General features: G+C 33.1%; 3 protein-coding genes across 6 annotated transcripts; all 3 read left to right on the top strand.

Moving 5' to 3' along the window:
• Positions 1 to 24,459: 24,459 nt before the first annotated feature.
• LOC131624488 (dual specificity protein kinase YAK1 homolog) lies at positions 24,460 to 37,514 on the top strand. The gene is made up of 19 exons (XM_058895432.1): positions 24,460 to 24,866; positions 24,951 to 25,252; positions 27,149 to 27,348; positions 27,501 to 27,654; positions 27,756 to 27,865; positions 28,052 to 28,121; positions 28,219 to 28,301; positions 28,426 to 28,504; positions 28,604 to 28,644; positions 29,362 to 29,484; positions 30,297 to 30,444; positions 30,584 to 30,698; positions 30,831 to 30,913; positions 31,020 to 31,094; positions 32,088 to 32,162; positions 34,635 to 35,428; positions 35,836 to 35,985; positions 36,679 to 36,968; positions 37,204 to 37,514. Exons 2-19 carry the CDS (start codon positions 25,019 to 25,021, stop codon positions 37,296 to 37,298), a joined length of 2,919 nt encoding a protein of 972 aa, XP_058751415.1. The 5' UTR covers positions 24,460 to 24,866; positions 24,951 to 25,018; the 3' UTR covers positions 37,299 to 37,514.
• A 6,431-nt stretch (positions 37,515 to 43,945) lies between these two features.
• LOC131624468 (WPP domain-interacting protein 1-like) lies at positions 43,946 to 46,213 on the top strand. Of its 2 annotated transcripts, XM_058895405.1 has the most exons (3): positions 43,946 to 44,514; positions 45,296 to 45,823; positions 45,916 to 46,213. In XM_058895405.1, exons 1-3 carry the CDS (start codon positions 44,118 to 44,120, stop codon positions 45,966 to 45,968), a joined length of 978 nt encoding a protein of 325 aa, XP_058751388.1. In that variant the 5' UTR covers positions 43,946 to 44,117; the 3' UTR covers positions 45,969 to 46,213. The 2 variants fall into 2 exon arrangements, with proteins under 2 accessions (XP_058751388.1, XP_058751387.1); XM_058895404.1 differs by having other exon boundaries at positions 43,947 to 44,514; positions 45,296 to 46,213.
• Positions 46,214 to 54,185: 7,972 nt separating this feature from the next.
• LOC131624486 (SUPPRESSOR OF ABI3-5-like) lies at positions 54,186 to 61,832 on the top strand. 3 transcript variants are annotated; one of them, XM_058895431.1, is made up of 17 exons: positions 54,186 to 54,362; positions 54,538 to 54,555; positions 54,678 to 54,797; positions 54,994 to 55,034; positions 55,321 to 56,140; positions 56,223 to 56,294; positions 56,389 to 56,481; positions 56,566 to 56,645; positions 56,765 to 56,903; positions 57,125 to 57,212; positions 57,284 to 57,375; positions 57,484 to 57,556; positions 58,008 to 58,183; positions 58,889 to 59,060; positions 59,546 to 60,469; positions 60,933 to 61,111; positions 61,413 to 61,832. In XM_058895431.1, exons 3-17 carry the CDS (start codon positions 54,750 to 54,752, stop codon positions 61,587 to 61,589), a joined length of 3,174 nt encoding a protein of 1,057 aa, XP_058751414.1. In that variant the 5' UTR covers positions 54,186 to 54,362; positions 54,538 to 54,555; positions 54,678 to 54,749; the 3' UTR covers positions 61,590 to 61,832. The 3 variants fall into 3 exon arrangements, with proteins under 3 accessions (XP_058751414.1, XP_058751413.1, XP_058751412.1); XM_058895430.1 differs by having other exon boundaries at positions 54,445 to 54,555; XM_058895429.1 differs by lacking the exon at positions 54,538 to 54,555 and having other exon boundaries at positions 54,187 to 54,362.
• The last annotated feature ends 2,711 nt before the right edge of the window (positions 61,833 to 64,543 follow it).

Genomic DNA, 64,543 nt, shown 5'->3' with positions numbered 1-64,543 from the left:
TCGACATTAACTTCTTCAGGAAAGATGACCGTCTTTGTAAAACAGTTGATATGAACTCGGTTAAACTGCAACCAATTCATCCCCAAAATAACGTCAAGTTGTTTGAGTGGAAGGCACACTAAGTCCATTCCGAACTTCCTACCAAATATATCAACAGGACAGTTCAAACATGCAGATGAAGTGGTCACTGAACCCGACGCAGGAGTATCAATAACCATACTTCCACCAATCTGTGATATCTCTAAATTTAGCCTCTTAGCACAATCCAATGAAATAAACGAGTGAGTCGCACCAGTATCAATAATCGCAATTAAAGGTGTGTTATGTATGAAACACGTACCTTTAATCAGTCTATCCTCCGGAGTAGTTTCTGATCCAGACAAAGCAAAGACTTTCCCTCCAGCTTGGTCCTTCTTTGGTTTGGTGCACTGCGGACTGATATGACCCTCTTCGCCACAGTTATAGCAAGTTACTGTTCTCATTTTGCAGTCAGCAGCAATATGACCCATTCTGTTACACTTGAAGCACTTCTTCTCTTCTTTCTTGCACTCATTCCTCTTATGTCCTGTTTCACCACAGTTGAAGCACCTAACGGGAGCACCAGAATCTCCCCCACTAGGTCTTTTCCAATTACCAGCTCTTGGGTTTCCCCTACCATATGGTGTACCTCTGTCCATAGGCTTCTTACCCTTCTTATCAACTAACTCGCGAGAGTGAGATGATTTCAGCTTAAGACTGTCTTCCTCGAAGATTCTGCTACAGTCCACTAAATCCGCAAATCGGCGAATTCTTTGATACCTGATACCCTGCTTGATCTCATCCCAAAGACCATTCTCAAACTTGATACACTTAGAGAATTCTCCAGCTGCATCGTTGGTGTAGTGCACGTAGTGCTTAGCCAATTCCACAAATTTGGAAGCATATTCCGGCACTGTCATACTACCCTGTTTCAGCTCTAAGAACTCAATTTCCTTCCTTCCCCGCACATCTTCAGGAAAGTACTTCCTCAGAAATTCTCTCTTGAATATGGCCCAAGTGATCGCAATCCCATCTGAATCCAACTCAGTCCTAGTAGTAACCCACCAGTCATCAGCTTCTTCTGATAGCATGTGAGTACCGTACCTCACCTTCAGATTCTCTGCACAATCGATCACTCGGAAGATCCTCTCGATCTCTTTCAACCATTTCTGAGCACCATCAGGGTCATGGGTGCCTTTGAACAGTGGAGGATTGTTCCTCTGAAAGCTGTTCAACTGCCTGTCAGCACCAATCGCAGCTCCATTAGCATTCCCTCCCAATACACCAGCTATCATGCCCAGAGCCTCTGCAATAGCGTCATCGTTCCTTCCACCTCTTCCAGCCATTGTTCTGCTAAATCACAAAACAATCTCATCAGAACAAAAGTATCGACAGTGTTTACCTTACACTAGTCGCATACAAGGGAACACTGACACTAAGACTCTGACTCAAACGACCGACTATGCTCTGATACCACTATTGTAACACCCTTCTAAACCCCCACGGAAAATATAAGATTATCAGAGTAATAACACATCAAGGATGCTACAATTATTAGATGAATAAATAAAACATCCAGTCGATTGTCATGCTTTTATTAAGACTTAACCAATAACAAACAAGTGTTTAGCACAGCGGAACTTAATTCGGCAATATTAGGAACATTTCCACATAAATACTCCATACATAAATCCATAGCCAAATGGCAACAAAGTATAACAAGTAACGCTAAGACTAGTCGATCCCAGTGTTACAATCAGAGCATGACTCGACACGAACTACGGGCTAGCCTATAAGCTATCTTCACCCAATCAAAACGCCGCTACGTCCTTAATCTGAAATCATCAAAGTAAGGGTGAGTTTCATTCGAATTAACAACCATTATACAATCATAAGCAATAAAATCTCATAGCAACTATCATCCATTCAACATACATATAATCGGAATTATTATAATAAGCAAGCATCAGTGTATAAACATCATCTATCACACCACACAATCAACCAATTATATCATGTTATAATGCAATGAATGGACTGACACTCATGCATGTGGTACCAAAATTCGTGAATCATATCACAGGACTTCTCTCTTTGATACTGCCCTCTAGTCGCTCACACCCCACATGGGCACACGACTACTGCCTCATCGCTCACACCCCACATGGGCACACGATGACTTCCCGCTAATCTCCGCACAATGGGAATTAGCCTTCCAATGCAAATGATTTATGAATAATGCACACATGACACATACTTACATCATCATACATCGTCACCATTCCGATGCTTAACATCGCTTATCACCTCTTACCAATAACATCATAACAAGTATGTACATGTATAAGCATCATTCAATCATTCACACCATACAACACATCATCACAATAACATACACGTCACAATTATGTTAATTGCCACCTTAATCCAATTCAACAATAATTTAATCGAATAAATAAATGAGTCGGCCACTGCCCATATTATTACTTCATCAGATAAAGCATCTCATTAGCTTCGCAACGCCCAAAACGGCACATAAATCGGATACTCGGATCAAAAGTTATGGGTTTTTGAAGATAAAACATTTTTAGAAAAATGCTGCAGAACCCGGGTTGTCCCTACGTGGGAACCGGTTCCTGGCAGCTTCAAAAATCACGTCTCAGGTTTTTACTATGGGGAACCGGGTTGTCCCTACATGGGAACCGGTTCCCAGAAACCCAGAATTCACACTTCTCTGTTTTTACAAGGGGGAACCGGTTCGTCCCACATGGGAACCGGTTCCTACGTACCTGCACAGCCAAATTCACCATTTTGACAGCTTTTACCCTATCCCATAACCCCAATTTCAGGTACATACGAACATACACACAATTATCATTGATTTTCACACAATTATACATTTCAAACAAGTTATTGACATGTATTAACAACATATATCACAAGTATCAACAGAATCATGTTAATTCGTACTAGATTATCAAAACCTAACAAAATTCCCAACCCGACACGTACGATTGAATTACACAATAATCCTAATCAACCTTACCACCTACAATCGCATAAGGATCACTAACCCGAAGAATCCCCCCCTTACCTCAGAGTCGACTCTTCGAAGTTCTCCTTCCCTTTTGGCTCTTCTCACTTTCACGTGTTCTTCAGTTCCAAAATCTGCTTCTACTGCTCTGCTTCTCTTTCTCCAAATTCCTTTATTTTATGAAAAATAAAATAAAATATTCTTAATGGGCTTGCTTAGTTAACACCCCCCTTCTACTAACTATCACACTCAGCCCAACACCATATTTTATTATTTTCCAAATAATTCCCACAAATTATTAATTCTAATAATTTAATTAAAAAAATAATTAAATTAATAAACAAGAATTAACGGGGTGTTACACAATTGGCAGGAAGACCTCGTAAGACGTTATCTTTCCGCTATGCATTATTGAAGACAAGCCGATTGTATACCTACTAGTTGGAAACTTGAATTGTATATGATTTTAATTTTTTGTCTTTATCGCTCATCTATGTTTCTTGTACCATTTATAGCATCACTGCATATTATTCTAAACATATATGTACGGGGTGTTACAATCCCGCTATTTTAAATAAATATTTAAACTACAAATGTTATGTTAAAACAAAAAACTTTTTAAAATCATATGTTTTATTTTAAAAATATGAAAAATATTTTTATATTATTATTATATTTAAGTTTTGAACTGTCTTTTTATTTGACACATCATTATGGAAAACAAAACAAATTTTTGAATTTGTATTTTTAAATTATTGAATGACTATTTAGATATTTAATTATGGAAAACAAAACAAATTTTTATCCTTAAATATTTATTTGTTATTTTGTATTATCTATATCAATTATTGGTTTATAGATTAATTTTTTTAATTAATACTATATATATATATATATATATATATATATATATATATATATATATATATATATATATATATATATATATATATATATATATATATATATATATATATTAACGATTAAAACTTTTTTATTTTAAATTATGAATTATAAATGAATCTAAAATATTTTTCTCATAAATTTAAACTCGTGCCTCGCACGGGTATATTCACTAGTAAGACATTATAAAGGTACATGAAAGTCATACATACATAAGCAGCGAAAATGGATAAAGTATTAGTACAAGTACAAAAGCCGAATATATCTTGGCCAAAATACACAAGCCCCATAAAGGTACTAATACATAATCCCAAAAGATACATAAGCTGAAAGATACAGAAGAAAGAATATCGTCAAAAAACATCTTTGTAAGACTAAGTTATCTTACCTTTGCCCTTGTCCTTCCTCGAACCATCTGAAAATAAGATAATTGAAATGGTGTGAGATTACAAAATCTCAGTGTGTCACCTTATCTTAAGAGTTCACTCGGTTCTACAGGGTGCATATAATCAAACGGGTCCACCAAGGATCCGAGGTTTCTTCACGGTCGAGTACAAATACACAACAAGAGTATCACCGTTAGAAGTCCCAAAACTAACCAATGAGATAAAAGTAAACAAATAAGAACACAACCAACACAATCAAGTATGCAGACTCGTACCCGTGTACGAGGAATTCAGAAGCACGTTAATGCCCCTACATAGACCACACTATCACACCCTCGATGGGTTATCCCTCGTGCCTAGTGTTAGGAGACTTGCACATGCACACCGCAAGATGAATCATGTAACTCCTACTTGGAATCTCATTCGTGAAGAGTTATTGAAGTGACATTGCCTAAGTGGCGTCACGACCCTGTGAATCACCCATACGCATATGTGTTAACCCCTAGTGCAAATGCGCCATCATGACTACACGAGTCCACCGGGCGAAAGCCTAGTGATATTGCCTACGTGGCATCACTAGTGGTGGTTATCAGGAGCGATATTGCCTACATGGCATCACAACCCCACCATACCATGCACGCAGATGTTTCATCCATTGGAGGAACTGTTATAATAATATTTGTTTTTACACTTCATCTCTAAGTTTTGATAATAACAACACATGTATTTTATATGTAAACAATTTTGTTTCTAATGTTTTCTTAAGTGTGCAGATCAGAAAGCTCTGTGTGATTCAGGACTGTTATGTAAAGAATCATCATAAATGTTGTCGTCAGAAAGACTACTCTCTTTCATCTTTGTAGGTACATCGGTAGCTATATCAAATGCTGAATGAATCAGAAAGAAGATCTCCAGAATACTTCTCAACAAGCTCTTGCTTCAGAAGTCTCAAGTGCCTCTAGAAGAAAAAAGTCTACAAGAAGTTATTGCTCCATAGCAGAATCAAAGTCTACATAAAATACAAGTTATCACTTCAAAATGAGATGTCAAAGATATGTTCATCAGAAGAGCTGTTGCTTATTGCTCTGAAGACATAATCAAAGATCAACTAACAAGGATCAAATCAGAAATACAGTTTAATTGACAACTCTTGTTCAGATATCTAGACGTGTTCCTCAGATATGCTGTTGCACTATTATCTGAAGACATTGTTCTATTATGAAAGGACTCAAACATTATTGCTTGTATTGCTCATGTTGTCTTACTATCAAATTAGTTATCTCTTTAGATAAATATTTGATCTAGGAAGTTCTGCGTCACTCTTTAGAAATGGTGTTGTCATTATTTCTAAAAGACAAAATTCTGCTCCTATTTTGTTCTAATGTTTTTATGATACCCTAATAAAGTAGTTTCTGAACTACTCATCAGATACATCATCAAAAGAACATAGAAAAGAAAGCGTTCTCTTCTAAGCTTACTACTTCAGAACCAAAAGTACATTATTTGAAGATAACATCAAGAAGCTTTCTTAAGAAGATTCAGTACAAGAGTTTGCTCAACAAATCATAAATATCAAGACGTTCGTACTAATTAAAAGTTGCCTTCCCCGCAATCACATTAAAGTTGCAAGCTACAGGCTAAGGAAGTAACGTGTTCATATATCCAACATCTACACTTATATCTGTTGGAAAGTAACCGTTGACTTTTAAGAAAAGACTTTGCTATCCTCTCAACGTCTCTTTATCTGAAGACTATAAATGAAGATCAAGACTTCATAAGAAAAGCTGGTGGAAAGTGAACAGCCAAAACTGTTGTAAGCCAAATAATCAAAGCTGTGCATTGCTACTATAAAAGTCAAATATGCTGCTAGTGTAAATTTCAAAAAGATGAAGAGGTTGTTTGTCGCACATGCTAAAGCTGCAATGCTACATCAATGTGAAGAAGTTGAAGCGCAATCATTGCAAATCATGAAGCTGAAGTCGAAGAGGACAAGAACAAGAAAAGAAAATTACTACAAGATGTAACACAACAATTTATTATAAACATCTTTGTAGAATCTTTTAAAAGCAAGGAGTTGTTGCTCATATCTTGCTTAACACTTTTGTGTTGTTTGTACTTAAATCTTTTGTGTAGTATGCTTTTAAGAAGCAATCTTGTAAACACAACTAATAATCAATTTCTATTGATTGTTCCTTGAGTGACTAGTCTTAGTCTGTATACTCAAGAAGACGGTGACAATTTGTCATAGTGTGAAATCTTCTTTAAGGGACCAGTTGGGTCAAAATTCTTAAAGGAGTCGTTGATCGTTATATCTCTTAAGGGACTAGTTGGGTCAGAATTCTTAAGGGATCACTAACAAATTTGATCAACGCTTTTTGGTAGAAATCTTCTTTATGGGACCAGTTGGGTCAAGATTCTTAAAGAAGTTATTGATCGTTATATCTCTTAAGGGACCATGTGGGTCAGAATTCTTAAGAGATCACCAACAGAATTGGATTAATGTTTTATTGTTAGTCACCGACAGTTGGCCCGTGCAATTGTAATTATTTCTATGACTGGTGGATTAATCATTTTCCAAGGCAAAATCACCTTGGCGGATGGACAAGACTAACCGTTTCTAAGGGGAACCTGGATAAATGAATGTGTCATCTTTCTCTTTATTGCATACACTAATGTTTATCTAAACGAATATTTTTCTAAGAAGGGAAAAGTTTTGAAAACCCAATTCAAACTCCCTTTCTTGTGTTTTTCTCCACCTTCAGGAACGCCATTATCAAAACCCTCTCAACACATTGCAATGGTAGTTCAGGTGTGTACAATATACTAAGAACACCAATGTTTATCTATCGGAGGAAACGCCACTACCGGCCCTCTCAACGCATCGCAATGGTATAGACCTGCCAACAACACAGTCGTGGTTGTACGTGATTTACACCTAGTAGTTAGGTCTGCTTTGATTCAAGCATACATCAATCAACACAAAGGATTTGCCTAAACTGGACGCCATATCCAGGTTTATCTTGTCAGTGTTCCTCAATATGGTATAATTAGAAAACAAGGCATGAAAACATAACATATCATTTATATAACATTAGCAATCACATCTCGTATTAAGCCACACATGCAAATGTCTCCAAACATTCTACTGGAACGAGTGGGAAAACAACCAATGATCGCAGCATATCATTCCAACATAATGCACTCATTAATCATACATATCCATGAGATTTACACATAAGAGATCATACATGATATTACACCGTCCATGATACAAATGGTAAGTCTCGCTAACGAGGTTCGAATGCAATCACGAATAAAATGTGGGTGTCAAAAGTAACACGTAGCACATTTAACTAGCTTTCCAATGATACGTACTACGCATCAATCAGACATTCGATGCAAAAGTTACAAATTTTTGAAGCTTAGAATTTCCCCCTTAGACTTAGTGGTAACCGGTTACACCCCTGTAACCAATCTCCCCTCGCTTCTAAAACGCATGGTAATCGGTTACCCTCACGCGGTAACCAGTTACACCGTACAAAAAATCATAATTATGCATTTTAAAGGTTCTACCTCCAATCTTTTCCTAATCCAAACCACTCCAACACTCCATTATCATCCCAAATCATGCAAACTCGTTTTTTTATAGCAGAAATTCACATGCATACATACAATTTATATCAACATGCATTTAGAGATTCTCACATCAAACCTAAATTCCCAATTCATGCAATTATCTCTAAAATACCCAAGTCATAGGTATCTAATGAGACTCACCTTGATTTCAAGAGGATGAGGAGGATGCTTCTGACAAATTGACGATGATGAAGCAAGAGAATGGAGATGATCCTTGGTGCATGCAAGAGTTAATGCTTGAGCTTGAACCAAAAGAGATTTTTCTCTTCTTCCTTCCTTTCCACGTTCTCCTCCAAACAAAATCTGATTTATGTTTCAAAACTAAGTGGGGTTATGCCAAACAAAGCTTAATAAACTCACGTAAGAGGGTGTAAAGTCCAATACACCCCTTACTACTCATTTAGTCAATTACACTTCAAATTAAATCAAATAATATAATTAGCACTAATTATCCTCTAATGACTCCATCAATAACTTAGTGATAGGAGTTAGGTGATAATTATACTGGATATTACATTCTTTCCCCTTAAATAGAATTTGTCCCCCTGAAAATTAAATAAACAAATATGAATGAATGTAATTATTTGTTTATTATCCCTTACAATTTCATTTATGAAAATTTACTATTTTAAGTGGATTGTTTTTATTACACGTTCATCCGATTACGTGTACTTTATTAGTTAGTTTGATACGGAAAAATACCTTGTGTTTACTAATTAAATATACAATGTAAAAAATATGAATAAAATAATTGTGTATCAAATATCATTTTTCAAAAGAAGAGATTAACTTGACAAAATCAGAAGTTTTCTTTAGTCGTAATTTGAGCTTGTCGGCGCAGGAGGATCTAGCCAATATTATGGGAGTTCGACATGTTTTGGGCACTGGTACTTACTTGGGTTTACCATCTATGATAGGGAGGATCAAGAGGGCCATATTTTCTTTCATTAAGGATCGCATTTGGAATCGTATCAATTCTTGGAAAGGGAGGTCCTTATCTAGAGCAGGTAAAGAAGTTATGATCAAATCAGTTCTTCAAGCAATTCCGACTTATATCATGAGCATTTTTATCCTACCGGAGGGGGTTATTAATGAGATTGAGAAGATGTTAAACTCTTTTTGGTGGGGAGGAGGATCTAATAACAAAGGGATAAGTTGGAAGGCTTGGGATAAATTAACTTGCTCGAAAGGAGCGGGAGGTTTGGGCTTTAGGGATTTTAAAGCGTTTAATTTGGCTATGGTTGCTAAGCAAGGTTGGTTTCTCATGACAAATCCGAGTGCCTTAGTGACCAGAATCTTCAAAGCGAGGTATTTTCCGAAGTCTAACTTATTCGATGCTAAGTTAGGCTACAACCCGAGTTTTGTGTGGCGGAGTATTTGGAAGGCTAGAGAGGTTCTTATGCTTGGTTGCAGGTGGCGGATTGGTGACGGTAGGAATATAGGGGTTATGAATGAACCATGGTTGCGGGGGAGTAGAGAAGGTTGCTTGATGGGTCCTCAAAATCAAGGTGTGTATACTTTAACCATTAAAGATCTTTTGTTTCCTAATGTCAAACAATGGAATATGGGAGTTTTATGTGATTTGTTTGTCTATTCAGTGGTTCGAGATATTTTACAAGTCCCATTAGCAGAGGAGGTGAGGGAAGACCGCATGGTTTGGAAGGATGATGCTAAAGGTAATTATAATGTTCGGTCAGGTTATAGAATATGGCGGAAGCATCAGGAGAGAGTTGATTTGGCTAGGGAGGGACTTAACTGGAGTAGTTTTTGGAAAATAATAGCTCCGGCACGAGTGAAACATCTTTTGTGGAGAATTTGCAGTGATTGCCTCCCAACTAAGGTCCGTCTGGTCCAGCACCATGTGCCGTGTAATACTACCTGTCAGCTTTGTGGTAATAACTATGAGGATGATTGGCATGTTTTCTTTGGGTGTTCGGAAACTTTATTTTGTTGGCAATCGGCAGGTCTTACTGATATTATATCTCCTCGTCTTATTATTTTTCAGGATATCAGGTCTCTTATTCTTGATATTTGTGAAAAGGAAGATAGGAAAACCGCAGGAAGAGTTGCGGTTATGTTGGAAGGTTTGTGGAAGAATAGGAATGACTTCGTTTGGCATAATGAGAAGGAAGATGCGTCTAAACTTGGTTGGCTAGCTTTTCATAAGTGGCAAGAGTGGTTTTTGGCCCAAAAATTCCGGGAACCGCAGTCAGATAACGGAGATTTGGTTCAGTGGAATCCGCCTTCTTCTGGTTGTTTTAAATGTAATGTCGATGCAACGTTTAATCAGCGTGTCGGATCTACGAACCGTGGTTGGTGTATTCGCAATGATCATGGTAGCTTTATTGCCGCAGGTACTGCGTGGGATATGTGTAATTTCTCGGTGTTAGAGGCGGAGGCCTTAGCTCTTAAGGAAGCAATCCAAGCTAGTTCTACGTTTCACAATGCTCCGATGATTTTTGAGAGTGATTCCCAACAGGTGGTCAAAGCTCTTGGTTCCAATTTGAAGGGTAGTTCGGAGTTTATCACTATTATTAATTCTATTAAGTCGTTACTTTTAGATTTTCCCAACTTTGAGGTTAAGTTCATAAAGCGTCAAGCGAATATGGTTGCCCATACTTTAGCCAAGGCGGCCAATTCTTGGTCTCGACGCTGTTTGTTTGATGTAATTCCTCCTTGTATTACTTTCCATTTGATTAATGAAAGCAGTTGAATTTGTTACCGTCAAAAAAAAAAAGAAGAGATTAAAACTTGGAAATGCACGTGTGATTGAAGTTTAAATTATTGATTGGACAAATAATTTGGTTAAAATTTGAAAAAGACATTTCAATTAAAACCAAAGAAGGAAGATGATACTCAATTAGTTGAAAATGTTATAATTTTATATTTTAAAAATAGTAGTATATATTTTTTTAATAAAGTGATATCCTTTCTTCGAATTCAGGACCTCAAAGGAAGCATACCTTTGAGGCCCAAGTACCCTCCCACTAGACCAACTCTCTCGAGTTCAAAAGTGATAATATTATTTTAGATTAATACACATACTTTTGAATTTGTATTACATTTCATACATTAAAAATTTAAAACTAAAAAATAAACTGAGTATTTTGAAAAATCATATGAAAATTATATTTTAAACAATATATTATGGTATAGAGCATATCAAGTGAGACAATTTTAAAATGAGAGATGAGAGGAATAAATATCAACTATTGGATTGATCAAGAGAGAGAAAGTTTATACATTAATATGGCTATTAATTTCTCTCTCTTGATGAATTCAATGGTTGATATTTATTCCTCTCATCTCTCATTATAAAATGCTCTCACTTGATATGCTCCCGTATATATATATATATATATATATATATATATATATATATATATATATATATATATATATATATATATATATATATATATATATATATATATATATATATATATATATATATATATATATATATATATATGAGAAGAGTTGTATTTATTCCAAAAGTAAGTCATTATAACTTACTCCGATCATTAATTTTTTTCAATCTAATGGTTAACCAGAATAAGGAGTAAGTTAAGATGTGGAGTAAGTTATATTAACTTACTCTTAGAGTAAATATAACCCTCCTCTCTCTCTCTCTCTCTCTCTCTATATATATATATATATATATATATATATATATATATATATATATATATATATATATATATATATATATATATATATATATATATATATATATATATATATATATATATATATACACTAGTACTTAGACCCGTGCGAGGCACGGGTTAAATATGTTTTATATTCTAAGTCAAAAAAATATTTTAAAAACACTTATAATTTACATTTTTATTTATAGTAAAATTACTATTGTATAGATAAAATGTTATTGTTATTAATAGTATACATAAAAAAATTTATTTAGCTAAATTTTTTGTAAATTATAAAATAATTTGAGCATTAATATTATTCAAAAGACCAAAAGGGGAAAGGGGCGCTTAAGATGCTAAAAAATTTGATTATTATTTTTTTTAAAGGAAAACAAAAGACCAAATCTAAAGCTATTATAGTTTATTTATTAATCAATAATTAAAATTTATTAATAAAATTAAATTAAATGAATAGAAAATAAATAAAATAAAATGAAATAAAATAGAAACTATTCTAAAAAAGGGGAAGGAGTGCCCCATTCCTTCAAATCTTTATTTAAAAGTTTTTAAACTAATTTTTTCTAAAATATTATTTAATAAAAACAACAATCAATCTAAAAAAGATTTAAATTTTATTTTATTTCAAAATAATGAAAAACAAACTTAACCAAAAAAAAAAAGCAAAGAACCGCCTATGATTTAAAAGAATTATTTTGACTGATTATTATTTAATTAATGAATATCTCCAACAAAATGAAAATCAAGAGTGCTAGCACTACATGACTTTGATATTTAATTAAAATCTTATTTAATTAGCTTAAAAAACAAAGACCAAATCAAAAAGCTACATTTGTTATTTTATTAAATTCTAACCATTTCTTTCAACAGTAAAATAAATACTATTAATCAATACAATTAATCAATAAATCTATAATTATTATTAAAGAATAAATTTATAATTAAGGAATAAATCTATAATTATTATTATATACTTCAATTGTTACTTTATAGAGTGTGACTTGAGTTGAATCTCATTAATTAAAAATAAATCTAAAAATAAAATAGAATTGAATTTTATTGAATCTCATAAAATTTAATTTTCCATTCTGTGGGTGAAAATAAGAAAAATTTGCATACATATGAGAGAAAATTAAACATTTGAAGTAATTAATTGAAAAATAACTTATAAATTTCCCTTTCTACAAAAAAAAAATAGAATATTTAAAAAATATATACTATTTTTTTATATTAGTTAGCACTAAAAAAAAATCAATATTAAAGAATATTAAAATAATTATTTTATTAGTATAAGTTAAATATAAAATAAGTTTTACTACTCTTGATTGAAAATTTAAAGAACAACAAATTTCATTATAAGAAATATTTGATGTTTTTATGGATAATAAATGAAATACAAATCAATGAACTGAAAGCAATTAGAACTATTTGAAGAAATACAAATCAATGAACTGAAAGCAATTAGAACTATTTGAAATTTTCTGTCAATAAACCTATTTGAAATTTGAACTTAACGAAGAAAAAAGATGGAAGAATTGTTCGAATAAAAGTCAAATATAAATAGAAACTCCTAGTAAAAAAATCTCTCAAAATGACTATCATTAAAATTATTAAAATAAAAAGTAATAACCATTAATCATCAAATATCACTAAATATTAATATATGCTACAAAAATCAGAAAGATTAATAGAATAAATGTTAAATAAATTGAACCAAGAAAGTTATTAAAATTGAATATCATAAAAAAAAGACCAATTTTGATTTACATGTCACTTTTACCTGAAGAACAAAATCTATACCAACTTCAACACTTAATATAATGAACATAAATTGGATAAAACAGAAAGATTCAACAATACATGTATTTGATAAATTTGTAATCAAACTATAATAAATAAGCGAAGCCAATAATTTGTATGATATCAGTATTTATCATTTAATTAAAAACATAAAAAATATTCCAATTTTTTAGAACAAATATCACAGGTGCAAAACATATCACACATGTGTAATGAAACATGAAAAATTAATGAATTGGAGATAGAAATTATACATGTATTTCATGATCACTTAAAAGTAACCATATAAAAATAATCTTCCTATGAGCATATCATAAGTTGTTTCCATAAGGTTTCTCAATCAATACAAATAAGTTGTTTCTTAGGCATAGTTCGAACAACAAATTCAGGATAAGTCCCAACAGCAGTCTCACCACTTAGCATGGCACAATCTGTGTCATCCAGAACTGAATTGGCAACATCAGTAGCTTCGGATCCGGTTGGACGGGGAGATTTGATCATTGACTCCAACATTTGTTTTGCGTGGGATATGTGTAATTTCTCGGTGTTAGAGGCGGAGGCCTTAGCTCTTAAGGAAGCAATCCAAGCTAGTTCTACGTTTCACAATGCTCCGATGATTTTTGAGAGTGATTCCCAACAGGTGGTCAAAGCTCTTGGTTCCAATTTGAAGGGTAGTTCGGAGTTTATCACTATTATTAATTCTATTAAGTCGTTAATTTTAGATTTTCCCAACTTTGAGGTTAAGTTCATAAAGCGTCAAGCGAATATGGTTGCCCATACTTTAGCCAAGGCGGCCAATTCTTGGTCTCGACGCTGTTTGTTTGATGTAATTCCTCCTTGTATTACTTTCCATTTGATTAATGAAAGCAGTTGAATTTGTTACCGTAAAAAAAAAAAAAAAGATTAAAACTTGGAAATGCACGTGTGATTGAAGTTTAAATTATTGATTGGACAAATAATTTGGTTAAAATTTGAAAAAGACATTTCAATTAAAACCAAAGAAGGAAGATGATACTCAATTAGTTGAAAATGTTATAATTTTATATTTTAAAAATAGTAGTATATATTTTTTAATAAAGTGATATCCTTTCTTCGAATTCAGGACCTCAAAGGAAGCATACCTTTGAGGCCCAAGTATCCTCCCACTAGACCAACTCTCTCGAGTTCAAAAGTGATAATATTATTTTAGATTAATACACATACTTTTGAATTTGTATTACATTTCATACATTAAAAATTTAAAACTAAAAAATAAACTGAGTATTTTGAAAAATCATATGAAAATTATATTTTAAACAATATATTATGGTATGGAGCATATCAAGTGAGACAATTTTAAAATGAGAGATGAGAGGAATAAATATCAACTATTGGATTCATCAAGAGAGAAGGTTTATACATTAATGTGGCTATTAATTTCTCTCTCTTGATGAATTCAATGGTTGATATTTACTCCTCTCATCTCTCATTATAAAATGCTCTCACTTGATATGCTCCCGTATATATATATATATATATATATATATATATATATATATATATATATATATATATATATATATATATATATATATATATATATATATATATATATATATATATATATATATATATATATATATGAGAAGAGTTGTATTTATTCCAAGAGTAAGTCATTATAACTTACTCCATATCTTGATCATTAATTTTTTTCAATCTAATAGTTAACCATAATAAGGAGTAAGTTAAGATGTGGAGTAAGTTATATTAACTTACTCTTGGAGTAAATATAGCTCTCCTCTCTCTCTCTCTCTCTATATATATATATATATATATATATATATATATATATATATATATATATATATATATATATATATATATAAAATAATAATAATAATAATAATAAATTAAATAAACAACTATGAATGCATGTAGTTATTTGTATATTATTTTTTACCATTTATTTTTAGATAGAATACAAATTTACTACTTTGAATTTTAAGTGAATTGTTTTTTTCCATCTTCACCTAATTATGTAGACCAATTCCATACTTTTATTAGTTATTCTGATCCGGTGAAATATTTTGTGTGTAATTAAATAGACAAAGAAAATGTGAACAAAAATAATTGTCATTAATGTGATGTTTCTTACAAAAATGATAAGTAATGATTTTGGTTAAAATTTTTAAGAAATCTAAATCCATTTGATAAATACTTTATAATCATGGTATTTTTTTTTTGGTAACATAATCATAGTAAATTTTAAGTAGTCAAATTTATACTATATCAATTATTTTAAAATAATTTAAATTAAAAACTAAATAAATATGTATGATTATTTATTTGATTTAAAATAAACTCATTTTATATTATTATATAAAGAATTATCTCTTCTCTTTTTTGTACCCTGTCTTCATATCATTTAAAAGTAAATATATATAACATGTTTGTGAATGTTAAAATATTTAAATTCTTTATTAAATATATTTTTATCCTAAACATTTTATATTTTCAATTATTATAAAAAACATTCAAACTTTAATTAATAGCTTAAATATTTTACATTAATAACAATTGTTTAATTAACATAATAACTCCTTTAATATTTTAATTGCACATAAAGTATGAATTATTAGAAATAAAGATGTTGTCATCTGACATTAAGTGTTTTTTAAAAGCATAAATTAACATTAAGGTATACCACTTAAAAAGTTTAATGTGATTTTTTTTCAAAAAATAAATATAATTGCTATTAATATTTTCTTATAATAATTGAAACTAAAAGTTAATATTAACGTGTTCAATTTAAAAAAGTTTGAAGATGATAATTAAAATAGTAAAGTGATCCATCATTGTATGAAAAATAATAGCACATTGAATAATAAATACAAAATATAGCAAGTCTAAATGAATGTTAATCGCATAATTTTGACAACATATGAATAATAACTATTGAAAAAGAAAAAATAATTATGTTTAGTAAAACTCCTAATTATTACACATATTTATAACCAACATCATATTTGTAGCTTCAAGTTTCTCAACCCAACTCTTAATTTAATTATATTTATATCTTTGAACAACTAAGTTTTTGTAGTGAAGTGTAAAAATCAACATCATCTAATTCTTCTTTTACATGTTATACCTTATATCCACACTACAAATTTTTGAAGAATAAAAAAATTATCAAATCAAGATTCAAGATGGTTAAACTATCAAGTTGTAAATTTATGAAAATAAATTATCAGTATTTAAAACACTTGTTTTAATAAAGTAAAATATCTGTATTTGCTTTGCAAGGATGAGAATAATGGGGTTTGCTGAAGAATCTCATAAATTAGATAGGTTGGAAAAGGAGAATAACCATTCTACAGAAGAAAATTGAAAATGTAATTGTGTGATAGACGTTTGAATGACTGATTGGACTGATAGTTGGCTTCCATTTGGAAAAGACAATTCAATTGAGGAAGAAGAAAGAGTTGTTATGTGTGTCAAAGGAGTATTTAACGACTGAAGTCAGACTCTGCATTTAGTTATTGGGAAAAGGAAAATGGGATCAAGAACCTAGACTCTGCCATGAGTCGTTAGTAGTTGCAAAAAGGAAATCGGAAATCAGAACCCAGACTCTGACATTAGTGGTTTTTATTTATATTTTTCTTTTAAATATTATAAATAGATGTATTTGATTGGAATTTTTGACCAAATACATACACTTTTTCTTAAAAAAAAGATAAATACATACTGTACTACATTTTTTTATCTCATGCATATAAATATAAACATATATTGAAATTATTGATTTTTTTACTACTTTGCCACACAAACCAAAATTATATACCACATTGCCACTCATGAAAGAAAAATACCACAATGCCATACTTTTCTTTGTGGTTCATGAAAGAGAAAAAAAAAATTCTCAGTTGGGGTTGGCCGACCCTGTACAAATTTTTTTTTTTAATTTTTTTATACTTTATAATAGAATTTTTTTTATGAAAATAAATTATCAGTATTTAAAACACTTGTTTTAATAAAGTAAAATATCTGTATTTGTTTTGCAAGGATGAGAAGAATGAGGTTTGCTGAAAAATCTAATAAATTAGATAGGTTGGAAAAGGAGAATGACCATTCTATCGAAGAAAATTGAAAATGTAAATGTGTGATAGACGTTTGAATGACTGATTGGACTGATAGTTGGGTTCCATTTGGAAAAGACAATTCAATTGAGGAAGAAGAAGGAGTTGTTATGTGTGCCAAAGGAGTATTTAACGACTGAAGTCAGACTCTGCATTTAGTTATTGGGAAAAGGAAAATGGGACCAAAGAACCCTGACTCTGCCATGAGTTGTTGGTCGTTGGAAAAAGGAAAACTGACCCAGAACCCAGACTCTGACATTAGTGGTTTTTATTTATATTTTTCTTTTAAGTATTATAAATAGATGTATTTGATGGAAATTTTTGACCAAATACATACACTTTTTCTTTAAAAAAAGATAAATACATACTGTAGTATATTTTTTATCTCATGCATATAAATATAAACATATATTGAAATTATTGATTTTTTTACTACTATGCCACACAAACCAAAATTATATACCACATTGCCACATCATGAAAGAAAAATACCACAATGCCATATTTTTCTTTGTGGTTCGTCCAGCTATTGGCCGTGAAAGAGAAAAAAAAATTCTCAGCTGGGGTTGGCCGACCCTGTACAGATTTTTTTTATTTTATAATAGAATTTTTTTTATGAAAATAAATTATCAGAATTTAAAACACTTGTTTTACTAAAGTAAAATATCTGTATTTGCTTTGCAAGGATGAGAAGAATGGGGTGTGCTGAAGAATCTAATAAATTAGATAGGTTGGAAAAGGAGAATGACCATTCTAGCCAAAGGAGTATTTAACGACTGAAGTCAGACTCTGCATTTAGTTATTGGGAAAAGGAAAATGGGACCAAGAATCCAGACTCTGCCATGAGTTGTTAGTCATTGGAAAAAGGAAAACTGACCCAGAACCCAGACTCTGACATTAGTGGTTTTTATTTATATTTTTCTTTTAAATATTATAAATAGATGTATTTGATTGGAATTTTTGACCAAATACATACACTTTTTCTTAAAAAAAAGATAAATACATACTGTACTACATTTTTTTATCTCATGCATATAAATATAAACATATATTGAAATTATTGATTTTTTTACTACTTTGCCACACAAACCAAAATTATATACCACATTGCCACTCATGAAAGAAAAATACCACAATGCCATACTTTTCTTTGTGGTTCATGAAAGAGAAAAAAAAATTCTCAGTTGGGGTTGGCCGACCCTGTACAATTTTTTTTTTTAATTTTTTTATACTTTATAATAGAATTTTTTTTATGAAAATAAATTATCAGTATTTAAAACACTTGTTTTAATAAAGTAAAATATCTGTATTTGTTTTGCAAGGATGAGAAGAATGAGGTTTGCTGAAAAATCTAATAAATTAGATAGGTTGGAAAAGGAGAATGACCATTCTATCGAAGAAAATTGAAAATGTAAATGTGTGATAGACGTTTGAATGACTGATTGGACTGATAGTTGGGTTCCATTTGGAAAAGACAATTCAATTGAGGAAGAAGAAGGAGTTGTTATGTGTGCCAAAGGAGTATTTAACGACTGAAGTCAGACTCTGCATTTAGTTATTGGGAAAAGGAAAATGGGACCAAAGAACCCTGACTCTGCCATGAGTTGTTAGTTGTTGGAAAAAGAAAAAAAGAAAAACGGACCCAGAACCCAGATTCTGACATTAGTGGTTTTTATTTATATTTTTCTTTTAAATATTATAAATAGATGTATTTGATTGGAATTTTTGACCAAATACATACCCTTTTTCTTTAAAAAAAGATAAATACATACTGTAGTACATTTTTTATCTCATGCATATAAATATAAACATATAATGAAATTATTGATTTTTTTACCACACAAGCCAAAATTATATACCACATTGCCACATCATGAAAGAAAAATACCACAATGCCATACTTTTCTTTGTGGTTCGTCCAGCTATTGGCCGTGAAAGAGAAAAAAAAAATTCTTAGTTGGGGTTGGCCGATCCTGTTCAGATTTTTTTTTATTTTATAATAGAATTTTTTTAATGAAAATAAATTATCAGTATTTAAAACACTTGTTTTACTAAAGTAAAATATCTGTATTTGCTTTGCAAGGATGAGAAGAATAGGGTGTGCTGAAGAATCTAATAAATTAGATAGGTTGAAAAAGGAGAATGACCATGGAGTATTTAACGGCTGAAGTCAGACTCTGCATTTAGTTATTGGGAAAAGGAAAATGGGACCAAGAACCAGACTCTGCCATGAGTTGTTAGTCGTTGGAAAAAGAAAAAAAGAAAAACTGACCCAGAACCCAGACTCTGACATTAGTGGTTTTTATTTATATTTTTCTTTTAAATATTATAAATAGATGTATTTGATTGGAATTTTTGACCAAATACATACACTTTTTCTTTAAAAAAAGATAAATACATACTGTAGTACATTTTTTATCTCATGCATATAAATATAAACATATATTGAAATTATTGATTTTTTTACTACTATACCACACAAACCAAAATTATATACCACATTGCCACATCATGAAAGAAAAATACCACAATGCCATACTTTTCTTTGTGGTTCGTCCAACTATTGGCCGTGAAAGAGAAAAAAAAAATTCTCAGTTGGGGTTGGCCGACCCTGTACAGATTTTTTTTTTGATTTTTTTTATTTTATAATTGAATATTTTTTATACATTTGTATAGAGTGAAAAGCACCCATAAAAATATCAAAATATATTTTGAATATGCATATTCGAAGATATATAAAAAAAAATTGAGATTTTGATTAATTCGGATATGCATATCTGAAGACACCCTAAAAAATTGTCAGAGATTTTTTCGGATATGTATATTATTATTTAGACACCCAATTTTTTTAAAGAATTTTGGTTAATTCAGATATGCATATCCGAAGACACCTCAAAAAAATTGTCAACGATTTTTTCGGATATGCATATTATTATTTAGACACCCAAAAAATTTAAAATTTTGATAAATTCGAATATACATATCCGGAGACACCCAAAAAAATTGTTAGAGATTTTTTCGGATATGCATATTATTATGGTTCTTCTAAATTTTAGATATTAATATATATTATCTTTATAAAATTAAATATAAAATATTGTATTTTTCAAAAAAAAATTGCATTGAATTTTTAAATTCTTAAAAAATTAAATAAATTATTTCTACATACAATTTTCTATTTATTTTTTCAATATTAATTCCTCAACTTTTAAATCGAAACCATTTAATTAAAACAGACAAAGATAGTATATATTATCACAACAATTTTAAATAATAATTAAGACGAACAAAATTAAAATTTATAAAATTAATTAAAAAAAATATATAATTTAAGGAATAAATATTTAAAATAAAACCAAAAGAAATTTGAGATTTTGGTTAATTCAGATATGTATATTCCAAATTTTTTAGGAATTTTTTCGGATATGCATATCAGAAAAAATCTGATACAATTTTTTTAGGGTGTCTTTGGTTGGATATGCATATCGAAATTAACCAAAATCCTAAATTATTTTGGGGTGTCTTCGAATATGCATATCTGAATGATATTTTGGAATTTTCAGGGATATTTTTCACCTTTTATAAATGTATAAAAAAAAATTGTATTATAAAATAAAAAAATATTAAATTTTTCAAAAAAAAAAAGACACTGTACAGGGTCGGTCAACTGGTGAATTTTTTTTCTTTTTCTCGTCCAACAGGTGGACGAACCATAAGTGAAAGTGTGGCATTAAGGACATATTTTTTCATGATGTGGCAATATGGTATATATTTTTGGTTTGTGGGGCATAGTAGTAAAGAAATCGAAATTATTCCATCTTGACCAGAGGGTTTTTCAACTACACCCCATATGACAGGGGGCAAAATAGGTATTAACCCATAAAATTGTTTAAAAAAAATTTTAAAAAAATTTAAAAAAAAATAAAATTTTTATTCCACGTGGAATTTAAAAATCATTTAAAATTAAAATGAAAATTCCACATAGACTGCCACGTAGGGAGCCAGAGAGAATCTTATCTGCTATGTGGCAGTCAAGGGGTCCTTGAGGGAATCTAAAAATTACAAGGGATGATTGCAAAAATTTTTTTTACGGGACTAAAATCAAAACTTGCTAACATTACCGAGATTTTATATATTTAACCATATATTTTAAAAATAGTAATATATTTGCATATCCTTGAGGCCCAAGCACCCTCCCACTAGACTAACTCTCTCGGGTTCAAAAGTGATAATATTATTTTAGATTAATGCACACATACTTTTGAATTTGTATTACATTTCATACATTAAAAATTTAAAACTAAAATATAAACTGAATATTTTGAAAAATCATATGAAAATAATATTTTAAACAATATCCATATTTAAATTATATAAATTAGAATTAGTAATACACATTATATATATATATATATATATATATATATATATATATATATATATATATATATATATATATATATATATATATATATATATATATATATATATATATATATCACAATAATAATAATAATAAATTAAATAAACAACTATGAATGCATGTAGTTATTTGTATATTATTTCTTACCATTTATTTTTAGATAGAATACAAATTTACTACTTAGAATTTTAGGTGAATTGTTTTTTTCCATCTTCACCTAATTATGTAGACCAATTCCATACTTTTATTAGTTATTTTGATGCGGTGAAATACTTTGTGTGTACTAATTAAATAGACAAAGAAAATGTGAACAAAAATAATTGTCATTAATTTGATGTTTCGTACAAAAATGAAAAGTAATGATTTTGGTTAACATTTGTAAGACTCTAAATCCATGTGATAAATACTTTATAATCATAGTAAATTTTAAATAGTCAAATTTATACTATATCAATTATTTTAAAATAATTTGAATTAAAAATTAAATAAATATGTATAATTATTTATTTGATTTAATATAAACTTATTTTAAATTCTTATATAAAGAATCATCTCTTCTCTTTTCTACTTGTATCCTGTCTTAATATCATTTAAAAGTAAATATATATAACATGTTTGTGAATGTTAAAAATATTTAAATTCTTTATTAAATTTATTTTTATCCTAAAAATTTTATATTCAAACTTTAATTAATAGGTTAAATATTTTACATTAATAACAATGGTTTAATTAACATAATAACTCCATAAATATTTTAAATGCACATAAAATATGAATTATTAGAAATAAAGATGTTGTCATCTGACATTAACTATTTTTTAAAAGCAAAGGTTAACATTAACGTATGGGAAATGCTAACGAGTGCCCCAGGGGCACTCTTTAAGACCTTAAAATAGCTAGTTTTTATTGATAATATGTGTATTAATTGCCTCGGAAATTGAAATTGTTAACTTTTCTATAGAATATATTCTTTAATTAGAATGCTTAAAGAGTGCCCCTGGGGCACTCGTTAGCATGACCCTTAACGTATTCCATTTAAAAAGTTTAATGTGATATTTAAAAAAAATATATAATTGCTATTTTATTTTCTTATAATAATTGAAACTAAAAGTTAATATTAACGTGTTCAATTTAAAAAGTTTGAAGATGATAATTAAAATAGTAAAGTGATTCATCATTGTATGAAAAATAATAGCACATTGAATAATAAATACAAAATATAGCGAGTCTAAATGAATGTTAATCGCATAATTGTGACAACATAGGAATAATAACTATTGAAAAAGAAAAAATAATTATGTTTAGTAAAACTCTTAATTATTACACATATTTGTAACCAATATCATATGTAGCTTCAAGTTTCTCAACCCATCTCATAGTTGTAAAACTCTTCATTGTTACACAAATTTGTAACCAATATCAATTTTTTCAACCCAAGTCATAGTTTTTGAACACAAGTTAAAAGTAAATCAAAACCAATAAAACAATAAGCACAAATCTAAAAAATAAAAAGTATATATAAATACTGATATACAAATTTTTGTTTGTTAATTTATTTATATCTTTGAACAACTAAGTTTTGTAGTGAAGTGTCAAAATCAACATCATCTAATTCTTCTTTTACATGTTATACCTTATATCCACACTACAAATTTTTTAAGAAAAAAAAAAACTATCAATGGTTAAACTATTGAGATGTAAATTTATGAAAAATTGAAGCTACAAATTAAAGTTCGTGTAAATAAAGATGCTTTGCAAGAATGAGAAGAATGAGGTTTGCTGAAGAATCCAATCGAATGAATTAGATAGGTTGGAAAAGGAGAATGTCCATTCTACCAAAAAAATTGAAAATGGAAATGTGTGATAGGAATGACTAATTGGATTGATACTTGGGTTCCATTTGAAAAAGACAATTCAATTGAGGAAGAAGAAAGAGTTGTTATGTGTGCCAAAGTATTTAACGACTGAAGTCACTCTGCCTTTAAATATTGGAAAAAGGAAAATGGGACCAAGAACCATTTAACGACTGAAGTCAGACTCTGACTTTAGATATTGAGAAAAGGAAAATGGGACCAAGAACCCAGACTCTGTCATGAGTTGTTAGCTGTTGGAAAAAGGAAAATGGACCAAGAACCCAGACTCTTACGTTGGAAAAAGGAAACGGACCAGAACCAGACTCTAACGTTGGACCATAAGTTTTTCCAAAAACATTTATTTTTTTTATATTTCTCTTTTTAATATTATAAATAGATGCATTTGATTGGAATTTTTGACCAAATACACACACTTTTTCGTTAAAAAAATAAATAGATACTGTAGTACATTTTTTTATCTAATGCATACAAATATAAATATAAACATATATTGGAATTATTCCATCTTGACCAAACTGCGAACGAAGACGGCGTGATGGGCCGTGCCAACCTCCCAGACCATCCGTCAAAGACCAAACTCATTGCATTCACTGTCTCCTCTTTTTCTCTCTAAGCAAAAACCAACGGTATAGTAATAAATAAATATTTTCTTTTCATTTTTATTTTATTTATAAAAAAAAATCAAATATCCCAATCGCTTTCGTTCTTTTTTTTTTCTCTCACTAATCCCCTCGAAAATTCATCTTTCTTTTCCTTCCATTTTCCTCCCTCCGATTCAACTCATTCCCAAGGAAAAAAAGAAATAAAAAATAAAAAAAATTTACCACCACCACCACCACCAACACCACCGTCATCATCATCGTCATCGCCATCAATTCAATCTCCGGTCATCGATGGATCTCAGGTTTTTCCTGACCGTACGATGATTCTGGAGGTTCAATTTCACGATGGGATTAAAATCCGTCGGTGAATACCTCAGAATCGTAGCGTAGTTTTTGCAAAAATCGGGGTTAGTTTCTTCACTATATAGTTTTTTTTTGTTTAATTTATGTTATGAGTAATAGTAATGGAAGTTGAATTGGAATTTGAACAGGGAATTTGTGAGTTGTTGGAATTGAAAATTAGGGTCTGGTTGGGTCTGTTTCTTTTGCTGTTTGGGTGATGGATGAGGTTAGACCTGGAGGTAGTAGTAGTTGTAGTAGTGAAGCGGAGCAGACTCAGTCCAGAGATACGATTGTTGAAACGGCGTCGTCTTCCTCTTCCTCAGGATGGTGTCCCAGGGAGCTTGCTTTTGCTCCTTTTGTGCCGCTGGTTGAAGGCCAGCAACAGAAAGAAGATAAACGAGTTAATGCTGCTGGAAAGTCCTCAAAGTATCGTGCTATTGCTAGGAAGCCTGTAAGTTTATTATTTTTTTGTGTTGTTATTGAATTAGTGTGTTATTTGGAATTAGTTTGTGTTTTAGGAAATGCTTCTGTGTGTTGTGAAGGAATTTTTTGCTTCAAAAGGTGTTCTTTTTTTTTTTTTGTGTGTGAGATGAGAGTTCTCTTGGAGGTAATCCGGTTTGAGGACTTGGTCGGAGTGATTTCTTCAAACGAATGTTGTCAATGTTGGATGGCCAAAAAATATAAAAGTAAAAACTCCTATCCGTGGTAAATAATAATCCCAATATTGAGTTAAAACTCCTATCTATGAATGTCTATCATTCCTAGGTTGATATTTATAAGATCCATCAAACACTTCGTTTAGTCAATGCTTTTTCAGTTGATGTCTCGGAGAAGCATTTGACGCTGTAATCAATCCATATGTCAATTAACTATTCAGTCTCTCTTTCGTGATGTTCTGGTTTATCTGATGTTTTCTTATCTGGTTGAATTGGATTAGAGGCTAATGGCCAATTTGTAGTTTAATGTTGTCGGGAGGTACCCAAATTATCATGTAAGGCACGGTTGGTCAAGTAATGTTCTACCTAAAGTGGGGTAGTACAACAAAGTGACACGGGGAACGGAATCTCATATTATTAGTAAAAGTACCTGAGTCAATAACCCATGATGCCTTAGATAGTATAGTAGAACCATTCAAGCATAAGGAATTGATGTTATTAATTTGGCTAGAAAGCAAGTGTAAGAAGGTTTATTGAGAAACAAAAGTCCTGTAGGTGCTCTAGCTCAGGGTTACCTAGGGTTGGTACTTTTTCTTTTTTAGGAGACTTCACACTGGGATCGGAGTTTAAATCAATCTGATTGTCATAACTGTGTTGAATGCTGTGAAAATGGATGGACTTAAGCAGGATTATTTATGAAGACTTGGTAGTTCATTGCAGATGTTGAAGTATTAAATCAGTGATAGAGAGATCAAAGAAGCTATCTAAGCAGAATGCTATGTTGTTTATCTCAGACAGTGCTGCATACCACCAACCCCCTAAAATGCTCTGGCAGGATAGCCGCGATTGCAAAGACTAATAAGTTAATAACTTCGTGTACAAAGTAAAAATGTAAATACATCAAAATAGAAAATACACAAATTTAAAGAGACCATCATACTTAATAGTTATAGAATAGAATCTAAAATACACAAAATTAGCGGTAGCTACAACTGCTATTGCTGACGGCGACTCACATGCCTAAAGCATCCGCCGAACCCTACTACTGCTACAATATTCCTCTAGCGCGCTATTGACAACATACGTAGAATTAACTGTTACTTTGGGTAATGGCCATCAAATGCAAATTTTAAAACAAAACATGTTTGGACTCTGCAAAGAAATACATTTGTACTTATCCCTTTTCTACCATTCATTCCTATATTGAGTTGGCACTTTCTTCCCAGTCCTCTGTTACCTGTCTGAGCTCTGTTATAGTTCCCAGACTTTTCTTTAAAGCTCTGGCTCACCTTGGTTTGTGCGTTGATGTGGAGGATGAGATACGTACAGTTGGGCGGAGTTATTTGTAGGTTTTACTTTCTTTGCGCGTTGATATGCTGATGATGTGATTTACTTGAAAGCTCTGTTGGCAACTAAAGCATGTTCTAACTGGAGATTAATTAGAAGATATACTCGCTAGAATAGTCTTTCTAGGAACTAAGTAAATGCTGATATGCGCACGTGCACACACAAATATGGGTAGATAGATAGATAGATCACTGCTATCTCTAATTTTTATTTCTAAATACATGGACATGTAACTAGCATAATTTTAATATGAGATGGCTAGTTTTGCTGTTCTCATTTACGTGACTGTTTGGAGCTTAGAGTACTGACAAAGTTTCAACTGGTGCTCAACTTCTAATTTGCAGTTGGTGGCAAGATTGACCAAGGAAATAGTTGAAACATACCAAATATGCAATCCACAGTTTAAATATTCCGAAGATCTAAATCCAAAGAGATTTTTGACCAGCCCATCTACTGGAGTGCTTAATGATGGCTATGATAATCTAAACTCAGATCTTATTCTGACAGTGAATTTGGTCTTGATCCATGTAGAGAAAAGTAGAAGGTTAGTCATTCATGTTTTGTTTCTTCATTCTATGTAATAATTATGTATGCTTAAAGAATATCAACACCTGTTGATTTTATGGGGATACCAATGTGTCGCAATAACAGAAAAATCTCTACGTCTTCATATAATTACATTCTGTTATGATTTAGATATACTGTCAAAGATCTCCTTGGTCACGGGACATTTGGACAAGTGGCCAAATGCTGGGATTCAGATACCAACAGTTTTGTTGCTGTGAAGATCATTAAAAATCAACCTGCATACTATCAACAGGCGCTGGTTGAAGTAACTATTTTAACAACGGTAAGCAGTTGTTGTTATTATTAATATTATTATCATTATTAAGATGCAACTATGTGAAGGTTCTCAGGAAGACACTTTTTTTTCCCTTTCTTTTCCTGTAGTTAAATAAGAAGTACGATCCTGAGGATAAGCATCACATTGTTCGTATATTTGATTATTTTGTATATCAACGGCATTTGTGCATATGCTTTGAACTGCTGGACACAAACCTGTAAGTTGTTAACTTCTTTTCTGTTTGATATTTGTCTGACTTTGATCAATGTGAATGTATCAAAACTTGGAAAATGTTCAAGTTTGAATGAACTAAAAATCTTGGATGAATTATGCAATGATGCTACCCTAGAATTGTTGTCCCTCCCTCTTGCATATTTTGGTATTGACATTATATAGTATACAGGTATGAGCTTATCAAAATGAATCATTTTAGGGGATTGTCACTTGGTATTGTTCAGCTGTTCTCTAAGCAGGTATGCCAGTTCTGTATGGCCAAGCTGTTCAGTCCTTTTTTGTTGGTTTTGATATCTTATCTCATCATAATCTATTTTCTTAAACTTATGTTTTAAGATTTTATGTGGACTGGCTCTCTTAAAAGATGCTGGCATTATTCATTGTGATCTGAAGCCAGAAAACATTCTTTTATGTGCGAGGTTGGTTTCTTACATGAAGATGCTCATAAAGAACTGTATGCTGCAGCTATTTTTGTTAACTTTCCATGTATGCTGCAGCTATTTCATTTTGAGATTTTATTTAACTTTGTTTTATGCACATCAGTGTGAAGCCAGCAGAAATAAAGATTATTGACTTCGGATCCGCATGCATGGAAAACCGCACTGTATATTCCTATATTCAGGTATACATTCACTGTCAAAAGTAGAATTTTATGAAAACTCCTGTTTTAGTTATAATTATCTGGTACTTACATTATATGTATTACCTGTTTTTTGTGCAGAGTCGATACTATAGGTCTCCTGAGGTTCTTCTTGGATATCAGTATCCTAACCCATGAAATTAGTAACTGATAGCTTGATTCCTTTCTTTGCAGGCTTTTTTATTTCTATTTTTCAGTGCTTTTATTTTCTTGCCTCATCATTTTTTTACATTACAAGCTGCATGCAGTTGGCATCGTATTTTCAGGTGCTCTTTAGATAAACTTTGTGCTATAGCATGTGAGCCATAGTTTGGTTTATGTTGATGATATCAGTCAAAAAAATGAATAATTTTGCCAAAGCTTCATCTTATGACAATTAAATCTTCTACATTTACTTTTTGCTTGATATTTTACTACTATGACTTAGAAGGAGCATCATTAAAGAACATTTTTTGTTCAACTGGAGCTACTGTCCATCACCTCGAGCCATGTTTTCCTTCATTTTGCTCAGAGGTGGGGAATGAATTTGTTGATTTGCCAAAGCAAGTCTTTCTTCAGTACTCTTTAATGCTCCAGTTTTACTATAACCTTATGTGTCAGGTTTGTTATATTCACATTGCAACATGATATACATTATCCTCATACTCTGTATGCTTTAATGAAATAATTGAAGCATATACAGAGATGCTATATTTAAGTAGCAGCATGCTGTTGTCTAAGTTGATGGCACACATAGTGCTCTTGTTATATTTTCTTCGGAAGATGTTAATAGCTGATTTTCAGGTTATTTTCATGTTTATTTTGCTTCATAATTATACTGGCCCTTAACCCATCATTAGATACACAACAGCTATTGATATGTGGTCCTTTGGGTGCATAGTGGCGGAATTATTTCTTGGATTACCATTATTCCCTGGGGCTTCAGAATTCGATCTTTTGAAAAGGATGATTGAAATAATTGGGTATGCTACTATCTCTCAAGGAGAAACATATTTTATTCATGTGACTGTCCATTTTATATATCAAAAGTATGATACCACCTTGAAGATATTTTAGCCCTGGTTAATTTAAATTCTAAATTATACTTTATAAGTCAGCCAGATGAATAATTGTCATATGAAACATAAATTGAAGTTTCATTTTTATTTAACGAAGTTTTTCTTTCAAAATGGTTACCCTCACCGTCTTATGTTTTGGGTTGGGAGGGACTAACTGAACCCCACAAAATCGATTTGTATGGTGAGAGTTACTTTCAGCTTATTGTGTGGGGCTCACAATACCTCCTCAATAGCGATCACTGAACTCTGAAGTGTGATCTAGGTGGCTCGATAATAGGTCGCCTATAGAATCTAGGGTAGGCTTTGATTGTCTTCACCTTATGGGCCAGATAGTAGTGGTCTAAACAGAGCGGTTTGTTAAGCATTTATAGCTTCAACATCTGCTGTGATAGGAAGAAGAGAACTCCATTTTTCTCAGACACTTAAATGAAGTGTAAATTTGAGACATGCTCTTTCTTTTCTAGCCTGTTATTAAGAAATCCCAAACTAGACACTAGAAAACTCTGTCGGGGCCATGCAGTTGGCTCTCACTTCCTCTCCCTATCTCGCCAAACTTTTGACCTCTCAATCTCCCCCCCCCCCCCCCCCGCCCTCTCTCTCTCTCTCTGACATTGGATTGCTATCAGATTTTGAATATGAAACTAAAATATTTGATCTAGCTATCATCTACATATTAGTTGACTAATGATGCTAAATATGTTGTGAATATATTGTAGAGGACAACCACCTGATTATGTACTACGTGACGCTAAAAACACTAGTAAATTCTTTAAGTGTATCGGGAGTCTCCAGAACATAGAAATCAGTGAGGGTTCCAAAAATGGAAGTGTTTATCAAGCATTGACAGAGGAAGAATATGAAGCTGTAAGTTTTTTGTTACAGATTTTGCTCTAGGATATTTCTCCCATATGAAAATTGTTGCATCTCCACATATTGTTTTGTCCTTTTGGTTTCTTTACAAAAATATTACATGATTAATATCATATTTCTGGTTCCTGTTCAGAGAGATTTGAAGAAGCCATCAATTGGAAAAGAGTATTTTAAACATATGAATCTTGAAGCAATTGTTTCAAACTACCCCTACAGGAAAAACCTAGCTAAGGAAGATATTGCCAAAGGTTAGCTTCCTGTGAAGGATTGAAATTTCTCCTCAACAGGGTTATTCTATTTTATTTTGTTTGCATGTTTCGTTTCCATATTCAATTCACGTGTCACTGATTAATGCTGTTTGAATTGCACTTGTGTTATAGAAAGTCAAATACGATTGGCTCTTATTGACTTTTTGAGAGGGCTTGTTGAATTTGACCCTGCAAAACGCTGGTCTCCCTTCCAGGTAGTTGGTTATGTCTTGTCTGCGCCGACCCATCTTTCAAGTTAAAGTTTGGCTTGTGTTCACTCAAAGTTTAATAATTATCCAATTGTTGTTTGTTTTCCTGCAGGCTTCCAAACACCCTTTTGTAACTGGGGAACCTTTTACTCACCCTTACAGACCATCCCCCGAGACCCCTCATATTGTAAGTAAATCTCATTTCTAAAGCATATTCACTCTTGTAATTAACTTAAACTATTTATTCAACATTGACTGTCCTTTAAATTGTTATTGGAAATGCTTCATATTCACTCTTGCCTAAATTGTTATTGGAAATGCTTCATATTGCCTAAATTTTTTTGGAAATGCTTCATATTCACTCCGATGTATGTGATTTGTTATTTGTTACTGTTATTGCCTAATCTGCTTTTGAATAATTTTCTGTATCTCAGATGTGTAAGAAACATGTATGTGTGTCTAGTAGTTTCAGTAGGAATGTTTAGGTTCGATGTATCGTTAAAATATGACAATTAGGAAGATTACATCTCTGTATTTATTATATTTGTAAATACTGAATCCATCAGCATATGATTCTCTTATTCTCATGTTATTTAATCTGTGTATTTTATTTGGATGCTATTTTTCTATAATTTAATCTGTCTTTTTTATTTGGATGTTATTTTTCAGCCATTCCATTAAGTTATTTGATCAATCAATGGATTCTATTCAGTACTGAATATCCTTTAAATTGTTATTGGAAATGTTTCATTTCTCCAGTAAAAGTGATGTTTAGGTTGCATGTCTCAGAAGTATAAAATTTGTTATTTGTTATTGTTACTGCCTAATCTGCTTTTGAATAATTTTCTATATATCGGCTGTGTAATAAACACATTTATATGTGTCTAGGTTCAGTGGGAATGTTTAGGTTCAATGTATCATATAAATATGATATTTAGGAAAATTACATCTGTATTTATTATATTTGTAAATACCGAGTCCATCCGCATATGCTTCTCTTGTTCTCTTCTAGTTTTTTAGTCAGTCTATTTTATTTGGATGTCATTTTTATATTATTTAATCAGTCTATTTTATTTTGGTGTTATTTTTCTGCTATTGCATTAAGTTATTTGATCAATCAATGGATTTTTTTCTCTTCATGACCTACTAATATTCATCTAATTTTTCTGTGACTTTTTAGCCTGTAGTTCAAAATATCAAGGTTGATAATCATAAAGGTGGAGGGCACTGGTTTGCTGCTGGCCTATCACCAAATGTGAGTCTTCGACGACTGTAACTGTTACTGTCTTCATCTCAAGTATAGGGATGATTTTTTTAGCTTAAAAAGGACAAGAACTCATTTAAAGGACTTCATAGAGAAAATGACAATTGTACCTAAGATGGGCATTGCTAGACCCATATTGCAAGTATATAATAGAAGAGACAAAAAAGGGAATGTGAGAGGGTAATGGAGAAGGAATAAAAACGGCAATAAAGGAAGAAAGATAAAAAAAATGAAAGACTAAAGGAATGAAGATTAAAAAATGAGGCAGGCAAGAGTTCACTGTACGCATGGAAAAACTAAGATTGGAGAGAGAGGAGATGCAGGTATCGTAGGACAAAAAAGTTAATGACTAAGGGAAGGAAAATAAAAAAATGCGGCAGGCAAAAATTCACCGGTATGATTGGTGGTGCAGGGTTTAGCTGGAGGGATCTTGCCTATTTTGTTTTCATTAGTATTTACATTTCCATTATCCCTTAGAGTTAAGCTCCATCCAATGTATTTTAATGAATTGTACTGATTGTTGTTTCGAACTTGAGCAATATATCAGTCTTCTTCCTCAGTTCAATATTATTTGTGTTCTACCCAATCTTTTCTAGTTGGGTCCTAACCGGCGCATAGTCTAACCTAAAACTGGATTCAAAAGGAAAGAAGACCAACAAAGCCTTGTTAAGAGCTAACAAATTCTTGTGATGGCTTTAGAGAATTTATTTCGTTAATATATTCAAATTTTATGCTCTAACCAGATAAGTACACAGTTAATGCCCTTAAAGCAGGAGTAGCTTCATATACTCAGTCATGCCGCCGCTAATATGAATAGAGTTGTGAATGTGATGAAGGCAATCCAAATTCTAACAAATAGCAGATTTTTGAAAAACGTGCCTCTAGATGCTGGGTGTGGGCCTACATTCTACTTGGCAAGGCCTACATGGGGTTTGAGTTAGATCAAACTACAGTGCTTGCTGATGTGCTTAAATAAAAAAAGTTGGGCCCTAAACATTAAATATTAGCTTTAGACTTTAATGTGGTTGCCCTAAACATTAAAATTAGCTTTAGGTCTAGATAAGCATCCAATTCGACATATGGTATCAAACCCTGTCACAAGTTTGATTCCCAGAATGGTATGGACTTCTGGCACATGTTTGTAGGGGATGATCTGTTGTTTCCAAGCTTTTGTCTCAGCAAAGGGGTTTCCCTTTGAAGCGCCATATATTTTGAGAATATGTTCAACAATTACATGCTCTCTACCACATACTGTTAGCTAGGGCAACATAGTAAGGATTACACATGCAGCTTTTTTATTAACTGGAAATGCACTTCAAACATATGTTACAAGGCAACCTTGTTAGTAGTTCAGATATTAAACTTGTGTTGGTTTTAATTATATTGAGGGTTTTCAAGTGAGTGACTTGCCTCTGGAAGGATGCTAGATTCCCTAGCTGAAATTTCAACCTGAGATCAGATTAGAAACTAGAGGGACGTGTAACACAAACTCATTTTGTATTCAACTCAATTCAGAAACATTTTAGTTAAAATCCACCAGCTATATTTCATTGCATATCACCATCGATATTTTCCTGACAGTGAATTATTCAACACATAGAAGTATGTCTTTAATAACCTTTGATTTTATGAGAGAGAAAGAAATGAAGTTTTATAATACTGTAACATTGTTACGTAGGGTGGAGGATAGAGTGATGGGGTATTTTGTAGAGTTATTGAATTGGTTATGGGAAGAGAGCATTTTTTTTTCTCTGAAGGAGGTTGGCACTAGGCTGTAAGAATATCAATTCCTCTGTAAAAGGATGAGAGATGACGCGGACATATCTTCATAAATGGAGGCAATCCTCACCTTATAAGCCGGTATTGTGAGATTGAGTTAGACCAAACCCAAATTCTAAGATGGTATTAGAACCTATTCAAGATCCGTTGGGCCTCCTTTCAGGTTTTTGCTATTGGGCTACTTGGGTCAGGCTCTATCTAGATGTTAAAAGTCCTGGGCGTGAGGGGTATGTGTTAAAAGTTCGGCATTGGATGATATATTACATAGACATATGTTTATACGCGAGGGCAATCCTCACCTTACATGTCGTTTTCGCAATCAGGTCACTCAGGTCTCACTCTAAATGTCATGTACTGGGCATGAGGAGTGTGTGTTAAGAGTCCGACATTGGATAAGATATGATATGACCTTGACATATAATTGTAAGTCTGGGGTGGGGTGGGGGGCAATTCTCACCTTGCAGGTCATTTTTGTAAGGTTAAATTAGGTCCAACCCAAATTCTAAGAAATAACACACTTCTTTCATTACCGAATTGTCCTGTCTTCCATTAATTTGTGCCTCTACTTTTGGGTTCCAATCGTATATGGCCTTCATTTTTGAAATAATGATACCCATTTTTTGCTAGTTGACTATATTCATAATGATGTCCATTTTTTGCTAGTTGACTATTTTGTTCCTGCAGGTTGCAGGAAAAAACAGAGCTTCCCTCTATAGTAGTCCACATTTTCAGATGGCGCAACATCCACCTGCAAATAGTTATGGTAGTGTTGGAAGCCATGGGAGCTATAATGATAATGTTGGGCTTGGAAGCAGCTATGGAAGTTATGGAGAGAGCAGTAACATGTTTGCTTATTATTCACCTATTGGTCCATCTGGTATGAACATGCACAGTCAGGGCGGTATGGCAATGCTTGGAAATAGTCCTGATGCTCGAAGAAGAGTTAAGTACCAACCGGGGAATGGACTGGGTGTAAGTCCATCTGGTGGGAATTTTGCTCCCTTGCCTCTTGGTGCCAGTCCATCTCAATTTACTCCACCAAGTTCATATAGTCAGATTTCAGTTGGTTCGCCGGGACATTTTGGACCTACATCTCCTGCAAGAGGAACCTCTCATGGATCCCCTTTAGGCAAGTCGGCTGCAGTTAGCCAGTTTAATAGAAGGAAAAATTGGGGACATTCTGGAAGTCCACAAACTCAAGAAACAACCTTTTCTTCACACTGGCATGGTCAATATCCTGATAGCTTAAGTCAAGGTGAGGGAACATCACAAGCTCCTGGCAGTTCACCCTCATATCTACAATCAAATATTAATCCTGGAAACTGGAAGCAGCGTGGAAGCGTATCTGCTAATCAGAACATTCCATCCATGATTATGCCTGGTTCTAATATGAACTCACAATCGACTGAATTGATTCATGACAAAATGGAGACAGGTTTTTCATTGCCTGACCCCGGAGATTGGGACCCTAATTATAGGTACACAGTTGGCTCCTAAACAGTAATTGATTATGCTGATGATTTTATTTTTATTTTAAAAAAGAATGAGGAGGTGATTAATATAAAATTGCTAGCATCAGAGAGATGCCCTAAGAAAACAAAACAACAAGCAGAATGAATTAAATAAGCGGTTAAGATGTAAAAAACGGCGAGTAGGCAGAGTTAAGAAAATATACTGTTTCTCTATAATGAATTGAAAGAAACTAAAATTTATGTCTGGAGGAATTCAAGTATTCATTTAATTTTGGTCCGTGATTGTTGTGAACAGAGTCAAACCGGACTGAATCTTCTAGTTCTCATTGTTTTGCCTTTGAAATTTTCCTGAAGTTAATTAATAATGTATTTTGATATTAGTTTTCTTTGCAATTATTGTAATTTCATTCCAGTGATGAACTACTTCTGCAAGAAGGTGGTTCAGATGAAAGTTTGACAACTGAGTTTGGCAGAAGTATGAATCTTGGTTCCAGTGAACCATGGTCTGGATTCGGAAGGAGGGACCATGTCTCCAACTCAAGTTCTCCAATAACCATGCAGAGGTGGGCTGTCTGCTGATGATTTTTTTTCTGTTGCATTTAGCTTCTATCTTTGCTTCTTGTGATAACCACCCACATGCATGTTTGCGCTTCCTTGACCGTAGCCTGCTTATTTGTTTAATATGCTGATAATTCATTTTCCCATGAATTAGACTCCTTATTACTCCCTTCGAGCTCAATTATAAACAAAGATAAATAAGTAATTAAACAGATTAAGAGTAACAATTAACTTCATTCATTTGTTTTTTGAAGTAATTTACTTAACGACCCTTTCTTTTTGTTTAATTTTGTTTTTGAACTTGTTTCATTGAAAGATATTTTGAGAAACACAGCGTTAAAGAGGTTGAAGTTAGTTATAAATTTTGCTTATATTTTGGTCCACCAAATATGACTACTTTTTGGCTTGAGTCCATACTAATGCATTACTAGTTTTTAAAATGGGGAAAATAAAATTGATTTTCCTTTATTAGCATACAGAACTTGTGAAGGCATTTTCCTTATTTATTAAAATTGACTTATAGTATATAACTATGACATGGATATTATTACAATCTATGAGCTTTCTTTTATTAACATGTGGTGGAAATAAAATTTTATGGAATGTTTCCCTTCCCTTATATTTTCTCTCTAGTTAAATTCTGAAAATCCTTATTTTACTGTCATTGATCACCTACTCTGTCTTTTACTGTGCTACAGACTAAATGGACCTGGTCAAACATTTTCTAATGTGGAGATGGGTAGCCCCCCAACACATGATCACCAAGCAGCATATATACCTTCTATCTCAAAGCCTTTTCATCTCATGCCGCATGTTTTACAAAATTCTCCAAGCCGTTTTGGACACCAATCTGTTCCAAGATTTACACATGGTAGACCTCCTCAGGGTAGTGACTGGAATCAAATTAAGATTCAGGCTCCTTCTGGTTTCAGCAATGTGGGCCCTCGTTCTCCCAGGAATGCCTCATTCACCGGCAGTATGACATGGGGTACATATTATTAACTGCCATCCATACATCCTTTGTTTTCCTTTTATTTAATTTTGTTATTTTGTTTTGATTTCATTACATTTTAAATTCCAATATTACTCCAAGCATTAGGATTTTATGTTTTTTTCTTTCTGATCCAGTATCATATTGTCTAATTTGTGATGCTTGTAAAAATTTATGTATAGTAATATATGATGTATCTGTATCAATCTAACTTGGCTGGTATATATTTTAGGGCGAAGAATGAATCCTCCTATCTCAAGCATTCCTCCTATCTCAAACATACCGCCCTCATCTCGTTCAAGAAAAGACTATGCAAGGATAGACTAGCACTAGTCTTGATTGGCTCGGCTTTTTTTATTTATTATTATTACTTTGGTTCATGACAAGGATGCTTTGTAGAAGCAGAGAAAAGAAGGGAGTTGTATGGGGAAAAAGAAAAAAAGTCCAGTAGTAATCCTTTCCTAACAAACCCTTCTATCTTTGATCATTTGTTGTGCTTGTGCTTGCGCTTGAACATAATTTATGGTTATAGTTTGCATGTCATTGATCATTTACTGGGTGGGGTATTGGTATCTAGTAATTCAAAGGCACTAGAGTTGGTCGCATGCTTAATTTATCTAATATTCAATGCCATTTTCTGTCTTTTATTGTACTATTAGAGGCCTTGGAGGCTTAAGAAAATGATCTCTTTTACCTATTTGTTTGTACTCTTTATGCTAGGGACCCATACAAGTACTTTGTGGTCGCCCTCTCATCAGTTTCATCAGATTCTTCACATCTGAACTATAAAATATTTGATTTATTTGGTATGCTAGAGAGCTAGCTGCCCTGAATATGAATTTACCAAGAGGATTTGTGACAGGTGTCAATGTTATCTCCAGCGACATGGCCAGAATTTTAAGGTCATGTGTCTTAATTTGGGATCATATTTATCTTAAAACTAAGTGACCCTGTCAAGAAAAATGGAATTTCTTTTAGTGTGTTCATGTTGGTGTTGTGAATTAGAGTTTGAACTTCCTTTGATAAATATATTTAATTTTTTTTTATACATATATTTAGTCTGTTATTCATTTAGCAGCATACTTTACATGTGAAGCATTATATCACTACTTCTCCGTAATGTCATGGAATTATTAAATTATTATGGATGTGAAGCTGCGATACATGATTCACATGATTCTTATCAATGTCATGAAATTATAGTGCGTAAAAAGATAATTGTTGTGATGAGTTGTTTTAATTTATGCTATTAGCTGCATGGATTTTCTTTTGAACATTCTACATCATGTTTTTATGTTATCTTACATTTCGTGCCGATCTTCTATTTGCTTACTTAAACTTGATACTTATATTTGAATATCATTAGTTCTTTTGTTTAGTCTAGGGTTTGATTTGGTTTTAAGAATGTATTTGAATAAAGTTGAGAAAGTGGACTACAAAAGTGGAACAAATAACGATAACAATCTAATTGAATTTAAAACGTACAGGCAAATGAATTTTAGTGCCTTTGGAAACATGGTGGGCCATTGCCCCCTCACATTTCACACCCTTTCACCGTGATTTTTAGAAGCTCCTATTGGTAGCTTTTACAGAATGTGCGTCCATATTGTGATTTCTCTAGAATTCCAAACACAGGCTTAAACAATCAAATAAAAGACCTAAAGAGGTTAAAGAAGTAACATTGAATGTTTGTTAATGCAGTTTGTCACATTTGTGAAAAATAACTTTAAATATGGATGGTTTTTATTTTCTTTATTAATGTAGGCATAATACACCTTTTGATCCCTTAAGTATACTCTTTCGTTCACTTTGGTCCCTCAATTATTTTTCGTGTCATATGGGTCCTTTAAGTTTTTTAACATATCCACGTTAATCCTTCCGTTAGTGAATTGTTAGTCAAAGTTCAAAAAAAGCATCCAGATGACATATTGTATGATGAATTGGCAGTGAAAGGCATACGCGTACAACATAATTTAAGGGTTAACCCCATTCAGTATTATCAAAACAAAAAAACACCTAAGTCTGAAACAAGAAGAAGAAAAGGCGACTGCGAAGAAGAAGGCGATTGTCGTAGCGACTATATTAGAAGGGACAACTGAAGACAAAGACACTATACCAGGTAAGTATTTTCTGCTCGTTATTAGGGTTTGTTTAGATTTAGGGTTTAACAAGATTTAAGGTTTTGTTAGTTTTAGGGCTTTTTGTAGGTTTAAATTTTGGTAGATTGAGGGATTTGAAATATTATTAATGAAATGTGTTAGGTGAGAATGGACGGAATTCTTGAGCTCAAAATTCACAATAGTGGTGTACTCATTGATGTTGAACTTAGTGTGTATGAAGGGGGCATGGTAGAAAAGTTGAAAGTAGATGCTGATAGGTGAAGTTATTTTGAGTTAGTAGGTGTTTTTAAGGAATTAGGTTATATGGACTTTGAGAAAATGTATTACAAGGATCCACAATTTGGGATGAATGCCTTAGTTCATGACACAGGTGCTTTAAAAATTGCAGACCTTTACAGGGTGCACCAAACAGTTGACATTTACATTCAACACACGCTGTCTCAACCTGATTTTTGTGATGGACCAATTGATAATGTTGTTGAGCCTGAGATCATTGTAGATGAGGTTGAAGAGTTTCTTAATAAGTTGCATGATGAAATAGATGATAAATTGGATAAGATGAATGATGCTAATGTTGTGGATGAAGGAGAAGTTTGGCTGAATGGTGGTAATGTTGTTGTGGAAGAAGGAGAATTTGGGCAAAATGGTGGAAATGCTGTTGTGGAAGAAGGAGAACCTGGGCTAAATGGTGGAAATATTGCTGTGAAGAAGGAGAAGCTGAGTTGAATGGTGGTAATGTTGTTATGGAGGAAGTTGATATTGGGTTGAATCATGGCTTTGTTGGTGTTTCCTCAAACAATGTTGAAGTTGTCTCAAACAATATGGGTGAGGTGCATGATGAATCTAATTCTGATGATAGTGAGGATGAGAGCTTTCATTATGATAGTGCCCTTGAGGTACCAATGATGATGAATCTGATGGGTATGATGAGATGGATGAAGATGAACTTGTTGATCTCATTGCGTATGAAAGTGATGGAAAGTCTAGGGAAAAAAAAGAGCATGAAAGATACAGGAGAGTGTAAGGGGACTGATAATGACAACGATGATCTTCAAAGAGGTTGTGATAGTGATGATAGTAGTAGAATTAATAGGAAGAAGTACCCACTTTTCAAAGAAAAGAAAGATATGTCCAACTAAAAATGGGAGCTTGGTATGTACTTTACTTCCAAAAGTGACATTAAGGATGCAGTCACCTCATATGCTGTACAAAATGGTAGAGACCTGAAGTTCATAAAAAATGACAAGAAAAGAGTGAGGGTAAGATGTAAGGATGGTTGTGACTGGGAGCTCTATTGTGCCAAGTTACAAGTTCTTGTGCAAAGTCAACATATGCTCAAGCTTGGGAAAGAGAGATGAAAAGAATGAGGTTGGCCAATGAAGAAGCATATCTCCATATGATGAAGACTCCACCAAGATATTGGAGTAGATCATATTTTAGAACAACCAATAAGTGTGATGTTGTGCTCAATAACATGTCGGAGTCTTTTAACAGTGTAATTCTTGACTCTAGACGAAAACCACTTGTGACAATGCTTGAGGAGATCAGAACTTACATTATGGAAAGATGTGCAAAAAATAGAATGAGGTTCCAAGATGTATCTGGTAATGATATTTTGCCCAACATTAAAAAGAAACTTGAGATAACTAGCAATTTTACTAACTTATGGCTTGTCAGGTATGTAAACATGTTAGCAATTTTACTGTTATATATAGTATTGGTCAGTACTATTATTAATGGCATTTCTTGTCATTGTAGAATGTTAGATGAGCATATGTTTGAAGTAAGGCATTTGGAAAACCCAGCTAAAACATTCACTGCGATTTGAAGGATTTTCATTGCTCTTGCAGAAGATGGGATCAAACAGGTCTTTCATGTGTCCATGTAATTGCATCCACGAAAAGTAGGAATTTTAAAGTTGATGATTACATTTCTGAATACTATAGGATCTCTATATACAAGGTCGTGTACAAGCATGTTCTATACCTTGTGAATGAATCCAATTTGTGGGTCAAGACTCCATATCCATATGTGCAGCCACCTAAGTTTAGGAAGATGCCTGGTAGACTCAATAAAAGGAGAAATCCTGAGCAAGTAGAGATTGATGGGAGTGACAAAAAATTAGAAGGACATGTTTTATTATCAAGTGCTCCAGGTCCAAATAAGTAGGCCATAACAAATTAACCTGCAAGGTCACACCAGCATCTCAACCAAGTCAGGCCACAACTACTAATGCTTTAGCATCTCAAGCCAATGCAAGTCAGGAAACATCTACCCATGTAGCAGCATCTCAGTCCAATGCAACACAAGGTAATGCTCCTGAAACTCAGGTGGTTGCAACTCAAACCTCAGCAACATAGACTTACATGAGTGCAACCCAGTCTTCTAGAGGAAAGGCTGTATCAGGATAATGCTCAAGGGAAAATGCAAAAGCAACTAAAAAGTCATAGAAGCTTGGTGTAAGAAGGCCCTTTGTAGCACCAGGACTAACAACAAGATTATCTGCTTCAAAGAATGTGATTGGTCCTACAACAAGAAAGATTACCCCAACAAAGAGGATTCCATCAAAGAAAACCACCTAGTCTTAATTAGTCTTTGTTTAGTTTATGGTTTTTGATCAGTTAATGTAACGATTTGATTTATGGTTTTTGTACTATATTTTGAAGTCATTTTGAACATGTATATGTAACATGTCATATGCATTTTAGAACCTTTGTGGAAATATCCCTATGTCTTTCAACATTATCAATTAAGGTCAGTTTGACAGCTCACTTGCCCAGGTAGACAAAATAGACGGACCTTTGAGGCAACATGACGGAAGGGACTTATTTGAAATATTATGAAACTTAACGAACCCAAATGGCACGAAAAATAATTGAAAGACCAAAATGAACCAGAAGGTATACTTAAGGGACCAAAAGGGGTATTTTGTCATTAATCTACAATTAATTCACTATAGAATATAGAAAGTTTGAATTCTCTCTTTAATGATTAACTAAAGTGTTTATAATGAACTTTTCAATATGGAAAATTTCACCACTTCTGCTAAATTGTTCTCCAAAGCAATTTTAGCAATTTTCTTGAGTAGTTACATACTATAAGGTAGAGTATTAATACTTTCATGTTGTACAGATAATTACATACAACATGTCACAATACATTCTCACAACCAACTCAACAATCACACACAAATAAATATATGCATACAACTCGCTTATGTAATGCAACTCAACTATGAAACTCGATGCATACGCACGTGATACCAACTCAATATTTGGTCCTCTCATGAACCGAGTCTCATCTTCGAACCTATGAGCCCCCTCTCCGAGCTCCAAGCCTCCTCTCCTAGCTTGGGATTAATATCATAAAAACACAAATGAGAATTATGTTGAAGGTATTTAATATCATAAAAACACAAAAACTCATATTTAATCAATATAAAATATCCTATTAAAGGTTAAGGAGTCATCTACTATACCTCTCATGCATATACCCATTATTAAGGTTGGTCTTCAATTACCTTAATTTATACAAAGCAAATTAATTCTCTAACTTAGGTGTTCTTCTTCTTCTTCAAGCTTCAACCTTCTACTCCTACCATTTGCCTCTTTTCACTTTCTATACGTAGTGATAGAATTCTCCCAATTCTAGGTTTATTTCTTAATCTTATACTTAGGGTAAATTTTCTCAAAATTACACACTTAGCTCAAACATACCCACTTATTACTTCCTCCTCCCCGTAACTTTCCTTAATTCTCACATTTGGCTCAATTCCTCTATTTCTCATTTTAATTAAATAAATCACAATAAACTATTATTATTTTAATTATTAAATAGTTTTAAATAAAATTTGTCAACTTCTAATTACTCTCTACACTCTTTTCTTAAGGTCGCACGCCCCTACGACCCAAATTAACTTAACTATCATCGCATAATAATTTAACCAATTTGGGGTGTTACAAATACCCTAAGTGAGGGTGAGTATGTGATGACAGTTGCTGTATGACGTTATTTCCGCCGCGTGTTTGCTAAATATCGTTGGTGAAGTTTTGAGGTTTAAGATGTTACAAAAGACATATGGAAACACAACAGTGGACAGAAGCCCACATAGCAAGATACATGTCGAATCCGGGAGAAGTAATTATTTCTGACAAATATTGGTGTACATAGTACCACTATATAAGCAGATTTCGTCTCTGAGACAAGGGTTCACGATTTTCATTATTGTTCTCTATAAAATTCACACATCCAAGTTACATGGATAAGTAATTTATGAGAAATGTACGAACTTACATTCCATTTTAATTCGGACAATTTTTAGCATTATAATTTTCTTCTCAATTTTTTATTTTTTTGCTTTATGCACTCTGGTTCCTAGGGGAATGGGGCCCTAGTAATCTAGAGTTCATGCCGAGAGATCATGGCTCTGGCCAAGTAATGTTCCTACCAGGAATCGTACTCGGTATTCCCCGAACCTTCGTCTTTAGCAGGAGTTCATTTACCACTCGAGCTCAATTGCTTGGTTTAACACAAAGTAGTACAAACATTTCTGATTTTAATTTTAGAAATAAATTAAAATCCGTCATTATTTACTTAAAATATACTACCTCCGTTCCTTTATATAAGAGACCATTCACTTTTTTAGATTCATTAAATAATTAATGTGTATCTAGTCAATATACAGATACATTAATTATTCAATGAACCTAAAAAGATGAATTGTCTCTTATATAAAGGAATGGAGCTAGTAGTAAACAATAGCACACATTCAAAGATCATGTCTACATATATATTATAAAAATAGACAAAAAAAATTATCTCAACAGTATAAATATTTTAAAAGTAAAAAGACTTCAATTCTCTTTTGTTTCGTTTATTCATTCCAGTTTTCATCAAACATAACAATAAACCGCTTTTACTTTCCAAATTAAAATCCCAATTCAATTGAACTCTCACACTACATTCATTCCTCTCTTTAATTAACCGTTTTTTCCGATCAAGATCTGAGTTCGTTATACTTTCCGTTATGGATTCAGCTAAATCCGAAGCAAACTATCGTCAAGGAAACGGAACCGAGAATGACGACGACGACTGTGGTTCCTGCACCGACGAGACCTCACCGTCGGATCAATCAAGAAACGGCGCTAGGTTAAAGAAATGGAAGAGGAATCCTAAGCGAGGTGATTCCGGTAGCGACGGTGATGAATCTGTAGGGAAAAGAATCATTGGGAGTTGCAATTCGGATTCTAGGGATTTGAGTGTGCCTGAATTAGAGAACTGTGGTGATGAAGATTTGAATAGTGACGCACGTGACATGGAGGTTAGCCACGTGACGGGAGATGACGATGAAGATGCTGTAAGAGAGGATCCTTTGACTGAGTATGTTCATACTCTTAAGGTTTTGGAGGGAGAGCTTCAACAAGGTTTATATATATTTTACTTCTCATGATAACTTTGGTTTTTCATATTAATAATTGTTTAGTATAATAATGTGAAGATGTTATGTAGCTAGCTTATTTGGTTGCTTAGTTTAGGGGAATTTTGTAACAAGATTTTAAATAGCATTTGCGGTTGCGGTTGCGACATTATTCTTGATATCGCGGTTGCGGCCTCATTTGTGTTGCGGTTTTGCTGTTTTGGTAGAATAAAGAACAGATGTGGCGTAGCCTATATCGCGGTTGTGAATCTTTATATGAAACCCTTGTTGTAACTGATATACAATTTAAATTATGATACTTTAGAGCATGATATAGTTAGCTATAGGAACATGTGATGGAAGATTGATTGTTGTTTTAAGTTAATATCTAGTAGCCTAACCCTGTTTGGATGCGCAATCGTGTGATAGCATATTGGAATGCCCTTAGTGAGAGGTTTATGATTGTGAAAAAATAGGTCTTGTTGGAGATGTTACAAATAGTACCGGAACATGACTGTTTTTGTTAGAAGGTTAGTAGTGAATTTCATCTGGAAAGAATGTTATTTTCTACTAAAATAACTTACCAAAATGAGCTGAAGATGATTTTTATGATGGTATTTTTTTTCTTTTTTTTTGTAAGCTTGATTTTTGTTGTAAGTAATTGATTCACAGGCTTATGAAAAGAAGGGTGAAATAAATTTATGGCCCCTGAAACTAGTATCTTCAATGGTGTGGTGTGTGTCATTGTATTATGTGAACTCTTAGTAACCAATCTGTGTCTCTTGCAGAAATTAAAAAATTCAGGGAGATTGGGAATGAATCTTTCTCACCAGATGACTCAACCAAGTTTAGAAGTGCTGCTGAAGCAAGTGTTGTTGAAACAAGTTCTGTTGATCTAAGATTCCATGACTCATGCTCGTCATCTAGCCAATCTGGTAAACAAATTTCATCAAGTTTCATGGAACTTCAGGTACTGAGCCTCACAGAAAAACTAAACATTTTGGAAAGCCAGTTAGAAGAATTGCAGGGTGAGCTTGCCCTTAAGAATTCCAGGATTGCTGAACTTGAGTTAGCCCTTACTTGTGACGAGTTTCCTAAGGATGAATCTAGTTACACCATATGTTTATTAGATGAAAAATTTAAAGAGCTGGAGTCTGAGTTTGAGAGTCTTTTTCAGGAAAAGATCGAAGCCGAGGTCAAATATGTGACCATCAAAAACACAATGCAGAAGTTGAAGGTTGCATCAGCTTTAGTAGAAAAACAAGAAACAATGTATAACAGTAAAGTGCAGATTCCAAATAAGCTTGAAGTGGCAGGTAATGAGGATCCAATAATGACAAACAGAACAGAGGAGACTTTTATGATTCAGAGCAGATTATGCAAGCTGACATGTTACTTTTTCTTTCAGCTCATCATGTTTTTAATGTTGGTTCTTTGGCTTGTGTCAAAGTTAGTGCCTAATTCTGAGGGGGTTGTGCCTACATGATAAATCTGCAAAATTGTGCTCTCTTTGTACATTCACAGAAGTTTCTTCACTCATACATGATGTAAAATTTCATTTTCATCCCACAGTGACATTTCTTTCTATAGGTTAGGAAAGATGGCGTCCATGTACCATATTGTTTTCATACCATTTTTTGCACTTCTATAACTCATTCTTTGTAATATTGGCTCAATAAAAGCAGTTATATTAGAAGTTTTAGAAATTGTGCTGTCTTTGTACATAATATATGGAACTTGTTTACTCTATAAAATAAGTGAAAGGACTTGTAAGAAAAAAGTGAAAGTATCATGGCAATTTATGTTAGTACTATTTAAGAATTAATTAATAGTAAAATACTCTATATTCATAAAAACAATTTGGTTATATGAGGAAAAAATAAAGAGAAAAAAAAAGTAAAAAGAGCTAAATTAAAAATAAAAATCCTAATAAATGATATTCTTTAAGCACCAAGGACAAACCAATAAGAAACTCATTACAAGAGTTTAAGATAGATCTCTCTCCTTACAAGAATATCAGCCTAAACATATCCTTAATTGAAAATATGCTTCAAAACAAAATTTGAAGTTTTTTTCCGGATAATCTTTAATAATTTCTAGCATAGTGGTGATCTCGAGGAGTCACTAAACACCGCCTCACTTAAAGTGTTGTCTTCACAATTAGGCACATATAACTTGATCTCCAAGCACAACAATCTTAATCACCAAAATGTTGATCAGCACAATTTGATTAGCCCAAATTTGATCAATTATAACTTTGATAGTCAAGCCACACCCAATTGATCACTACATCAAATGATCTTCATGATTCATCTAGATCAACATATCTTGATTGTCAAGCACCGTAACTTAAACAACTTATAAAGCATCGTCACTTGATCAACAACTTGTCAAGTACCATCAATTGAACAACAACTTGTCAAAAACTATCACTTAAACATCATAGCCTTGATAAACAAGACCAATGAAGACTTCTCTTAAGAGCGTTATCAACATCATAATCAAATCAACAGGTTGCTCCAACCTTCATACATGTAAGGGCATATATCCAAATTGACAAATTATGACGGCAAAATGTTCATTCATCAGTTCCAAACTAAGTTTAGGGAATTCCCCGGAACCCTAAATCACCTTCTCTGTCAAGGACGCCGCCAAAATCTATCCTTATGACAATGATCCCATTGTCATAATAATATGGTGAAGCAGCTAGAAATCAAGCGAGTATTGATAGACTAGGGGGATTTTGGAGATATCCTTTACTGTGACTTATTCTAAAGGATTGAATTGGATATAGATGAATTTCAAGCATTCAAGGGCTAAATAGTCAGCTTCTCTGGAAAACAGGTGTAGGTGAAGGGCTACATCACCCTCAATGTAATGTTCGAGCTAGATGAAAATGTTGATCCAGGTCCGATACTTCGTGGTATACGCCTCGTACTCACACAATATAGTCATAGTCAGACATACTTTCAACCTCTTATTCGATGTCACCCTTTCGAACTTATATATATATATATATATATATATATATATATATATATATATATATATATATATATATATATATATGCATGAAGTACCTATTACCTGATGGGCGTGTTAGGGTAATATAAAGTGACCAAGCGGCCTACCTGAGATGTTTTTGGGATAAATTGATAGTAAGAAGGGTGATGAAGGTTGTAATCAACATTACACCACCAGTCGTACAAGGAGTAAACTTTATGGATCTGAACTAGGGGTGTTCGCGGTGTGGTTTGGACTATTTTTTATGGTAAAAGTCGTTCAAACCGCAAGAGAAAAATGTGTGATTCAGTTTGATTCAGTTGACTTTTAAAAATAAAACCAAACTAATGCAGTTTGGATAGGTTCAGTTTTTTTTTTTACCATACTTGAAAATCTGCTCATATAAAAGGTTTACTTTGACCTCTAAATTCTGTTTGAAGAAGAAAAACATAATTTTTTATAGATTTATTTCCAATAGTGTACAATTTTTTTGATAGATTTTTTCTCTTTAATAAAGAGTTCTTTGCTTTTCAGGAAAAAAAGATAAAATGAAAAGAAAAAAAAGCACCACAACCAAAGTCCAAAGAGAAAGACAACATTGATGAAATGTGTGTTCTTCAAAGCATTGGTACCTAGGAGCTGGTTTCTCTATCCCCTAGAAAATCTTTAGTTGGTTGTCGTTGGATTTATACAATTATGGTTAATTCAGATGGGAAGATTGATCATTTTAAAGCTTGCTTGGTAGCCAAAGGACACACTCAAATTTTTGAGTTGGATTGTAGTGATACCTTCTCGCCTGTAGTCAAGATGGCATCTGCTGGACTTCTTCTAGCCATTGCAGGCATTCGACATTGGCCTCTTCGTTAACTCGACATCAAAAATGCCTTTTTACATGGTGATCTTGAAGAGGAAGTATTTATGGAGCAACTATCTGGGTTTGTTGCTTAGAGGGAGTTATCAAATATGGTTTGTAGGCTACACAGGTCTCTTTATGATCTTAAGCAATCTTGGAGAGTTTGTTTTGGAAGATTCAGCACAGTAGTACAAAAGTTTGGTATGGTCGGTAGCAAAGTCGACCATTGTGTTTTTTATCGTCACTCAACCCAAGGGTGTATCTATCTTATTGTATATGTTGATGATATTGTCGTGACTGGTAATGATCAGCAGGGAATACTCTCGTGGAAACAACATCTCTCGAATCAATTTCAAACAAAAGATCTTGGTAAACTCCGTTATTTCTTGGGTATTGAGGTGGCCCAATCTAAAGATGGTCTAATAATTTCCCAACGAAAAATATGCTATGGATATTTTGGAAGAAACAAGGTTGTTAAATGCTAAACCGATGGATACTCTTATGGATCCAAGTGTCAATCTCCTACCCAATCAGGGGGAGCTTCTATTTAACCCAAGAAGATATAGGAGCGTTAAATTATCTCACAGTCACTCGTCTGAATATTTCTTTTGCAGTCAGTGTGGTAAGTCAGTTCTTAAATTCCCAATGTCAAGAACACATGGATGTTGTTATCCGGATTCTGAGATACATCAAATGTGTTCCAGGAAAAGGTCTTGTGTATGAAGATAAATGACATACTCAGATAGTTGGATACTCTGATGCTGATTAGGCAGGATCACCCATTGATAGATGATCCACCTCTGGGTATTTGTTGAAGTGGTAAAGCGGCAAACATCAAAAGTTTTGGAAGTATTCCGGGTTTTATCGTCTCCATAGGGATCAGTGCGAGGGAAAAAATGTCATTCAACAGTTTATATGTTTCTGAGCTTGGGTTAAATTGTTTAAAGCATAAAAACAGAAAAGTAAATATTAACACAAAAAAAATTCATTCCTCAATGAGAAGCAACTTATCAATCATTGCATATAATATACTTCTCACAAACTTAAACTTATCAACCAGTTATACTCAACTTACAATACTCTTCAGTATCATCTAGCATCGCTTAAACCCTAAGTCATTTCTAACCTAAAGAAGAGAGAACTACTATATCATCTCGGCGAAGATCTCTCAGCCAACCTCAACAACATATCAGACATCCATATCAATTGTATCGACGATCTCTCAACCGACACAACCAACACGAAAGCATTAAGCTTCGACACCTATAAAGATGGTTAGCTATAAATCTATCTCTAGAATCTAAAAACTAATAAATAATCATCATAGATAACAATTCGAGCAGTTTATGTCTATAACAACCCAAATCCCGAGCACAAAGCAAAAATCTAAGACAACAATCAACACATATTTGTAAAGCAGGTTTTATATAATGCCATGGGCAACAAATATACATGAGTTCAAAGTAAATACATATACAAAACCTAAAAAACGATAAATGCATAAAGAAGAATAGAAATGAACCAAAAATCTTCTGGTTTGTCAACGCCGATCACTGAGAAATCCACTCCAGATCATCCATATACAAGTTCCAATATTGTTTCTAAGCCTCAATCTACCAAAAAATGATGTTGATGGTGTTAAGACTCAAAAATACCCAATCCATAACCTAAAAATATTATTTTGCCCCTTTTAACGTGTTTCTGCCCATACATTTTCGCCCGGCGAATCCAGATTCGCCTGGCGAACTACACCAGAACTTGAAATCTTATTTTAACCATAACTTAAGAACAGTAACTCCCATTTGCGCCTGGTTCGAAGCGTTGGAAAGCTTATTCAAATTCCTATCTAACAATGACTAAATATCAACAAAATTGATAACTTTTCTCATATTTCTTTTGAGCCTTATTAGTTGATGAATTGCTTAAAATCGCGCGTTTGAAGCTGTGTCTTCGACACTTTATTACTCATGTTCCATATGCGCATCAATACCTACAAAATGAATAGAAAACTATCAATTGATATATGAATGAATCAAAACATGAGTATAAACAAACTAAGCGTTTTTATACACTAAACGAAGAATTATTCAACAGAATTTACACAAAAATATGATAAGTGCCACAAAACTATATCATACAAAAGCACGACAAAACTGCACTTACCAGTATTGTGTACTTGTTGGAGGAAACCTTATATCGTGAAAAAGTAAGAAACAAAGCGTAGTGGCAAGATCAAGCATCGAGGCAGAGTATAGGGCCTTGGCAATTTCAACATGTGAACTTATTTGGTTAAAACTGTTACTCAAGGAACTTTCGATTAAAGAAGCAAGACCAATGACACTTATGTGTGATAATCAAGTTCCATTGCACATTGCTTCAAATCCATTCTTCCATGAGAGGACCAAACATATTAAGATAAACTGTCACTTTGTCAGAGAGAAGATTAAATCAGGTTACATTGTCATAAAGTTTATCAACTTTAATGATCAATTGACAGATGTGTTTACAAAATCCCTGAACTAATTATATATGTGGCAAGCTTAGTGCATTTGACTTATGTGCTCAAGCTTGAGGGGAAGTGTTGATATTTGTATATATAAAAATATAGAAAGAGAATATTCTATAGAATATTCCTTAATACGTTCTAGAACTTAATAAGATATTTCCTTTGTTATTAATGCAATAAGTTGTATAGTTCCCTATATAATGCAATTCTCGTAATGCTATTCAGTCATATTGTTTATCAAATGTCTCTTAGCTTCTCATATTTCAAAAAGTGGAAAGGAGGTTTCTGACGAAGAAGGAAGGTATGATGCGATAATATCACTAAAAATTCGTCCGAACGTATATTTCCGTAGCTTTTACTGAAATACACTTCCATACCAATTTATAGAAAAATGAGGGTGACTCACTCACAAATTGTTGTTATATGAATTTTGGTGCATCTAGAAGTGAATCTCCGTATTTGAGAGACATTTATGATTTTTCACGGAAGTGTGTGAGCATCATTAAGAATGCAATAAGCAACTCCCTAATAAAGAGAATTTCTCTATGCACCCATGCTGCTTCTCACAGACCTCTGGTGAAAAACTCAAAATATCCCTATATTTCGGATATGCATTTGCGAAGGCACATTTTTTCTAAAAAAAAGGGACTTCGCATATGCATATCTGAAGTCACCCATTTTTTCCAAAAAAAAAGGGTGATTTCAGATATGCATATGCGAAGTCATTTTTTAAAAAAAAAAGGCGTCTTCGCATATGCATATCCGAAATAATTTGAGTTATTTCAGAAAACGCAAACAGACACCCTACTCTTTGCATTCTCTTCAAACACCAAATACTTCCCAAATAAAAAAACCCCATTTTTACCAAAAGTTGTATTGAAGATTCACACTCTAAAAGTTCCATTCAAGCATTCTCAAAGCTCAAAGCTCATTTCAACTTCAACTCAAACTCAAAAAATTTGTAAGTTTTCACAACTCATTACCTCAAGGTCAAAGTTGTTATTAGGGTTGTTAGAATTTAGGATAATGTGTAGGTTGATGTTATTGTATTTCAATGTCGGTGTTTTGATGTTAAAAAATGAATTTTGGATGAGTTAAGGCAAGAAGTGGAACATATCTGAAATCCCCCTCAACCAATTTCATATATGCACTTTCGAAATCTTCCCTAAGTTGATTTTTTTTTATTTTCAAATTTGTTTCATTCAATGGATGTAAATCAACTGGACGCCCTTCCGTGATTACCAGAATGTTATCCCCTTCAACCGCATCTCACTATATTCTAGATGGTTAACATGTGGGACAAGCACTATGGCCAGGTATCTGCCAGAACGGTGCATCAGAGAGTTTGAACGAGTGTAGATGATACATAGGTCTCCATTTGCGGCTGCTCTCGACACCATTACCCGCCGAGATCTCACAAATATCTTTTAGGATTAGGAGCATCATTTGGTGCTAGAGGAGTATCGGAGTATGCGGGCCACCCAGAGCTGGTATTGTGTAGATGGATACTTGACATAGTTTCTTAAAGTGTCACATCCTATCATGACACCCGAAGCTTCTGGGTGTCCACCTAGGCCAGCGCATGACGAGCTGTTGGAGAATCAGTAGGCCGCGGATGACCATGTCATTGATCTCTTGCATATACGCTAGCAGATACAGTTGATTGAGCATGAGACATTGGACAGAGGGATCATGCAGGAGTGTGATGCAGAGGCAGTTGTCATAATGGAGAGGATTGTCAGTGAGGCGTCTAGTGCAGCGGATTATAGGAGGCAGAGGAGGTCGTATGGGATTAGGATTGTGCATACTCAGTAGTAACAGATGTTTTATCACTTTTATTTGGTGTTGTAATATTTGTACGTTTTGCACTTCCATAAGAACTATTGTACTTTAATATGTTATTTTATTTTACTTACTTTTTATTTCCTAATCATTTTATCAGATTAAAGATATCAAATTTAGTAAGTACGTTTCTCCGATTTTAACAATGTAATTATGAAGTTTTTTTCAAAAATGACAAACTCAGAGCATATTTCGCACGTGCATCTCCGAAATGTGTTTTTAGGTGGTTTCAGAGATGCATATGCGAAAGAATCTCTGATATTATAATTCAAACGTTTATATAATAAAATTTGAAAAAAATGTCATTTCGGTATGCATCTCCGAAACAACTTAAAAATGTGAAAATGGTTTGTTCAAATATGTATATCCGAAGAGCATTTTAGAGTTTTTAGGAGTGTTTTTCACCTTTTATATATATATGAATCAATGAAACTACCTAGCCCATAAAATTCATGGTAAATACGACATTATTTAATTTTGGGTTTAATGGTGATGCAGTGACAGTATAAGAAAGTTTTACATTGTCATTCAATGAGAATATATTATTTTGCCATGTCATCTCAGTAATTTAAAAATAACAGTATGACTTGGTAGGATACATGGTCTTGATTGGTTGACAGTGTAAAACTTTTTTACACTGTCAGTGCATCATCCCCTTTCTCTTTAATTTTTATTTTTTAATTAAAAAATAGAAGGAAATTTATTTGGCAATTTAATAGGTTTTAATTGGACTTTGATGTAAAATTAAGGCTAAATGTCCTTTGAGTTATTTAATTGTAACAAATCAATTCTTATATTAACTAACAGCTCCACTGTTGACTTTTTTCTGCTTTATTTGTTTTATTAATTTTATTTTAACTTCTAAATTTCATATAAATCCGTTTTTTGTCCAAAAAATATGAAAAAAAATTCTAATTTTTTCTTATTATCCATTTCGTGTAATTTTATGAGAATTTTATTTTGTTTTACTATTTTTCTTTAATTTCTTCTCTTGCGTGCATTTTAATTAGTTTAAAAAATACTTTTATGCATTAAAGTTTTTTGAAAATCTTATCATACTCCTTCTGGCCATTACTATAAGCAAATATTCTCATTTTAGATTCATTGAAAAGTAAATGTATCTGACCGTTATGTAAATCAGATATATTTATTACTCCATGAACCTAAAAAGAAAATATTTGTTATAATTCAGACCGAAGGGAGTATGATCCAATGATGGTCTCTGATCTATGTTAAGTGACATATCAGTATCATTAATGTCACTTCAATATTTTAAAAAGGAATTGAAAAAAAAGTCAACGGTGCGGACTTTAGTTAATATAAAAGATCCACATTTTAAATTAAATATAGACTAAATTGTTATAATTAAATATCTTAAATCAAATGTTTCTGAGGTAATTTAGCCTAAAATTAACTTACTGTACATCATAATTAAACTCTTTTCTAAAAATTAAACTATAAAACACATTTCATCTCGAGTCAAAAGTTGTTCCAAATAAACTTCAAAGACTACATTCTTTCTGCCTCAATTGTTCTAATTCCATTCTCTCTCACACGGCGCGTTCTTCGTGTCTTCTCTCTGTGAGCGACAACAACAACCCTAGATCTCTCAATCGCGACATTCAACACAGCACAATCTCCATAATCATCGGTAAAAACCCTAACTTTTGTATTTGTCCTTTGTTTTTCACCGCTCTTTTGCATGCTGATTGGAATTTTGATTTTCCTATTAGGGTTATAATTTTCTGGTTAAAATCGTTTTTGATTGATCGCTTGATTTGGGAATTTTACATTAATTTGCGAATGGATTTGTTGTGTGTGTAAAGGGAGGATTTTGGAAGACGGTATGTATGTTGTATTTGAAGATTACATTCCAATTGGGAGGGCAAGAAGGTCCAAAAATCATTGGAGTTATTGGTTGTTGGTTTATGGTAGATAACTCTATCTGTTTGTGCATATATTACAGGGGAGAAAGGTTTTGAGACCAATTTTGCTTCAGAGTTCTGAATCTAGAGCTGGGACATTGCTGGGCAAAGAAATGGATCCTGGTCGCTATGCACTGCATCAAGGCTGGGATAATAACAGCGTAATTGTGGTTTCCTACTTAGTAAATAAATTCACCTATGTGATGTGGGGATGATGAAAACTATTAGGGCCCATCCTTAGAGAATTATGAAAGAAAGCTAGCTGTGGGGGCAGTGAGGATAAGGACTCCATTTGCCTAACCTCGTCTCATCATTCATTATTTGTTGCTGACATAACTTATTGTCTTGAATCCACAGGCTCTGGAGGGTTATGGTGCGGTCCATGAGCCAAATTTTCGGTGAGTGCAACTGCTGCTTGTGTTGCTTAGTTATCATCATTCCTATGGTAATAAAAATCCATGGGTAAAAAACTGTTTTCTCAAGTAGTTATGTTTCATTTTCTAATATAAAACGTCTGTAGTTAGATGGTAGGTATTGTGAATGTCTTGACTCGTGCATGATTGGACTATTAAGATAAACCTTTCTTTTTCCATGATGTTTGTTTAAGAATTATGAGGACAGGATATTCATTTTGATGCACAGTGTTTGTTTTTCTTTCCTCCCACTTTACCCATTTTTTGGCAGGGTCGGCGACTCTTATGATGAAAGAAGGTTTATAGATGAAAGATATCCCAGGGATGCTGTATACCAGAGAAATAATTTCCACCGAGATGTTTTGGATCGGGAGGCCTACTTGCCACCAGGACCTGCTGTTGGTCAATGGAGTCAATCCAAGCGAAGGGGTTATGATGAAGATTATCCCCTTGAAAGGGAATCTAGACGGTTTCAGAGACCTTACCACGAACCATACAATCAAATGGAGGGTTTCAGGGATCGTGAGATTGACATTTACCCGGAGTATGATAAGTTTCGAGATGGTTATACCAACTATGGTGATCGAGGATATGACAAACCTGCTAGACTTGCAGGGCATGACCGTGATGATTATGCGTATGATGATTATGGCCACAAGTCTCGTGTTTCGCATCATCGAAGGGAGGATAGCCATGAGAGGAATTATGATCATGGTCGGCATAGTTATGATTCTGATTATGAAAGAGATGGAAAAAAAGATAGTAATTGGAGGCGACGTGATTCACATGATCGAGAACGAGACAAGAGATGTCTCAGTAGGGAAAAAGATCCAAGTCCCCAAAGGAAACATGAGCGTTCTCGATCGCGTTCACGATCCCATTCTCGGTCCCGATCACACTCCCGTTCTCATTCTCACTCTCGATCCCGTTCCCAATCTCGTGGTTATGATGATAATCCAAAATCTAGGTCTCCACGAGGTCGAAGCCACAGTCGTAGTTATCGGGAAGACAGCTATGTTGATAACCGATATGATAGAAGTGAAAGACGCAGGGACCGTGATGATAAACGTCAGCGGGAACATTATTCTGTGGTATGTGTTGGATGGTGCTTTTCTTTTTTTAGGTGATTACCTCACCACTGCTGGATAATTTGATGTGAAAGCTATTTTCCAGGCACCATCTGCAACTATTGTTGTGAAAGGTCTTTCACAGAAGACGACTGAAGAAGATCTATACCAAATCCTTGTACGTTCTCTACATAAATTCTTTTGTTAAGCATCTCATTTACTCCTTCATATTTAAATTTTCTTATGACATAATCATTTATATATATGTTTAGGCGGAATGGGGTCCCCTTCGTCATGTCCGTGTTATAAAGGAGAGACATTCTGGCATCTCCCGTGGATTTGCATTTATTGATTTTCCTTCTGTGGTATTAATCCTTTTGATTTTCCAATATTGTATTTTTGGTTTCAAGAATGTTATACTAATTACTAAGATTGATATTATGCATTAGGGAGCTGCACAAGGAATGATGGACAAGCTAGGAGATGAAGGTCTTGTTGTGGATGGCCGGAAGCTTTTCTTCGAATATAGGTAGTTTTAATTTTTAGGGCTTTGTTAACTAAATATTTTTAGGTTAGCTATATTCCGATGCTTTTAAGACCCGTTCTTTCAAGTTTTAGATTACATTTCTGTGCTACATATTGTTGCAGTAGCAAACCAACCGGAAGTGCAGGTCCAGACGGAACTATGAAATCAGGTCATAGTCATAAGAGCATTACAATACCATCTGATTGGATGTGCACTATATGTAGCTACATCAATTTTGCACGCCGAACTTCTTGCTATCAGGTTCATATTCTTGCATCAATTTTGCTTCTGTGTTGCTATTGTTGAATCAGTCTTTCATCAATTTTGCATCTGTGTTGCTATTGTTGTACCAGTCTTTCATTATGCCTATTTTTGTGGATTATCATGTCTAAATTAGTTGGGGTAGTATGCATTTTTCAATTGAGTTAACTCTCCATTTACAAGTGTATATGAACTGGTTCCAATTTTGTTCACTGGTGCAGTGTAATGAACCACGCACTGATGATGCTCCTGCAGCAGACATTTCCTTATCAAATTCCTCATCCTTAGGAAAGAAAGGTTTGGAGGCAGGTTAGTGTAACTGCTTTATCTGACAGATTGTTTGTTTATGTTCTACAGTTAATAAGTTTGTATGTAATTAGGTCCAACTCATGTATTGGTTGTCCGTGGATTGGATGAAAATGCGGATGAGGAAATGCTCCGCTATGAGTTTTCCAAACATGCTCCAATCAAGGTTTAATAAAATATTTGTGCAAACTAATTTTTCTTTTTTCTTGGAGCGGGGGTTATTCTCATTGTTTTTCTATTTATGTGCTTAAAAATGTTGTCTTATCAATTTCAGGATCTACGTCTTGTGAGAGACAAGTTTACTCATGTCTCGAGGGGATTCGCATTTGTACATTTTTATTCGGTAGGTACATCTTATTCTAATGTTTGAGCAATTGTTATTGGCATATTGCATACATTTGTTCTCCTTTTGGTTTTTTGGTCTGATGTACATAATTATAACGTCTGTGCTTTTCCTATCTTACTTCGTTGTTTAATTAGCAGAAGGGCATGCGTTAAATCATTTGGTGATATCTTGTTTCTAATATTATCTAGTGTATTTGTGCTTGAGAAAGGGTTTGAAGGGTGAATGCATACTCAGTTTTGATAGATACTATTATTTATCTATTTGATGGAAAATTTAACATGACCCGTATTTAAAGAAATTCTTCCAATTTTGCTGCTTAGATAATACTTTGATAGTTATATTTCTCTATATCTATTCATTTCTAATATCTTTTTGTTGCCAGTCGAAGTCATTTGGGGGTGACGCTGTCTGTTTCATCACTATTTACGTGCTTTGTACTTATGTGTAGGTAGAGGATGCTACCAAAGCTCTTGACTCAACAAATGGAACCGCCCTTGAGAAGAATGGACAGATTCTAAGAGTAGCATATGCAAAAAGCATACTGGGCCCTGGATCAGGAGCGTCAGGAACTTCACAGTCAAGCAGTCTTGCAGCTGCAGCTATTGAAGCTGCAACATTTTCCCAACAGGTGTTTTATTCTTTTTCGAGTTGTTGCAGTTATGGGATTTGAGATATAAAGATGAGAGAAATAATAAAAGCTTGAATATTATTGATAATAGTTTGATAGTAAGTTTATACAAAAGACTAAATATTAATTCCTATTTATAAGCAAAACATTGCTTTTGTTATTTTCTTTTGCTATTCTGTTTGAGGGAGGAAAAAGGTGATATCTGAAACAATATAGTATTAAACTAGTTAGAATATAATCTTCTAAAATCTTAGCATAATTGCAAACCTTTTTTAATCAATTGAAGTGAATGGAAATATATTTACCATAAATCTATTCTGTTTGAGGGAGGAAAAAGGTGATATCTGAAACAATATAGTATTAAACTAGTTAAAATATAATCTTCTAAAATCTTAGCATAATTGCAAACCTTGTTTAATCAATTGAAGTGAATGGAAATATATTTACCATAAATAATTCGTAGATGGTTTTCTAATATGACATACAGCCTCTAGGTGATTTATTTTTATTGTCTTGGAGTTTCTTCATATTTGTACTTTTACAATCGATATTGAAATTCCCACTAGGGTTGTTTCTATCCTAATTAAATATGCCACATCATTATGTATTTATTAATGAGGCGGAGTTCTTAATTGTAGTTCTGATAGATCATTAAGTTGTCATACATGTGATAATAGATGTCTTGTGCTTTTCTCTTATCTTCAGTATGATTCTGTCGGATGGGCTCCCAAAGAATACAATCCAGATGACAAACAATCTAATGGTCCTGAGCAGACTGGTACTGATGCTGGTGCACCGCAATCAGGCTTTGTTTGGGATGAAGCATCTGGCTATTACTATGACGCCACTTCTGGGTTTTATTATGATGGGAATACTGGTATGTTTCTTGGTTGAGTTGATAAAAAAAGCTTATATTGAGGAACTTGTTAAAACTTTCCTAAAACACGTTTAGGACCTGTATTTCTGAAGTTGTTCCATTTAATTTTAGATATTTAAGACTTCTTTCTTTATTTAGATATTTTTTTTGGAATGAGCCAAAGCTCTAAAACAAGTTGTAGAGTACCCAAAACATTCATGTTGATTCTTCACTTATAGTTGGTCTAGGAGTGCCAGTACTTTTCATGTTTCTTTTTTTTCTTCATTCACTCCTTTTTATTATCTCATATAATTGGGTTCTGTTAGAAAGCACGAGCCTGCAAAATTTTGCAGAACTCCCTGTATGTGCAGTTCTCTGGAAAAGTTTGCATATTGGGCCAAATTGTTTTACCTGCATACTTGAAACACTGATATACTTGTTAAAATGTTATTTTGTTCTCTCTTTCTCTTATTATTTTTTCATTTTCTACATTCTTTGTGACCTAGGTCTTTACTATGATGGTAATAATGGGATCTGGTATTCATACGACCACCATACTCAGCAGTATATCCCTTGCACTGATCAAAATCAGAATAAATCATCTAATAACGAGTCTGAACCTTCAAAGGCTCCTGATGGTTCAAGCACTAAAAAAGTAGTGATTTCTGCACCTGCTACTACTGTTACTTCAAATGAGAAGCCAGCTTCACTGGCAGATGCTGTTCAGGCTGCAGCAGCAGCTGCTTTAGCTGCAGAGAAGAAAGAGAAAGAAAAATCGAAGGAGATAAAACTTGCTTCAAAAAGCAGTATTCTAGCAAACAAGAAAAAAATGAACAATGTCCTGACAATGTGGAAGCAGAGGAGTCATGAGGGACAGGCTACTCGAGTAGCACTGGAGGACAATCAGTTACCTGGTTCTGTTGAGGATAAGTCATATTCTTCTGCACATTCTGCAAAGAATAAATTAAAAACTGAGACAGCACCAAGGGAAATTAACGTGTCTAATCTGGGTGGTCACACAACTGCACAGGTTGCTGCTATTGACTCTCAACCACAGCCACGGCCCTTCAGTAATAGCCTCGGGGGCACTCTGATGGGGGTTATAAGGGGCTCAGGGCGAGGGGTTGTTAGATCAGATACTTATTCTGGCTCTACGTCTGCCACACCATCTATGTCCGCTTCTTCAGCAAATGTTGATGCCCAGACCACTCCTTTTAAAACAGATGTGTCTTCCCTGGGTTCATATACACCATCAGTGTCTGTTGGAAGTGGACGAAGAAGGTTTTCAGAAATGCCACTCTCTACTTCAACTCATAAGGAACAATCTCAAACAACAACCTACAGAGATCGGGCAGCTGAGAGAAGAAGTTTGTATGGCTCGTCATCTTCAGTTGGCAATGATTTGTCTGACCTTGAAATTGGGGATTCAAGTAAGATTGCTTAATTTGTGTAGGATTTCTTTTCTTGAGTTCAAGCATTTTGAAAACTTGCTGAGGTGTGCAGGAAATATTTGTTTCACAGTTTTTAGTTGTTCATCATACTTAAAAAATTGTCTGTTTCCTGATGAAAAGGCTTGGTGGATAGAGAAAGCTTTAGTTTTGCATTAGGTTTTCAGTACTATTAAGCTTTTGGGAAATCAAATAATTTTCTGTGTAATTAATGTTTTATCTCCCTGCTTCTTTTTCGATAGCTGTTGGTTTATGTATATGTGAAAAAAAAGAAGAGAAGTAGCTATTTTTTCTGCTGATTCCCAAATTTTACATGCTGAATGCAAGTATTAAATACCCAAATAGTAGGTTTGCAAACCAAATGGGTTGCAGGTATATTTTCAGCTCAGATGTGTATATTGACTTTTGAGAAAACATTTTGTTTCTATCAATTGTGTTCTTGAAGCTCGAGATTTTGCATCAAGGAGAGGTGACACAATGCCTTTCCCTCCTGGGGTTGGTGGAGGACGCACTGTTGGAGATGTCAACCTCGATACCTTTGAGGTGATTACGGCAGACAAAGCGATTGATGAAAACAATGTTGGTAATCGGATGCTCCGCAACATGGGATGGCAGGAAGGCTTGGTATCAATTCATTCCCTCTACTAAATAAGTTTTTAAATTTATATTGGAGTTGTTTGGTGGAGCTTGATATGATCCTTTGTTTACATTTGCAATCAGCTCCAACTTTCAAAATTTTATTTTTTTAGATGTGCTTGAGTAGTGCTTAAATCCCTAGAGAATTTACTTTTTCTTCAAGAAGCACTCCCAAATAATTTGGACGGAATAGTCTCGGACATTTGGTGTTCTCTCAAATTATCTTTTGACTGATTCTAACATTTTCACATTATTTTGTTTCTTGTACTATGGATAATTTGATGCACAGGGACTAGGAAAAGATGGAAGTGGAATGATAGAGCCTGTCCAGACACAAGCCATGGAAAATAGAGCAGGACTAGGTAGTCAGCAGAAAAAGTTGGACCCTAGCTTGGAGGTTCAAGCCGGTGATAGCTATAAGATGCTTATTCATAAAAAAGCACTTGCCAGGTTTCGAGAAATGTAAATTGAGGTTTGAGCCCATATTTTAGGATTTTAGTTTATATTGATATTAGCTTTTAAAAATATAGTTTATAGGCGGCATTTGACATAAATATAAGTTAACTCTAGAATGCCATGATTTAAGTTTCAAATTTCATTTTTGAAATTTAGTTAACATTTTCATTTATGCTTGAATTATTTTCATTTATGCTTGAATTATTTAGTTAACACCATCTCAAAAAATGAAAAATTGTACTTGAATTTCTCATGGCTGGCTTGTTTGAACGTTGAAGATATATTGGATTGCCATTTTGACCCCCTCTCCTAAATTCTATCTTAAATATATGGACATTTTTAGGCTTAGTTTTCTAGTTTGGTGAAAATTTGAAGAAAAAATAGAGAATTTGAGATGGTGTTTTTGTGTTTTCGTATAGAATATTATAACAATATTGATTATATTTGAAAAATTAAGTTATTGGACAATTTCTTTATACATCCATATAGGGTGAAAAACACCCATGAAAACCCCAAAATACCCTTCGAAAATGCATGTTCGAAGCCACCCGTATCACATTTTCACTGATTTCGGATATGCATATCCAAAATCACCCCTCTTTAAATTTTTTTCATTTAAATGTTAGATTTAAAATGTCAGGTCTGGGGTTAATTTAGATATGCATATCCGAAATATTCAAATATTCTAATTTTTTAATTTTGAAATATAATTAGTAGGGGTGTTCATGGGTTGGGTAAACCCAATAAACCCAGTAAAACCCACCCAAATCGATCAAAAAAAGTGGGTTGGGTTGGGTTATTGGGTGAATACGGTTTTCAAAAATGAAAACCCATTCAAAATAATTGGGTTATGGGTAAAACCTATGGGTTATTGAGTAACTATTTTTTCTCTTTTTTGTAATTTGACAAGTGATAACTTTGATGTTTTTAATTTTGCTTGCTTCAATTTCAACTTTTTGAACATCTTTTATTTAGTAAGTAATGATTTTAACTTATTAAGGATGCTACATTTTGATTATTTTGATGCTAATTCTAATAAATTGCAAGTATTTTATGCAATTCTAAGTTTTACTAATGTAACTTTGGTTTTTACAAATATATGTTTATGATAAATTTCATTATACATTTCGACATTTGATGTTTAAAAAAACAACAGTAATATGTTACGCTATTTATTAAGAAAAAATGTAACATATCATTAATAATTATATAAGGAAAAATAATATTGGGTAATCCATTACCCAACCCAATCCAACCCATAGATTTGTGGTTTTACCCAAACCAACCCAATGATATTGTGGGTGGTTATTTTTCCTCACCCAAACCAGTGTACTTGAATTTCTCATGGCTGGCTTGTTTGAACGTTGAAGATATATTGGATTGCCATTTTGACCCCCTCTCCTAAATTCTATCTTAAATATATGGACATTTTTAGGCTTAGTTTTCTAGTTTGGTGAAAATTTGAAGAAAAAATAGAGAATTTGAGATGGTGTTTTTGTGTTTTCGTATAGAATATTATAACAATATTGATTATATTTGAAAAATTAAGTTATTGGACAATTTCTTTATACATCCATATAGGGTGAAAAACACCCATGAAAACCCCAAAATACCCTTCGAAAATGCATGTTCGAAGCCACCCGTATCACATTTTCACTGATTTCGGATATGCATATCCAAAATCACCCCTCTTTAAATTTTTTTCATTTAAATGTTAGATTTAAAATGTCAGGTCTGGGGTTAATTTAGATATGCATATCCGAAATATTCAAATATTCTAATTTTTTAATTTTGAAATATAATTAGTAGGGGTGTTCATGGGTTGGGTAAACCCAATAAACCCAGTAAAACCCACCCAAATCGATCAAAAAAAGTGGGTTGGGTTGGGTTATTGGGTGAATACGGTTTTCAAAAATGAAAACCCATTCAAAATAATTGGGTTATGGGTAAAACCACACCCAACCCACAAAACCTATGGGTTATTGAGTAACTATTTTTTCTCTTTTTTGTAATTTGACAAGTGATAACTTTGATGTTTTTAATTTTGCTTGCTTCAATTTCAACTTTTTGAACATCTTTTATTTAGTAAGTAATGATTTTAACTTATTAAGGATGATACATTTTGATTATTTTGATGCTAATTCTAATAAATTGCAAGTATTTTATGCAATTCTAAGTTTTACTAATGTAAATTTGGTTTTTACAAATATATGTTTATGATAAATTTCATTATACATTTCGACATTTGATGTTTAAAAAAACAACAGTAATATGTTACGCTATTTATTAAGAAAAAATGTAACATATCATTAATAATTATATAAGGAAAAATAATATTGGGTAATCCATTACCCAACCCAATCCAACCCATAGATTTGTGGTTTTACCCAAACCAACCCAATGATATTGTGGGTGGTTATTTTTCCTCACCCAAACCAGTGTACTTGAATTTCTCATGGCTGGCTTGTTTGAACGTTGAAGATATATTGGATTGCCATTTTGACCCCCTCTCCTAAATTCTATCTTAAATATATGGACATTTTTAGGCTTAGTTTTCTAGTTTGGTGAAAATTTGAAGAAAAAATAGAGAATTTGAGATGGTGTTTTTGTGTTTTCGTATAGAATATTATAACAATATTGATTATATTTGAAAAATTAAGTTATTGGACAATTTCTTTATACATCCATATAGGGTGAAAAACACCCATGAAAACCCCAAAATACCCTTCGAAAATGCATGTTCGAAGCCACCCGTATCACATTTTCACTGATTTCGGATATGCATATCCAAAATCACCCCTCTTTAAATTTTTTTCATTTAAATGTTAGATTTAAAATGTCAGGTCTGGGGTTAATTTAGATATGCATATCCGAAATATTCAAATATTCTAATTTTTTAATTTTGAAATATAATTAGTAGGGGTGTTCATGGGTTGGGTAAACCCAATAAACCCAGTAAAATCC

Source organism: Vicia villosa, unplaced genomic scaffold, assembly GCF_029867415.1.
Source record: "Vicia villosa cultivar HV-30 ecotype Madison, WI unplaced genomic scaffold, Vvil1.0 ctg.000131F_1_1_1, whole genome shotgun sequence".
NCBI lineage: Eukaryota > Viridiplantae > Streptophyta > Magnoliopsida > Fabales > Fabaceae > Vicia > Vicia villosa.
The sequence above is the reverse complement of the archived record's forward strand: the minus strand, read 5'-3'. Positions and strand labels throughout refer to the sequence as shown.

Bases quoted from the DNA above. Each gene is read 5' to 3' on its own strand.
- LOC131624486 (XM_058895431.1), top strand. From the start codon at position 54,750: ATGGATCCTGGTCGCTATGCACTGCATCAAGGCTGGGATAATAACAGC. The intron at 57,376-57,483 runs GTTTAATAAAAT...TATCAATTTCAG, and splicing joins CCAAACATGCTCCAATCAAG to GATCTACGTCTTGTGAGAGA. The intron at 58,184-58,888 runs GTGTTTTATTCT...TCTTATCTTCAG, and splicing joins CTGCAACATTTTCCCAACAG to TATGATTCTGTCGGATGGGC.
- LOC131624488 (XM_058895432.1), top strand. From the start codon at position 25,019: ATGGATGAGGTTAGACCTGGAGGTAGTAGTAGTTGTAGTAGTGAAGCG. The intron at 27,866-28,051 runs GTAAGTTGTTAA...TATAGTATACAG, and splicing joins GAACTGCTGGACACAAACCT to GTATGAGCTTATCAAAATGA. The intron at 32,163-34,634 runs GTGAGTCTTCGA...TTGTTCCTGCAG, and splicing joins CTGCTGGCCTATCACCAAAT to GTTGCAGGAAAAAACAGAGC.
- LOC131624468 (XM_058895404.1), top strand. From the start codon at position 44,118: ATGGATTCAGCTAAATCCGAAGCAAACTATCGTCAAGGAAACGGAACC. The intron at 44,515-45,295 runs GTTTATATATAT...TGTCTCTTGCAG, and splicing joins GGAGGGAGAGCTTCAACAAG to AAATTAAAAAATTCAGGGAG.